This window comes from Impatiens glandulifera, chromosome 2, assembly GCF_907164915.1.
Source record: "Impatiens glandulifera chromosome 2, dImpGla2.1, whole genome shotgun sequence".
Lineage (NCBI taxonomy): Eukaryota > Viridiplantae > Streptophyta > Magnoliopsida > Ericales > Balsaminaceae > Impatiens > Impatiens glandulifera.
The window spans coordinates 54989543-55061631 of NC_061863.1; the positions used below are offsets into that span (position 1 = coordinate 54989543).

At 32.1% G+C, this 72089-nt stretch overlaps 5 protein-coding genes across 7 annotated transcripts in view; all 5 read right to left on the reverse strand.

The window, feature by feature from the left end:
* Positions 1–5472: 5472 nt before the first annotated feature.
* On the reverse strand, positions 5473–14636 carry LOC124926365. Its single transcript, XM_047466573.1, has 12 exons — positions 14417–14636; positions 13809–13998; positions 13646–13720; positions 12670–12776; positions 11728–11788; positions 10970–11029; positions 10806–10880; positions 10164–10316; positions 9929–9983; positions 8894–9016; positions 7126–7346; positions 5473–5872 (listed from the first exon to the last, which is right to left on the reverse strand). The coding sequence occupies exons 1-12, from the start codon at positions 14446–14448 to the stop codon at positions 5849–5851; spliced, it is 1176 nt and encodes a 391-aa protein (XP_047322529.1). The 5' UTR covers positions 14449–14636; the 3' UTR covers positions 5473–5848.
* A 1856-nt stretch (positions 14637–16492) lies between these two features.
* Positions 16493–17902, reverse strand: LOC124926807 (protein PHLOEM PROTEIN 2-LIKE A10-like). Of its 2 annotated transcripts, none has more exons than XM_047467113.1 (2): positions 17810–17902; positions 16493–17702 (listed from the first exon to the last, which is right to left on the reverse strand). In XM_047467113.1, exon 2 carries the CDS (start codon positions 17562–17564, stop codon positions 16521–16523), a length of 1044 nt encoding a protein of 347 aa, XP_047323069.1. In that variant the 5' UTR covers positions 17565–17702; positions 17810–17902; the 3' UTR covers positions 16493–16520. The 2 variants fall into 2 exon arrangements, with proteins under 2 accessions (XP_047323069.1, XP_047323067.1); XM_047467111.1 differs by having other exon boundaries at positions 16493–17699; positions 17810–17899.
* Positions 17903–24430: 6528 nt separating this feature from the next.
* LOC124925490 lies at positions 24431–27404 on the reverse strand. Its single transcript, XM_047465503.1, has 3 exons — positions 26666–27404; positions 26075–26262; positions 24431–25397 (listed from the first exon to the last, which is right to left on the reverse strand). The coding sequence occupies exons 1-3, from the start codon at positions 27300–27302 to the stop codon at positions 24903–24905; spliced, it is 1320 nt and encodes a 439-aa protein (XP_047321459.1). The 5' UTR covers positions 27303–27404; the 3' UTR covers positions 24431–24902.
* Positions 27405–28943: 1539 nt separating this feature from the next.
* LOC124928246 (calcium-transporting ATPase 3, endoplasmic reticulum-type) lies at positions 28944–60168 on the reverse strand. Its single transcript, XM_047468781.1, has 34 exons — positions 59940–60168; positions 59486–59536; positions 59353–59386; positions 57320–57337; positions 56970–57106; positions 56028–56102; positions 54311–54356; positions 53285–53344; positions 53107–53187; positions 51776–51861; positions 51462–51563; positions 51331–51384; positions 49440–49541; positions 47412–47470; positions 44276–44420; positions 42966–43073; positions 42141–42293; positions 41916–42020; positions 40955–41151; positions 40353–40464; positions 38968–39066; positions 38696–38841; positions 37962–38019; positions 36924–37016; positions 34559–34609; positions 34312–34443; positions 33715–33816; positions 32859–32913; positions 32207–32292; positions 31081–31229; positions 30527–30632; positions 30376–30429; positions 29712–29760; positions 28944–29357 (listed from the first exon to the last, which is right to left on the reverse strand). Exons 1-34 carry the CDS (start codon positions 59970–59972, stop codon positions 29290–29292), a joined length of 3006 nt encoding a protein of 1001 aa, XP_047324737.1. The 5' UTR covers positions 59973–60168; the 3' UTR covers positions 28944–29289.
* An 11500-nt stretch (positions 60169–71668) lies between these two features.
* The window catches only part of LOC124928114 (aspartic proteinase Asp1-like), a 4702-nt gene continuing 4281 nt past the window's right edge, over positions 71669–72089 (reverse strand). For both annotated transcript variants that reach the window (XM_047468643.1, XM_047468644.1), the window contains exons 8-9: positions 72050–72089; positions 71669–71978 (exon numbers count right to left, since the gene is read on the reverse strand). The exon at positions 72050–72089 is cut by the window's right edge and continues 48 nt beyond it. In XM_047468643.1, coding sequence (XP_047324599.1) covers positions 71939–71978; positions 72050–72089 — 80 coding nt within the window. In that variant the 3' untranslated portion in view covers positions 71669–71938. The remainder of the gene's footprint in view (positions 71979–72049) is intronic.

Below are 72089 nucleotides of genomic sequence, written 5' to 3' on the forward strand. Positions count from 1 at the left end.
TGTTGTTAATGAATTAGATGGGCATGTTAGATTTACACGTATTATCTTGAGAGGGAATGAATAAACTTAAAGGTTGAATTAAGTTAATGTTACTTTTTTCACTCCTCTTGTTTCAAGAATTATATGTAGAATTAATAGTTGATATTTGTTATTTTAAGAATTTTTTTCGTTTAACTACCTTAATAAATTAATTTTATAAAAATGAAAAGAGAAAAATAATAACAAATAAGTTAAGTGAGATTATTTCTTTTAGACAATATATTCTATTTGAAAAAAATAAAAAAAAAATACTCCATAATTTGAGTTTTTTTTTTTTCTCAATAAAATCCGTGAGACGATGATTAATGAACACTACACCCGTACCAGAAAAAAATTTATGAACCTTTTAGTGTTTGAACATACATCACATTAATTGGGTTTTGTACATGTGCCTAAACGCCAAAATCTCCTGTGCTAATATTATTATATTTTCTCAAATATAATTAAAATGAGCCAATCAAATCACAGAGGTGAAATTGTAATTAAAATTCAGATTAATTTTCTCAATTCAATTTATGAAAAAACTGTGTATTTCAACTTCAATTATTATTTATGTGACCATAGTTTGTTTAATATAGTATATAATCCAAATCATTAACCCACCTAAATTAGTAGGTTAAACAAATAAAATTTAGCTTGTGAATTTAGCTTATTAATTATCTCTCAATCACAATATTATTTTGTATACTCTATGTTTTATTTTATTTTTAAAATATTTATATAAAACTAGTTGAACGAGAGTTATTTAAGTTCAACGAAAAATTGACCCCAAAATACCTCGAAAACCATGCTCCAAACAAAAATGAGGGATATCCATGGTGAAGCGTAAATGAGTAACAATGAGCGGAATTCTCAAAAAGATCAATGAGTTTCTTGTCCACTTCTAATAATTTTTTGAGATGATAATAACATTATGCCGTAATACATCTATTGAAAGTGTTCACTAAACTAAGGTCTTACAAGTTTTTCAAGTCAAATAGTCCAATAACATATAACCATGATAAAAATCTGCTCAAACCAATACTATTTTTACATATTACATAATATTATTAATTAGTTATTCTTTACTTGAGGTTCTTATTACTAATTACTTAGAATTTAATGAGCTTCCTTTATATTATTGAAATATAATTAGTCCAATTTAGGGTGATGTGGTCAATCGTGGTATATAGGAGTAGTGTATAAGTAGATAAAATCCGAGAGTTCATTAAATTAATATAATCTTGAATTAATTTTAAAAATAATTTGAATCTCGACGTTGAAAGAACACGTTATATATCAGCATAATTGGGATTCTCTAATCTTTCATTTTTCGATGTATAACAGATTACGACATATCTATATAAATAAGTATTTTATAATAAATTTAGAAACATTTACTTAAATGGAGATAAAGAAATGTGAATGAATATATATATATATATATATATATATATATATATATATATTGTATGGTTTGGTCACCATCAGCCAATGCATGTACAGAAGTATGAGCTGCTTGTATACAAGTGGCCAATATATATTTAACCTTATCTGTCACAAGAGCTATTTATCTTGATACGAAATCTTGTTATATAATTATATAATTTTGTTTTTCAAACATTAATATTTTGTAGTCCCTGAAATGATTATTAGGTAAAACAATAATTAGCTAGGTCACTTTGATGATCTTTTTTTCTCGCAAACACACTAACCATTTAACATTTAAAATGTACCCGAATTCAGGAATTTAGAGCATCTCCAGCGCACAAAACCTCTGCTTCTTATTTTGTCAAATCAATCTTCCACCTCAGCAGAAAGCGGGCACATGTTGTACTTGGCCAAAACACTCCAATGCTTCTGCCCACCTTTTTCTTTAAATAATTTAAATGTGAATTTTATTTATCCTATTTTAAATAAATAATTAATTTATACTATTATAACTAATATTCCTATATTATTTAAAATATACTAAATATATAACTAATATTCCTATATATTATAGGAAAATTTGAGAATATATAACTAATATTTTTAATGTTAGTATAATATTCCTTAAAAATAAAAAACAGTAGGAAAAAATAGTATAATTAAATATATAACTAATTAATATTCATATATTATAGAGAGTATATTATATTATATAATAATGAAAATGTCAAGCATGATTATGACAGGCATAAAGAGCACTGCCCTCCTTTTGCTTTTACATACAGTGCATAAAAAAAAAAAAAATAATGATATGTCCTTTTCCAGTTATCCATGATCCTCTTAGGGTTAGTATCCCCTCTTATTACCGCTAAACTAGAAGAGGGGATCACTCCGATGATCCTTTAAACAGTCAATTGATCAAAGTATACAATTGTTTCTGAAGATCGTCGCGTCGTTTAAGGAATTATGTGTCGTTACAAATGGTGATCTAGGTTATGGAAAACGAGAAACCATAGGTTAAGAATACTTGCAATCCAATAATCTTATAATGTTTTTATGGGACACTCAAGCCATCTCAAAAAAAATAGGTCTAACAAGATTAAATTTAATTTAATTAGATATGGGACAAGAGACTTGGCTTAAGGAGTTTATTATTACCCTCATATATATGTTTATGATAAAAGTAATTTTGATTTTATTGGTGGTAGTATTTTTCTTCCTCTGTCTGTAAATATTGTGGAAGTTGTTGAATAAACAAATATGGGTTTTCTAAGCACATAAAATTATTTTATTTATTTTTTATAATATATTAACCATTTAAAAATAAAATAAAAAATGTATTACTCTTCAACACATTTTGATGGGCTATCTAGATTTTCAATCTACATATATGTGGTCGGTCCAAGAAGAGACTAAAGGCTTATTGTATATATTTTAAGTGTATTAATGATTTAAAATCATTTCAGAGTCATATTAATTAATATAAAAAAATGTAAATCAATAACTTCATATTCGAATTAAAATGGTTAAAATCACATTCATTTAAAATTCTAAATAAAAATTATACTTGTGATTTTAGTTTTTTTTTTTAAGTATTGTATCTTCCTATTTAAGTTATCTTAATGAATTATTAAGATTTATTCATTATTATAAACTTATTGTTTATTTAAATAACTTCATTTTAAATTATTCAATTATAATAATAGTAAATTAAGTATATATTATTAAAAATAAAATGTAATGTCTAAATTTGAAAAATAAAATATTAATTTAACTTGTTGAATCTATATTGGAAATAGTGTTATATTCCTAAATGTGAATTAGGTTAGATATGAATCTTATATTGATGATATGTGTTACAAGTTTGTTTGGCTTTTAATTTATAAATTCGAAAATACTTATTATCGGTATTTGTATCTTGAGTTCTTGACATAAATAAAAATAAAGTTTTGAATATGTCCCTAAATTTAACTTTCTAAATTTGTATTTATTTGAAAATAAATTTAAATATGAAACATAAGTGAATTGAACTATAATTTTCTCGAGGCATCCTTTAGTAGGACCTTGTTTCAATCTTATGTCAAAGTATCATGATAGTTGGTGGGACCAATAAATATATTCTCACTATTTTAAATACAAATTCATATAGCCAAACAAATTCACATAATCACCCTTTATTCCTCTCCAAAGAAAAAAAAATCACCCTACATATTTGACAACAAAGAGGGAGATGTTTTGAATAGTCCTAGCTAATATTGCAAATGGGTAAAATAATGAATAAGATTTGGCATAACTCCGATAATCTTTGTTGTAGTTCTAACATTTCGGTTATGTAGATGCAAAATTTTCCCGGTTCAAGGTTGTTACATTGTTGCGCAACCAAACACAAATCGACTCTTCAACTCCCGGATTCTCCAACTCTAACCGATTTGCCTTGTTAGTTAGGTTATCCACATGCCACTTCTTCTTCCACCTAGACCGTCGAGCTGACTCTCGGTTTGACATCCTCTCCTTAGTTTCGTCTCTCCGAGGGAATATAAACCGTGGGATTGAAAAGATTTTTCGACGTCATTAAAGGAAACGTGTCGGCTCGGATAATCAATCAGATTCGGTTTGGAAGGGAGGAAGGATTGATGGAGTCCGGTTGAAGAGTATTTATGCATGGGAAGAGGGGACACGTGGCGATTAGGAGTACGTTGAATCATACTTTAGGAAAGTAATGGAATCTTTATTAGTACTAATTAATCCCTTTTAATTTTGATGAGAAATCTATAATAGTTTATTGACTAACATTTGTGTAACTGTATACCTTTTTATTTAGGGTATATTAATTAATAAATAATCATGGGCACTCATGTGTTAGGATTGTGGATTGTTTTATTGATTCATTATAAATGTCAAAATTTAAATCAACCCTAATATATGAGAATATAAATTATATTATAAAACAAGTGAAATAGAAACATCATTAATAGTACTTAGAGAATTTCAAAATCTAATTAATGATTTTCTCTTTATTTGGGTGATGAATTGAAAATATGAATAGTGTTAAGTTGGATAAGAAAAGAAAAGTGGTGGTGGCCACGTGTTGTGTGTTTGGACTTTAAGTGCACATGTAGGGTCCTTAATTAGATTGGATTATCACTAATTATTCCTTAATTAAAACAATTAACCTTAACCTTAATTCACGAAGAATCATATAAAGAACCAACAAAACATATGACTGATGGTAGGCAGATAAGGAACATAATCCTTCCAAAAGCCATGTGGCTTGTTTTTCCCTAATCATCATTAAAGCTCCTAAATGGAAAAGCAAAGCAATAGTTGCCCAAAAAACATCCCTTCATTTAAAAAACATATGTTTCTATCAATTTTGAAGGAACCCTAACACATAGATGATTGATGTAAAGTAGCCCGCCTAGGGCACCCCAAACTTCTGGACGGCCAATAGATACTTCTTCGTCCCGATATTCCCCAAACTCAACTTATTTTTTGTGACATCCGCAAAAAAAAGGGGGTATGAACTTAATTTTTGTTTTTGCTTTTCCTTATTGTCAACTTTATTTTCTCTATGTCGGTATAATATTGTGGCCCTATCTCCTTAGAAACATTGGATGTGGCTATTAGCCTGTGCCATTTCCCAAATCTTGATTGAATTATAGTTGTCCAAATCAAATCATTTTAGAGATTAGTCCAAAGCAAAACAAAAACATTGATGTGTCCTAATAACAATGTGATCTACTTTTTTGCTGGAAATGTAATGAAACCAAGTTCCTTCCCCTATTACCATATTTACTTTATTTTTAAACAGAGGAACTTAAGTACTGTCACCTTCCTTTAAAAATAAAAATAAAAAATTTGCAAAACAATCTCATAAATGATGATATGTTTGTCAAAAAGAACAATAATATATAAATTAATCTAGTTGATGATAAAAGAAGTACAATTTATTAATCACAGAAATGGAGTGTGTATCTATGAAGCACCTCTTGAGCAAGACAAGAAACAACTGAAAGATATTTGAAAACCAAATTAAGATTAGATTTTAATTATTAGTATGATAAACCAACAACAGAAACATTTGAGTGCAGATCTAACACAAACCACTAGTGGGAAAAGATTGAAAGAATGCTCCAGTCAAGTCTTTCAAAGTGTGGATACCCCATCTTATAACTGACCATTTACATAAACGCAACATATCTACAGTAACTTGAACCGCAGTTTAACCACAAGGAAGAGTAATACAACATGAATGCGCCAAAGAAAAAAAATCCCAGTATTTTCTTGATATTGTAACTTCATCTGGGTGATGATGGTTCCTTCCCTGGCTGTACTCAGCAAATCTGAAGTTCATTTTCAAATCCACAGAATGAGAACATGTTGGGATACCTGTTGTTACTTAAAGTTTTACGGGAGGACTTCCCTGCATTAATGGAACACAAGAACTCAAAGTTATTCCAAGCCTGGGACATAGATTAAATTTAATTCAGCAGAGATCTCTTTTATTTTTATTTTTTTTAGATCTCTGCAATTAGTTAAACGATTGTGGTTAGGGATGAAAATGGGATGGATCAAGGTGGAAAGTGGTCTTTCCTCCCCAGCCATAACTATAGGATTCGGAAAAACTAATTGGTTATATTGTAAACATTTGTAAATTATTACAAATATTATTTTTACACAAACTAAAAATTAATTCCAAAAGGTCACGGTTTTGATTCTCACTGAAAGCGCTTTGAATAGAAGTGAGAGACCCATAGCTGTGGGGTGTAATGCTAGTCTCCTTATTTTCAAAAAAAGAAATTAATTTTTAAAAAAAATATCTATAATCTAGAAACTTAAATATTAATATTACTATAAATAAACAAAACAAATAACATATAAATAATAGTATTGTTACATTAACAAATACATTGTTTTGTATTGGGGGCGGGACATGGTAAATAACATTCTCACCCCATCCCCGGTAAACTATCCATCAAACCAGGGGAAAAGCTGTTCGAATTGGTTCGGTTAGGTCATCATCGGGGCAGATTGAATTTGTTGTCCCTAATTGTGGTAACCAAAATATTGTTGCTTTTCAATTAAAATGTTCAAAGTGCAGTAGTAAAGCATACGAAGACGTAGATTTGATGTTTATAGGTGTTCATTTGATTCGAAATAATGACGGGAAAGTGATGTGTGTGTTAAGTAAGACAGGAGGAAGATATAACATATACCACATGATAAAATAGTTTTGATGTAATAGTTTCACTTCATAGAAGTTCATTTTGCTTCTTGAACTTGCATCAAAGATTAATTTTGCTTCCTCAACTTTAGTTGATTTGCTTTCTTTACTTCTAAAAGACGTTAATTATGGTTACTCTGTTAAGGTTATTAAATGATCTCTACACAATTTTGTAACTCTTTAATCTCAATTATTGGCTAAAATATTTGCTCTTCCTAAAATGCAAATTACCAAAAAGAATAATCTGAGTCATTTTTTAAGTCGAAGAAATAAACTTAGTAACCGCAAGTTGAGGAAACAAAACGAGCTAGATGCACGTTCAAGAAGTAAATTTTAAAATGAGCTTCTTTCCTAGTTTCACCCATATGAAGGTTCCTTTAGCATTAACATATGAAATAACTTGAGAGAAGGAAAACCACACTAGTTAACAATCACTGGATGAAAGATGATACCTTGAAAAGAAGATCATTTGCAATGTGCTCCCAAGGTAATGATATTGACATTAAGCAGCACTTGAGAGGAAGCATCTCATCATCTGAATTATTGGCTGCAGCTGCATAGGCCTGCTTTGCAGCCAGAGATGCAACTGCTGCTGCTTTCCTCACCATTCTACTGAAACCAGATCCTTTCTTGGAGTCAGGCGATGGAGGGCCATGATCCTGCTTGCTTTGATCTGACAATGAATAATCCAAAAGTTCAAAGAATCTCAGGCATGGTCCTTCAATTATTATATTTATTTTAAATAAGTTCATTTTCATTAAAAGGCACTGAGAAAACGACAAAAGAGACAGAAACAGCATCACAACAAAATCTCAAACATGCACATGTTTGCATCCATTTAGAGACGGATGACAAGTTTATTCCAAAGGCATCTCATGATTACAAGGCTAGCACCATCTATCATGCAACTCTTCCAGGGGCCCCAACTCGTTTTCTTTGGAAAGATGTGTGGAAAATTGAAATCCCTTCTAGGATATCTCATTTTGCTTGGGAAGCAATTCAGGGGGTCCTCACTATTGTTAAGCTTCAAAAGAAAGGGATGCACCTGGCTAGTAGGTGTTGTATTTGCGAGAGGAGTGAGGAAACCATCAATCACATCCTTCTCCATGTTCTAGCAAGAGACATGTGGGCCCTCTTGCAGAACTTGCTCAACATTCAATGGGATGTACCTCCCAAAGTTTCTGACTTTTGGGAGAAATGGATCAGCTTGGGCAAGAGCAATAATATTACGGACGACTGGAAGTCCATCCCCTCATCTGGTGGTGGACGATCTGGAAAGAAAGGAACAGAAGAACCTTCCAAGAGAGGAGTTTTGGCACCGAAATAATTAAAGGGTTTATACTCCATACGTTTGCTTCTATTTAGGATGAGAATTTTTTGACCTTATCGGCATCTAGCTCTTAGTTTTGTCTTTCGGCATCTAGCTCTTAGTTTTGTCTTTCGCTTTGTTTTGTTTTCTGATTTTTTTTTCCTTCCCCATTTGTAACCATTGAACGCACGCTTCTTGCGCTCTTATTTTTTTCTATGAAGACATTTTTAAAAAGAAAAAACAGAAACTCAAGCAGAAAATTAAATGACTGTCTATGGCTCTAAACCAAGTCCCTAATATCTCACAACGAGAAGGTTGTTAACATTTGACACCAAGGAAATTGTTCGTCAAACATGACAGTGATCTTTTCTTATTGTCAAAAATCTCATTTCCTTTGTGCGTGATCCTTCATAGGATAGGTTGAATAGATGCTTTCTCTATAAGCAATATCTTAGAAATATTTAATATTTTACTAGAGAAACTACCTGAAGATGCAATGGAGCAGAAAGTTTAACCATCTCTATCAACTTAATATTTGCTTGGCTGACCCATTAGATTCTCATTTTTTATTTTTTAAATGTTAAAGTTTGTGCTAATAAAGTTACCATGCAAGGTGGCTTCCTAATAATATAAACAGTATATATACCAAGTACTTATGCATGTTCTTAACGGTGTTCATTGAACAACTCAACTATTAAGTCATGAATTATCTCATTTGATTCAGATTATGTTGGCGAACTTTGTAGTATCTTTCCATGCTGAAAAATATGCACAATAAACCTGTCTAATTTATTTATTTTTGATAAGAACAGGCAGCATATTTGCATATTATCTTTTTTTGTTGTTGAAAAGAAAACATGATAAATAAAGAGATGGAAAGGAATGACATGTCAGTGGAGCAAAAACAATACCTATAACCCCAGAAACAGCAACTTCAACTTCCCCACGACCTCCAGGACCTCTCATATAAATCCTATCCGTTTTTCCTGAAGAATTACCAAGAGAAAGAAGACTTCCAAACCCGTGTCTCTCGGCTGAAATTGGGAAAAGAGGATTTGATGAGAGAACATTAAATGAACAATAAAACAAAGTACAGTGATAATTCAATAGAATATGTATATTCACGAAGTAGTGACTGAATTAAACATCAACAGGTTTATTTAAAAGCAGTGAACTTCGTGATTTATGACTATTGTATTGCTAGATTTCATTTTCGCAAGTAAAATTTTAACTTTCAACAAAAATAAGTAAGTTGAGGGGATTCAAGTTTTCAATGCAAAAAGTAGGCACATTAACTAGCTATAGGTTGTCTGAATTCAATATTAAACTAAACAGGCCAAATACTCTTCCTTTTAATTGACTTCGTTCAAACCATAATTAATTAGACATATCCCAAGTTTGTGCAACATCTGTCACCTCAACACCAAAATAACACTTAATTTGATCTAATACCAAAATTCAATGATAGCCTTGGCTAGCCTCCCAAGCGTAGAACAAAATCTTTGGAATGTACCATGTATTGTTGTTATTTTATCGGTGTTATATCAAATATAGGGGGGGGAAAATTAGATTTCAACACTAACTAAGAGATACCAAGTGAAAACTTCATTCTAGAGCTTACAATTTATTTCTATTTTGGTAATCAAGCAGTATAACTGGATCATTGAATACATCAACTTTATTACATTTCATAAATTCATTAATGGAAACTTCATTTCAGCATAGACACCTCTCCCAGAATGAGGTATGTTTACCAAACATTTGCCATCTAGCACAATCACCGACTTGATAAAATGTCATTAACTAGACAATTGGGTACTTGAACACTAACTACACTACATTCAGTAGTACGCTGGATAACATATAATCATCATTAAAAAATCAATGATCAACATGGAAAGTAAGATAAATTGCATGGATTTGTGAGTACTGGTTGTAAGAAATACCATCATATGCATCTCGAACCATTTGATAGCTGACAAATCCTGAAAACATAGTAAGCTGCAACCACAAACATTTTATATACAAATGAGATACTAACAAATAATACCTGTAATAAAATGATATGGAGAAGGAAACTTTGACATAATCTCAGAGGACAAAATTCAGATAAATTCTCGATCCTAGTAGGCTACATGCAAGATTAGTGATTTTGTGTACAGTAAATGGATGATATCCAACCTTAGAGTTCTTTGTCCTTGCAGAATTAGTGCTAGTTTCCAAAGAAGAAATATCACTAGAACTGGAACCCTGAACTCTATCCTCACTTGGAAATGATGCCCCTCCATCTGCATTTAACAGTACGCAGTAGCAGTGATCTGTTTCTGTCAAAACCTGAATAAAATAAATAGCATACAGCAAATGACATAATAAGCTGACCATTAACACATTAACATATTGGAAAAGCAATCAAGTAAATTCACAAAAAGGAGAACAATAAATTGGAAGGTTGTTATCAGACTAGCTAAGACGGGAATAGAACAATATGTAGGCTTCTTTTCTAGGCTAAATTATCGCACTGGCAACATATTACTGCTACACATCTGCTGATATCGCATTAGTTCTTGAATTTTTATGAAAAAAGATGAAAGTGAAATTCAAGAAATGATACACCCATAGATATATCTGTTCATGTTCTCGGAGAAAATAATTAGGCATCATACTAATTTAAGTCTTTAGCAGATAGGAGGTGAAGTTTCAACATATCAAAACGCTGGAAACTTCTTTATGAGAGGCCTTCAATGAGTATGATATAGCAGTATAGTTATGCATACGTGACCAAAAGCACTGTGTCGAAAAATATTAGTGTGGGAAAGTACACACCACTGCATCAAAAGTGGAATCGAAATCATCCACAGCAAAACATATATCTGGGTATGCAGGAGTCGTCTCTGATTCCTGAATGCAAAACCTTTATCATGTCAGTTGTAAGCTAAATATGTCAACAATCAAGCCAATGGTAAAGCCATTAGACAACAGAAACTTGCCTTTCTGGAGTCCAAATGAAAGTTGACTCGGCTGGGTGATGCATAAACAGTTTTTACAACCTGAAAAAAAAAAAGGATACTGGTCACACTTGGAAACAACAGTAGATATTACAAGAAAATTAATTGTTTAAGAAAAATGCAGGTAATTAATTAAAGAATTTTAAAACTGAATTTGGCATGAAATGAAAATGTTAAACAGGATTAAAGAATCAGAAATTTTAAAATAAAAACAGGGTGAGAAATCATACCCCGAGAGCTAAATATATCCCACGAAGTTATAACACAAGATACAAGGTGGCATATTTAATAACAAAGAGAAAAGGTATTAAAATAGAGTTTCAGTCAATAAAACTTCTGGGACCCCATCTAAGAGTAAAAGATCTTTAAAGTATCATTCCCCTTCACATATATGTCACATCTATAGCAGGTTATATATGCGGTGGAGTTTCTTTCATTAGTCATAGTAATTGAAGCAACTTTTCCTACTCTATCTACCAATCTATCTTTTCTCCCCCAACCCAAGGATCTCTCTATATCAGCTTTGTGCTTGAAAGATGATTCTGGCGGGAGATGTTCTGCAACTAATCCCTTTTGTTCCATTAAATACTTTAAATAAATTAATGTTTGGTTTCTGTAGGATATATAAAATATAACATGATGTTTTGTGGAAAATCACCTACATCATCAAGCAAACTTCTGACGGTGATATGTCATAATCTTGAACAACATGATTATAAGTAATCTCACGCGAAAGATACCTTATATATAGAGGATAATGGTGAATCACGTCCACCTTGATGATTTTTGAGCACCTCATGACTAGAAAAGGAACAATAGTATTTCCCGTTAATAAAGAAGGAAAATAATTTAGAGAAAACGGTATTGTGGAGCTACATTTTATAATGAATCCAAACCAATATATCAAAATGGGATCTGAATGACAAGATGCTTATTATATTATGATAAGCAGCTAAGTGGTAGTTCAAAACAACATCTGACAACAAATGCTACAATGCTAAAATCACAATGGAATTTTGGATGGATTCATTTACCAACTTAACAAAAGTTTATTTTGATTAAATCCTGAACATTCATGGATTGATTTGATCTAATTAGAATTTTGATACCCAAATTACAAGTTAGCGGGGATGATTTAACCTTTCATCTAAAGTTCAATATAAAAAATTCAAGATACAGTAATCCTCCATGCATCATCTTTCTAGAATTTAATACAACAAGCAGAAAACCCTAGAAATAGATTAGGAATAAATTATAAGACACAAAAATCTTCAAGCACCTTATAGACTCTCACAGTTATGAAGCTTTTCCTCACCAGACTTGCGGGAACAATAGAATGGGAACTAAATTTGTAACTTTGTCCTTGTTAAAGAATCACCATTTGGAAACACATTTTTTTGTCAAATATCTCATCTAGATGTGAATCAAAATGAGATCACATATGGAAACACAGCTTAGTGAGACACGTTACATATTAAGAAATTTATTGTGGTCTCTCATCTGAATTCGGATTCAGATTCAGAAATTGGAAGTTTTTTCAAAATGGGCTCCATGTCCTCTTCTTCATGGGTTTTAAAGATAAAATAACCCTGAGAGTAATGAATTGATCCATACCATACAAGTGATAAATTGACTAAGAAAGTAATAAAATGACCATTAGTGATCCATACAAAGGAAATTACCTGCAAATTGCAACTGTAACACTGAATGAGGTGTGAGCAATGAGGTTCAAGTAAAATGAACGCCTCCAGTCCACATGGATTTTATCCTCATCCACTAGACTATTCAACTGTAGAATAAGAACAAATAGTAAGCAGGATAGCGAAATAGGCTCTTACTTGAGGAGCATTTTTTATTTTAGACTAGAGTTGTTTTCGGAGGGAGTAGCACAACATCCCACCGCCATGACACCCACTTCAATCAAGGTTCTTTCAGTGGTAAGTTACCCGAGGAGCAATTTAATGTTTAATCTTTTCAACACAAACATTTAAACATGGCTCTGAGTACTCGTACTTGTACTTTTCAAATGATAAGCATTCAGATTTGGAGTCAGTGTCTCACCTACTCAAATAGTAGCATATTAATTGTTATTAGCTACAATCTTATCTAAGACCTAAGGTATTAGAGATTGTTATCTCAAATGGAAAAAAAAATATTGGCCTATCTTCAGTTGTTTGAGCTATCTTTAACAATCTGCTTAGGATCAATTAATTAACCTCAGGCAAGTTACATTTTCCAGACAAGCAATTTAAGGAAGAACATATTAGCACTGTCATAACATGCATTATTTAATAACTTCATAATACTTTGACTATTCATTGCTCTATTTGACATCTAAGAGTGTAGGCATTGAAGAAGAAACTTAGAAACTACTTTTTTAGAACATTTTTCCCCGGAGGAGACTAGCACAACATCCCACTGCCAAGACCCCCACTTCAATCAAGGTGTTCTTAGTGGAAATTGAACCTGTGACATCACCTATTAGCACTAATTCAATACTCTTACCACTTGTGTTGTATGGGTGGGTAAGAGAAACTTAGAAACATTATATTAAGGTTTGAAATGAATATGATATCCTTATGTTGCAAAGGCTTCAGTTAATATGATCTGCATAATTGAATGAACAAATGATGATATTAGTGCTCATGTTGTTTTTACCTTAACTGCCCACCTTCTGACAAAGTATGGATTGTTATCTTCTTGATTATCCTTGGGAGCATGTTCATGAATGTTCTGCAACAATAACTCAGTCAAGTACTTTTGTTATTGCAACATACCAATATCTTACTGCAAACGGTTACTAGCAATTAAAAGAGCATACCGACTTCTTGACAAAAAATATTAGATCATCATCCTGACGTCCCCTGGATTCCTTGCCAAGAATGAAGTACATATCCATGATATCATGCCAGAAGCGTGGATTTGTTTCAACATCCGAAGCATCTTCCTCACCGACATCAGTTTTCCCTAATGTTTTAGAATGCTTCTTCACCATAGTCAACAACTCATGCCTGTTGAAAACAATTTTAAGAATAAATTACATACTCTTTCCTCAACAGTTTTCCCCCTCAATCCTTCTAATAGGTTGTTTAAGCATTCTCTCAAAAGGTGAAAACTTGTTGATAATTTAACTACATAAATGGAAAAAACATCATAGACTCTACTAAACAGGTAAAGCAAACCATCCATGTCTATCTAACAATGAACAGATCAGAAATGTCAGATTGAGTTCCTACACATCAAAACCACAAACCAGCATAAGAGAAGTAGACAATGGAACATAAACGCAGGTTCTACATAGTGAGATTCCAGGATTCTATTGGCATATTAAAAAGATGACGATTTCTCTTCCATAGATGTTGTTCTTGAAGGAGGAAATCACGATTGACATGCAATTAATAGACATCCTGAAAGAAAGTAGCAGATTACCTAGTTGGGATGTCTCCTCCAGTGCCGAGCATGTCTACTTCTCAGACACTTCTCGTTCGATTTCAGCTCTCAATTTGATTCCTTTCCGTTACAAATTAAGATTGGAATTAAAGAAGACGATTAGGGTTTATCGTGGATGACAGTTCAAAGGATCGATGAATTGCGTTAGTAGAGAGATTGATAGAAACAGCGGTGTATCAAAGCAGTTGATTGTTAGGCGCTGACAGACACCTGTCATAATATTTGTGAAATTTGGCCATTATGTACATTTTTTTAATTAATTAGTTTTTATTCTCATTAATATTTTGAAAAATTAGATAACACATTGATATTATCAATTGAAATAAATTATTTTTTAATTTATTTACATTTCTTAGTACAATTATTTATTTATTATATTAAATAGTAGGAACTACTTTATCATTGTTTGGTGTAACAAAGGACATTTCCTACTGTCAGAAACATAGCTAAAGTAATCACAATTAAATTGTAATTTCAATTCCAATAAATAAATAAATATATATATATATATATATATATATATTCATAATTCTCAGAATCGCACAATAAGATCATCGAGATCTTGTTTATCCTATACACAAGTTTTGTGCATGAATGAAAACATCACCAGAAATCAATATTTACATTGTTACCGTTACTTCGAAAATATCGAATTCAATAATTAAATCAAATTCTCATCTTAAAGATTCAAATGAGCAAAGAAGATGTATGTACCAATATCAGGATACAGCTTTGTTGTCGATCGACAAATTGTAATTTGCGACAATCTCTTTAAATATGTTCATGGCCAGAATAAGACAGTTTCAAAGGCTAATAATACTATGCCCCACTTTATATTTTATTTGTCTCTCATCTATATTTTTTCTATGAGGAAGTCTGGTACATATTTTTTTCTAGGAGGAAGTTCAATGTAATTGAGTAACTTAAAATGGTTTGTTTGCTTCTTTTGTTTACAACCAAAATATTTATTTAAGTCCTGACATCTTATTCCTTAATGCATAACTCACTTTGATATAAAGAAATCAATGAGAGAAAATTAATTAATTCTCAAAATTGGAAGGATAAAAATAACCACATGATTGAGTCGACTACAGAGTTTAGATCTCTAATACGCTCGACCACATAGAGAGTTCACGTCCTAATTTATGTTTTTTAAAAACTTTTTATTAGTAGAAAATAGTTTAAACTTTATTTATTATTTTATTTTACCTTCACAATGTTTTAAATGAAAATTAAATTTGTAATTTTTTCTTTTATCCAAATATTTAAAAGAATAGCCAAGTAGTAATATGTAATTTGTAAATTTCGTGATGATGTACGAAATTTAAATGGCTGATTTTGAAATCTACCCATAAAGTATGAATATTTTGAATCTCACATTAATTTATGCATCATATTAAAATAAACTATTTCAAGTAAAATTAATTAATACCGTTAAATATTTAACACTCAAACCACTTGCATTTTTAATTATTTTATTTATCTTTAATTAATTATATTTTTTTATTAATAAATGAATTCTATTATTAATAAATGAATTCTATTATTAATTTATTGTTTGTTTACTCTTATTAACAATTAAATCATATTATTATTTTATTAACAATTAAATCATATTATTATTTTATTAACAATTAAATCATATTATTATTTTATTCTTATTAGATTCATGTTTAGATTATTATAGAAAGTTTTCTAGTGTAACACAATGTTAACTCAATAGAAACATTATTTTTTATACAAATTGGTGATGGAGAGTAAAACAAAATCTCCCAACTTCAAGATCTGTAATGAATAGTTCCAAGCCCTATCCCTTAAATATTTTAGTTTTGTATAGACTTGTTATAATATTATTATTGAACATGTGATACTATTATTATAATATGATTTTTTTTTTCAAGACATAGTTATATATAAGATAATCAATAAAAAAAACAATTTAAATGTAATGATGAGATAAATAAATATAAGACACAATAACAATTCCTCTTCTCTAATAAAACAAATTTTCAACATAAAATTCATTATTTCCTTCAATATATATATCTAACAAAATCCAATAATCAACTTTTTCATTTTTTTTCTAAATAGACATTAAAAGCCTAGTATTATTATTACCCAATGCATGCAAATACAAAGCAATACAAACAGTAACAATAACAGAAGATTTAGCATCCACAAATCTAACAACTTCTAACCCATTTTCAACCACTCTTCTCCTCAAACCGTCGTTTAACTTCCACGAAACGAACTCCAAAACCGACCTAACCGTTTCACTGGTAATCCGACCCATTAAATCAAACACAAATTCTTGATTAATCGGTTCTTTCGACTCAATAAATTTCACTGAATCGGACCTTGATGATGTTAACATGACTTGGTGAACCGTTTTCACTAGGGTTTCTACTGATCCTTTACAAATAGAAACGAGAAGATCCTTAACTTCGGTTTGATGTTTTGGATCGGTTATGGATGAAAACAATTCGTCGTAAACATTTATCGTCGTAGTTTTATCTAGATAAACAGCCACGGCCGAGCTAACGAATGTTTGGATGCAATCGAGGATAATCGGTCTACATTTCTCATTGCTAATGGCGAGATTTAGCCATTTGGGGAAATCTGATGAACTTGATTCCACGTTTAATAGTCCTTGAACCAAGTTCTTGGCAAAATTCCCCACTATTACAGATACAAAACCTGTTCCAGCAGTTGACATGATTTTATCCATAAACCGATCGGAGAGGCTCGAATTGTGTTCAGTCTCAATCGAGTCCTTCCTCTGGTAGAACTTAAGAAACCCTAGAGATACAGCTTCAGTAACTGTAGCTACAGATTCTGAGAATTCATTTGAATGAGCAATTTTGGATAATTGCTTCAAGCTTTTAGGGATTTCATCGGTATCAGATTGGAGAAACTGTTTCAGATCCCTAGACACGATACTAATTACATCGGAGGAATCGGAAATCGTTTCAGCTAATGAAATCAGAACCGAGAAAAGCTTGAACAGTTTCTTCCTCTTCTTTGTTACAGAGGGAAAATGATAGAGTTTATATGTAGTGTAGGTAGAAACACCTAATAAGGCCATAGCAACTATCCATTTCCTCTTTCTCAATAGATGAAGTTCCATTTTCACCTCCACAGATCAAATCAGTAGAGATTACTAGGAAATCCGAACTATTATGAGATTTAGATGCTAAAAAGTCATCGTAGTTCAAGAGAGAAAGCTTGCTTGCTGGTAATGAATCATGGCAAGGGTTTGAGTCTGCTGGTAATTAGAGAAGAAGTATGAAGAATCACTATCAAACAATGGATTACATTCAGTCGAAGATCTATATGAACAGTTAATAGAATATGAGAAATTGAAGAACGAACCTGTAAGCGATTGAGAAGACGGGGCGACGATGAAATGAAGATGACGAACGATGAGAGAGAACAGGGGAGAACCATTATGGGCATTATATATATGTAGAGAGAATTTTGATTGGATGAAAAATGAAAATCGGAAAGAATGTATTTTATATAGTATATAATAAATAAATAAATCAAATCATATCATATAAATAATAATCAAATGAGTTTGTTTTTATTTTTGGTTTGGTTAAAAAAAAACTCTTAATCTCTTTCAACTTCCCTTTCATACTTTTTATTAATTAATTTTATTTATTTTTTTAAATTATCATTAAAATTATATTTAAAGGAGATTTTATCTTTAACAATTTTAACTTATTATTTAGTGATATATAAATAAATAAATAAAATATCAATCTCATTAATTTAATTATCGAATTTCAACTAATTATAGTTTTGATTAACTAATTTTTTAAAAATTAGATAGTGAAAAGCATCGTTAGTTGAAACTAGCATTTAGTCCGTGCATTTGCACGAGTAATAATATAAAAAACCGTGAAAAAAATTACGGATAACATTTTTAATTTTATTTTTAACCGTTTTAAGTATATGGGTGGGTCAACCCACAATCCGACCCAAATATCCATTTACTCAACATCATTATATATTAGTTAGTTAAAAAGTTGAACTTATATTAATATTAAAACGTCCCGCGTTTATCAAATTTGGTGTTGAATTTAAAATATAAAATTTTAGTAGCCTAGTTGGTTAAAAAGTTGTACTTGTTTTGTTAGGTTGCAAGTTTGAAACATACCTCTAGCATTTTTAATTTTATTTTTAATCGTTTTAAATTTAAAGGCGGGTCAACCCACAATCCGACCCAAGTATCCAAATTAACCACAGTTCTCGACCCGACAATCCGGAATAATTAAAATGATAGTAATATAATAAATAAAAAAGTTTAAAACTCAACCAAAATTTGAAAACACTTAATATTGGTTTTTATTATTTTTTGTAATCATTAAAGATTTGAATTTATCAATTAAAATATCTCCTAGCTAGTTGTTTAATCGACTATTTTTATAAATTTTAAGTTTAAAATAAATTAAAAAAGACAGTAACTCAATAAAATAGTGTGTTTTTCTATCTAATATATATTTTTTTAATTTGAATAAAAATATCAAATAATCCAACATCAAACCACCTTTAGGGTTTGTGGACCATTGTATCATGTGCTTCATGGTCATCCCTATTTACACACAACAATAAAAGAGGTCTTAATATAATTAGGTTATGCATTTCTTGGAATTTACCACTCAATTTCTCAATAATTGAAAATAACTTTTCTTGGAATTTATTCCTCAATTTCCTCTCTTTTTCTTTTCTACAAGTACACTTTAAAGTAATAATTGACCAAAGAAATAACTATCCAAGCCCTTTACAAGAACAAAAACAAATGTTCATAAATTTACAAAACCACTACCAACCCAAAAAATGACAGAATTAAAAAAAAAAAAAATAGCACATCAAACACAATAATAAAACAAAATAAAATAACAAATATATCACATTTAATGACTAATAGAGTTAAATGCCTTAAGAGTGAAGTACAATAAAATCTATTAAGACGGCGAAGATTTAATACTCCCAAATTTCATTTTTTATTCTTATTATAAACGTTTTAATAAAATTTAAGCAATCATACTAATTTTCTCTATAGATTATATTATTACTTTAATATACAAAAATTAAAGATAATTCAGTGCTGCAATAAACAAATAATGATTGAAATTAAGGGTCAGAGCTCTTATATTATATAAATTACAACTAGACATTAAGAACTAGTTTATGTTTATTTTTTCATTAAAAATTCAGTATCACATATTTTTTTATTTTTAAATTATTTAATTACTCAATTATTATATTAATATATTTTCATTTTATTTTTATAAACTTTAAATACAAACAAAAATATATTATTGTAATTTAACCAATTATAAATCTAAATAACCTATTTTTTAATCAAATATTTTTCTAAAAAATTCAAATAAAAATATTAAAACAACCCAACATGAGATTTATTGACTAATTCTTATAAGTATGCGATCATAACTAATTAATTTGGAATAAAACTATATTAAAAAAATCAAATCTCATGAACTGAGTGTAAATAAAATCGAAGAATATTTGCTCTATTCTTAAAATATTTACTCGGTTATTTCGATGCTACCCATACAGGCAGTACCTGTATTCCACTCATAAAATGACACCTATACATAAAAGTGAAGCATCACCTTCCTTATTTGTTGATTATTTTTTCTTTGTACAAATGGCAGTGCCTTAATGGATACAGGCACTACCTGTATAGGTAGCATAAAACTAACCAGATTCTAAATAACTAAATAGAAATAATGTCTTTTATGAAAGTATTGTGGTCTTTCAATACAAATTAATGTATCTATTATATTATAATAAAAATATATTTCTCATTTGAAAGTTAGATATTTGCAAGTTCTAACTTCCATTTCTAATGTGACAAATAAATTAAAGAAGCGTTTGAAAGTTTGGTAACAGAAAGTGATAGGTTTTAATAATAGTAGATATTTTAAATAATAATAAAAGTTTTAATTAGTCTGAACGAAAGTTTGGTGGGTCCTCTTGTCAAACCCATACAAAAATAAATTAAAGTCATTCATTTTTTTAAAATTTTAAATCAAAGTGTGATAAATGTAGTATTAATTAATTAAATGATAACATTATTTTGGTGCGTGTTTGTTGATTAGTACTGCCGGCCTGAGCTATTAACTTCCCCGTTTTATATTTTATTTTTAAATATTATACAAATTAAATTAAGATATTAACAATTTTGTTTTATACTTGTAACAATTATAACAATATTTTAAATAAAGAAATAGTGATAGTCCTTATTTCACATTTATGTAAAATCAAAGTCCATGTATGTCTCTTTATCTTTTCTCTCTCTAAATATATATTATAGAGCTAGTTTGATTTTTTTAATTTTTTTTTTTTTTTGAATGTTTATCAATAAAAAATACTTTTATTTTTTCTCTCTTTACATTGAATGATAAATTAATTTTAAATAATTAAATAAAATAATAATTTTAGTATTTTGATAGATAAAAAGAGTAATTAAATGAATGAAGTAATGGTTAGATTGTAACCATTGAAAGTCATCTGTTCGAGAATTCTCAACGTGCCTTCTTACATAGAGGGGTAAAATGGTAATATTTTAAAAATACTTTTCTTTTAGTATTTTTCCCTCTATATAAAGTGTAAATGAGAATTACCGTAATAGAGGACCTGAGTTGGGGTTTTAGGTAAAAGAATTTACAAAACCCAAAGATCAAACAAGGCCATATGTATTGTTTATTTGATTATATATATTATATTTAGGAAAAAAAAAGGCTCATTTCCGTATTATATATTATTATTTAGGGTTGGATTTACCGAAAATTTAATTATGGAGGTTTGGTTTTATCCTTGGGCTGGGTCTGTCCTAGCCCGTCTCTCTGGTTTGCCCTAAGGCCCTGGTATTATTATCTCGACAAGATCTTCCTGTTTCTTTATAAAGTATTTGATATTATTTTTACTCTTTTATTCTCAACATCTTATTTTTCTTATATATAATATTATTAATACAGTTAAATATTATCATTTTAATCATTAAAAGGATTAATTATTAATTTTCTTATGAATTTTAATTACAATTAACCTTATCTATATACATTTAAATTGCATTCTTTCACTAAATGACTGCATTAAATTATTAATTAATATTTATATATAATTATTTTTCACACAATGAAACAAATTAGCAAATAATTACTAGTTGTGACTTGTGAGTGGTAAATGTTTATGTATAATTATATAAGTTAAGATGTAAAAATTTATTAAAAAAAATAGAAAACCATAATTGGACAACTCTTCAGAACTTGGGTTAAATAGGCCACTTTTTCAGCATAAACTCACTACTGTAATTTATGATGATTTTATTTTCCCCAGCTTTTAAAATGTTCTAAAATTATTTTTCGAGCTCTAACTGAGAGAGATCTATTGTTGACAATGACAAAAGGAAACCGACCGATGAGCCACACAAAGAGTCGACAAACCAAAAAGTGATTGAATCGCTAGAAGAAATCAAAGAATCTGTTAGGGTCTAAAATCAAGGCCTCGGTCCTAGAATAAATTCCAGCAACGTTCCCCGGCACCCGGTCTCGGTCCTAGTATGCACATGGGCCAGATTTCTGTTTTGTTGTATTATTATTTTGTTTTGCTTTCTTTTTCTACTTTAAAAACTGAATTCTGTTATTTTCTAGTTATTGTTGTAACCGAATATTTTGAGGCAAGACATCACCTATATAAGACTGATTTTTCTTCCCCAAGGACCCATGAATAGAATGATGAAGATATGACTTCGCCCCTATTCGTCTATTATTATTATTATGGACTGTTTGGTATATACCAACAGTAATTCTCTTCGCACCCTTGATTCTTCTATCTCTTCCCCCCAAATTCTCTATCGAAACCCTTCCGCTGCCCTTTGATTGTAGAATTTCACCGGTCTTATAGATCAAGAACGTGATTCTTGAACCCAAAACACTTCTTACGAAACAAGTCGTAACATTCTTGGTATCAGAGCAAGACGATTCTCAAATGAAAGAAACCAGATAGCAGCAAAGATGGATGATCTTAAGACTCTACTCGAAGGACTGACCCAACAAAATGCCTCCATGAATGCTGCCCTGCAACAAAATATGACCGAACAGGCTGCCTTGCACAATGTTTTTCAGCAAAATATGGACAGAAGGTATGCTGCTGGAAAAAGCTTGACAGCCATTGAAAAAGGTGCGTTTAATAATGGTCAAGATCCCGGCACCCGACCCTATAATATTGTTTCTTGCTACCTTCCTCCAACTCGGCTCACAAATGTTAGTATTCCTGAATTTGATGGGACTGATTTGGAGGGCTGGCTCTTATTTGCCGAGCAAATCTTTAGGGAGAGCAAGACGAATGATGTCACAAAGCTGGACATTGTCCGCACTCACTTCTCAAAAGAGGCAAGAATGTGGCATGAATCATATTTACGGAATCGCAACCATATGAAAGCATTGACGTGGCATAAATTCAAGAAAGATCTTTTGCTGCGATTTGGTCGCAGGCCCTTGTACAATGCCAAACCGCCGCTGCTGCCCAAACCATGCATTGTTAACACGGTCTGGCCGAGCACAAAATGGGAGCCCAATCATAGGTGCAAATCCAGATTGTTCATGGCCCCGCCTAATCATTAAGAAGTCCAAGAAAACGTTCAAGAACCCGTCCAAGAATCAGATTTTTATGATCCACCTTTGGTGCTTGAGACAAGGGACGAACGTGTCATTATCTTGCACACTTTCTCGGTCCAGCAAGGTGCCCCTCGGTCGCGGGTCAACATAATACAAGGCAGCCAGCTAGAAAAGGCATTGGAAAATCATAATGTTGCTGCCACGGTACAAATAAAGAGTAAGAACGAATGCCAAAGTGTTTCACTTGTTTTGGAAGACGCTCCTAAAAATTTCAAAAAAATAATCAAAGGGCTCACCCAGCAACCCAACAACCGAACAGCAGCCAGGAAGGTAGTCGGAAGACATGGCTATGTTGTTGCGCATGTGTTGCTGGTCTGGATAAAGGACTGGGCTTGGTATTTGAAGACATTCTAGAGTATGCCCGGAAGAAAAATGGCCCTTTTGCTGCACTTGGCGTGCTGGGCCGAATGAAGGACTGATCGTGGAGCAGTAAGACCGAAGGCTTCTAAGAAATACGGTCTAAGACTCCAACACTTGCTGGACTTGCTGAAGTCCGACCGAATTCTTTGAAATATTCAGCATGCGCATTAGAGGCTCGGTAGACTCGGCAGACCACGGTCTTTTTCGTCGAGGGCGACGAATTTTGAAGGGGGAGATAATGTTAGGGTCTAAAATCAAGGCCTCGGTCCTAGAATAAATTCCAGCAACGTTCCCCGACACCCGGTCTCGGTCCTAGTGTGCACATGGGCCAAATTTCTGTTTTGTTGTATTATTATTTTGTTTTGCTTTCTTTTTCTACTTTAAAAACTGAATTCTGTTATTTTTTAGTTATTGTTGTAACCGAATATTTTGAGGCAAGACATCACCTATATAAGGCTGATCTTTCTTCCCCAAGGACCCATGAATGGAATAATGAAGATATGAACTTCTGCCCTATTCATCTATTATTATTTACTATGGACTGTTTGGTATAGACCAACAGTAATTCTCTTCGCACCCTTGATTCTTCTATCTCTTCCCCCCAAATTCTCTATCGAAACCCTTCCGCTGCCCTTTGATTATAGAATTTCACCGGTCTTATAGATCAAGAACGTGATTTTTGAACCCAAAACACTTCTTACGAAACAAGTCGTAACAGAATCTTTAAACTAGGTGCATAAGCCGAAAAAACAACAACAAACCTACACTTTATTATTACTAAACCACAACAAATTAAAAGAACTCAACCAAATCCAACATCAATATCCCTAACCCACAAAGAGAAAACAAGAAACGACTCCAAATCATTCCATATCATCAAACATATACTTGTAAAGACTTATTTATAAGAAAAACAAGCTCATAAAAGAGGTAAAGCCTAAAATGGGGTAAAGAAAGGGCTTTGTTTAAGCCTTTCCATTTGAATCAAAAGTCAAAGGAATACCAAACTTGATCTTTACATGCACATCCAAATTAAATATATGAATGGGGAACAATAAATTATTATCAATGCCTATAATCTGCTATTTTACAGCAGCAAAAGAAGAAGAAGAAAGAAATAGAAACCAAAAACCCTTCTATCAACTTTCACAATGTACTCATGTATTTGACAAACATCACTTACAATTGCAAAGTGGAGGTGAATGCCTGATCCAAGCCGAGATTCTTAACCTCCAAAATTCAGTCCAAATCCAGTCAGAAGATCAATCCGATAAAACTATACATTCGAAAGAACCAGAACTTTTCGCCTCAAGAGCTTATCTTGTTGGAGGAAAGCATGGTTTTGGACTCTAGCCACTTTTTGAGATAGTATTTTCACTTATACATCTCAAAAACTATTTGATAACCACCTTAGATTTCACCGGAATAAAACAGTCATCGTTGTCTTCTAGATCGCTGAATGATATATCTTCTTCATTTCCCATAAGAACTGTAGTTCTCGTGTATCCATCTAACTCAGGATTATCGTTGAGCCAATCGTCATCCTCATCATCTTCATCGTATTTATGAAGAATTGGTAACTTAAAAGATGAACCAACAGCTAAATCCTTGTCTTCAATTACAGCCTTGTCAATTATCTGCAACTCAGAATCTACAATACGTTGATTCCCAGTCCCAAAATCTGTAGCAAGAGGGTCTAGACCGGAAATAAGGGGTAATCTATTTCCATGAGACTCGTTTTCATCCTCATCTGTTGAGTGGTCAATACACCCATTCCATGATGACCTGGCATTGCTTTCTCCATGACTACTACTACTACGAAATCGTTCTGTTTCTTGTTTTGTTCGTTTTTGTAGCTCTCGCATCCACATAGTTCTTGCCGTCACAAGCTGCAAGAAGTTGAAAATAGTATCTGACAATCTTGCATTTGCTAATTGAACCAATGTAAGAAGTACCATGCGAATAAATTATAAAGATCATAAAGTGAAAGTAATTCTATTATGAAAGGAGTATTAAGGGGCGTTTGATAAAACTGAAAATTAAGTGCACAATGTTGAATACTTAATTTTAAGTGCCAAATGAGCTGAGTTAAATGCTGAATAAACCAAAATGAAGATATCTAAATTTGATGTATTTACTATGTAAGTTGGTTTAATAAAATGTGGAACTAATGTCGGGAAAATATTTAAAAAACTATTTGACCTTAATAATATGGTTTTGATTTCCGCGATCTAAATCAAGATGATTAGTTTTCACGGTTAAAGTTATCTTTGGACCAAGTCATTAAGTCCGATTTTATAGTTTTATTTGATCTGAATTTGAATAAGAGTGATTAAGAATGAACTTAATTCAAATAAGCACTTCATCATTTAGACTAAGTACTGCCCAAGTCAAACCAAATATTCACAAACACCCGCATGAAGTGAATGAAATTTGACTCGGGATGGAAATGAGGAATCACCCATAGAATAGAAGTGACAAAGTTAAGAAACCAGTGTGATGTCTCCATTTTAATTCCTCAGATGATCATCAAACAAAACAGTCATGTAGCAGTACAAGAATTTACCTGTGCAGTAGACAAGGCTTCCGCATCTTGTCTACTTAGTCTTGAATTGAGAAGAACAAAATAGACCATCCAAAAGTAACTCTCGTTCATGTGAGCGGGACATAGTTCAATTTTGAGAGCAGTTAATCTAGGAGCGTAATGTTGAATAGCCAAAACATGCTTGTATTGAGCATCAGACAAATCAAAATCTGCAAGGTAATCAAATAATGAAAGTTAATACAGAAGACATCTAGAGTTAATGTATTAACTTGTTGATGTTTTCAAGGTAAGAACAAAGGCTATATTATATAGAAGCAAACATCCCAATTTATGAAGATAAATGGAACAAAATATTACACTCCAAAGTTATTGTTCCTAGGCTCTATATGGGAAACAGAAAGATAGCAAAGGGGAAAGAAGTGCTAATAAAAGTCAGGGTAATCGATCTTTCACAATGTGGTTCAACATTTCTATCGATATGTTTAAGCCGAAAAGCCTACAGAGAACTGTCAACACTGTGTAAAAAATCAAACCAAATTGCACATTTAATTCATAGATCTCTCTATAAACACAACCAAGTATTCTATTTTCCAGAATTATGTTTCCACTTACCATCATTGTCATCTTCTTCTTCTTCCAAAGGAAAATCCAACCATGTCTCAGGATGATGAGCAATGTTAATTGCAAAAGCCAAAACCTCTTCAGTAACCCCAACAACATCGTCAAGTTGATCCTCTTCAAAATAGAAATAATTAGAATCGGCTTCATCAGTTGTTGATATATTAGACTGCAAACCCCCCAACCCATCTTGACAAGGCACAAGATTTTCTGAAATTCCAGAAGATTCCAACAATTCTTCCGACGAATCATATCCTGAATTGAGGAGATCGGGTTCCCCCCGCCAAGTCCGATTATTACCAAACGGAGGTGGGGGTGGCGGAGGAGGAGGAGGAGGAGCGAGAAAAGAGGCGACGCCCAACAGTTGACGAGTTAGGGATTCTCTTAATTCCGTGAAATCTTCCTTGACACCTCGTCCGATTCGATCATCATCATCATCATAATTTTCTACAACTTCATGTTCATTTGATCTGACTTCCGATTGCGGTGGTTCAGGGTTTGGTAAATCAACATTTTCAACATCGTCTTCTTTATCTTTATCTTTATCTTCTTCTTTTTCACATCCTTCTTCTTCTTCATTGTCGTCGTCAATTCGCAGAGAGTCGACAATAGAGCGAGCTAGCCATGACATCGTTTTTCAGGATCTTTGGGAAAAAATTGGATCAAAGTTGGAAGTCGATTTTGACTCTATATACGGTGTCTCCTCCTCTGTAACTACTCGATTGATTGATTGATTCATTCATTCATTCATAATGCTGTTTTTCTTTCATTTTTTTCTTTTTGTTTTTTATCTTACTAACGTCTACTTACATTGGGCCTCTTTCATGGGCCTGAGAGATAACAATTATTGATATTTTTTATACCTAAAGTTTTGTAAGTATGATACAAGTACTATAATTATGGTAGATTAAAAACATGAGAGATGAGATAGACACAATCTGATGTGCTTGTCACTTGTAAAAGATTGTAAAGGAAAGAAATAAAAAAAGAAAAATCGAAAAATAATTAAATTAAATAAAATAAAGATAATGTTTAGGACAATAATTTCTCAAAAATGGCCATATTCCCGAACATTGCCATTCTTTTTAACGTATTATTATTTTTCTTTAAACATGACTTTTTTTTATTTGTATTTCATGCACATATATTAAAGCACATCAGATTCGTAGTCTTACTTTCGTTATATTTTTATTACTTAAATAATTTCTCATATATATAATATCATATAAATAATTATTTTTATTTTAAGAATTTTTCATAATGTATCAATGAATATTAGAAATTTATTTCATTTTCAAAATAGATTTGAGGTTCAACTCTAAGAATATATATATATATATTTTTATCTGTAATCTTAGTTGATTTATTTTATTCTCTAAAATTATTTGATGATAATTTAATTATAGAAATATAATTTTTGAAAATCAAATCAAAATATAATTATATTTTAATATTATTCGGTATAAACGGTATAATATTAAAACCGTACCGAAATCGCGGTATACCATTAATATTCGGTATGTTACTTATATTATGTCGAGATTTCGGTATATTGAAATAACAGTATAATAATATTTTTTTATATACCGAAACTTCCGATACAAGTATACCGTATAGACACCTAATGTACTCGAACTAAGTATTTTCAGCGAATAATCACACCTATTTTTGCCCGAACTAAGTATCTTCAGCGAATAATCACACCTATTTTTGCCCACTAATATATTTAATATTCATTTAAAATGTTTTCTATAGAATCAAAGGTTTTTTTCTAACCCACTTTCATTTTTCATCTATAAACTTACAAAAACCTTTCTCAAAGTCTTTGTTGTACAAATTTTCAAAACATTGAATCAATACTTAGAGATGATCACAAACTTGTTTTTAAAGTTGAGTTACACTAAATTCAAGACATATTCAAAATTCATCCCAACTGTATTCACAAACGAGAAATTCAGCTCCAACTGAAGAAAAGGTGTTTCCAAAAATTGTAAATGACCATTGGATTGGTCATGATTGGCTATAGATTTACTCAATACCATTTATGGTGCATTTATTCTAGTAGCTCTATTTATTTTTGTTTATCATCATTATTATAAAATAAAAAGTAAACCCAAACATGCATTCTTCTTCAATAATTAATACAAAGAGGGCTTCAAAGAACTTGTGAAAGTTACAAAAGTTTATGATGTTTTAATTTAGTTGTCATTTTCCAAATCATTATGTAATTAACCAATTTTCTAAGTAAAAATGTTCACTTTCTCCCGTCGAATTAGTGTACCAACAATGAGTCTCCCTCTTTCCATTACAAAAATAAAAGCTTGTCAAAAGGGGAAAGACTTACATGTATAAATATACAAATACAAACAAGCAGGATCAACAACCTCTTTTCCAAACAGAAACAAAAAAGAACTTTTAAACTATAGTATGATTGTGTGGATCGCAGCAGCAGCGGTATCTTGTAAGAGAATTTCTGGTAAAGCAATCTTCGTGCTTAGCTCTGTTGAAAATTGAAATGGGTTGAATTGCATGCTTGATGATGACAAGTGATGGTGAGTATAATGAAAGATAAGTCAAAACCAGAAGAATATGGTTAGAGTAGATAGACTCTCTTTTTGTCACTTATCGCGTTGTTCTCTCCTGGGAAGTAAGTCGTGCCTCCTAAATCTATAAAAGAATCCCGCACCTGCAAAAAGAAAGGGGTAAAAAATCATTAATGCATGAGAATATCAGGCAAGTCTTTGAAACAATGTCAGATTTCAGTGACTTTAAGGCAATTGTTGTTACAATTTAAAGATAGAAAAAATTCTTAGGGTACCGTTCCTAGATCATTAGTTTTTATCGTCATTTAGTGTATAGGGTTTTATTCCTTCTTTTGGTTTATTTTGCTACACCTATTTTGTTGACGGGTAACTGCAGCTAAGCCACATTCTTCTATTTTAACACGTTTTTTCTTTTCTTTTCTTTTCTTTCCTAGGGGAAGGGAGAACCGAGCATAAAATAAAGGGACATTGATTTTGCAGAAAAAAAAGACAATTACCGAAAGTATGTCTCGAGAAGAACTTCAATATCTCGTCAATAATTATCACCTGCAACAAGTAGGCAAGACCATAATACAAAATGAACACCTTTTCTCTCCATATTAATCCTTACAACCGAACTAAATCCATGAAGAGCATGCAACAGGTAAATGTCACTATGTACACATCTTCAGAAATTTAACATAACTACACATAATATCTGAGAAAGAATAAAATGGATTTGGGATAAGGCCAAATATGCACATGAATTATTTGCAAGAAGACTATAATAATAGACTAATTGTAAAAATTGGGTATGAACTATAATTTTGGTTGAGTTGACTTTTAAAAAGTCTGTGTTGGATTGTTTATTTAAAATTGATGTTATATGATCATAATCTCTATCCGATATCTGGCCTGTTGTTTTCACCTTTACCCATTCTTTTACTTTTATAGTTATTTGTGTTGAAATAAGTCACTTAACTTTATTAACATAAACTTGAACTATTTTTTTTTCTTCAAAAAGTTCCTTTGGATTATTACAAGTACCATTTCCATTCTCACTTGCAAATTCACATGGATATGCCATAATGTAATCAAATAGCAATATTTGAGCAACCTCAATTCATACTATTTATAACAGAGATTTAAAACAAAAACTATCTGCATCAACTAATCACTTACAGGAAATGATAGATAAAGTACTGCTTTCCACTCAACCCAAGACAGCGGAGTAACCTACAGATACGAATTTCGGGAGAAAAATAATTTCATCAAACAGGAGAAGATAATTGCAAAAAGGAAGTGGGGAGGGAAAGATAAGGTAAATACTTACTGAGAAAAGAATAGAAAGTGGTCGAACATACAAGACCAGTATGTGGAGAAGCATAGTCAGGACAATTGAACCAACAAGCCACAAATTACTCCATGGAGGAATAACACTAAAAACATAAAGAATGAGAAAGATCATTGGTTATGCATTTCCTTTTTCCACATTAATTATGGACCCAAATGAGAAACATCACAAATATTTTCCTAAATTAGGATATTAAGAACATTTCTTTTTTGTAACCAGGATGTCCAGGTTAGCTTTCGCACACCTACCCACCATCATGACCTCCCATTTCAATATGGTATTTTCAGTGAGAATCGAATCTAGACCTTAGGGTAGTTACAGCCCTTTTAGTCCAAGCATGTTTCCACTGAGTAGGTTAATATTAAGAACCATATATTAAGAGAAAATATTACTTGCAAGTGTAAAGCATACAGAAATGCAAGCAATAGCACCCATGTTGATATACGATTTATATGCGAAATTCCAGTCCGAATTTAGTAGAGAAATGGACAAGATCTACGTTCAGAAATAATGATGTCCAACCAGAAACTCACATAAGGGATTGGTTTTCACTAAGATTATTTAGTGCATTGAACATCTCCACGACAACAAGCACAGTCATTGCCACTGTTGATGGATGCCGATCACTGAATATACTGCAAGGGTATGTTGTTTCCCTTGTATGACAGGTGTCAAAATTCATCTGAAATAACATCATAACGATAAGTCCACAATAATGAGCCTAACCAAGAAAGTGGAATCAACCAACGACAAAAAAATTACACTATAATTTTGGATCATCATCAACGAAAAATCTCTGTATCAACATAATAATTTGACTACCAAATAAAGCAACAAAAATTACACTATAATCTCGATCGAGAAAAACCTCTATACCAAATGAAGGAAAAAATTATATTATAATTTGGATCACGATCAACAAAATAATTTGAATGCCAAACAAAACAACAAAATTACACTATAATTTGGATCATGGTCCAAAAATTAATATGATACCAAACGATAAAAAAAGCTTTTCAGATCCTCTGAACAAACACAATCCAAACATAGTATCATCTTTACATCTTTTTAAATGGACCAAATAGTTGTTATCAACAAACATTAACTACTTTTCTAATTCCATGTATGATGCTACATCTTGAAAATGAGAATCAATTCATGGAGAGACCATTTTGAGATTGCATAAAATGTCTTGAATTGGATCTAGATTCACTTAAGAGGGTACTTTAATTTGAATTTGAGAAACTGTTATTGAAAATGATGTTGACATATGTGAGAACTCTTAGAAGTGAGGTAGGGTTGAATATAAGTTTTTTTGTTTGTTTTTGTTTGACAACCAGGGTTCTTTCCTATAGTAGGCTAACACAACATCCCATGACCATAACCTCCCACTTCAATCGAGGTGCTTTCAGTGGGAATCGAACTTGAGATCTCAACCTCTTAAGTTCAAGACTTTTCCGCTTGAGCTACCTTGGGTGGGTGGGTAGACTATAGTTAATATGTGATCAAATTCTTCAACCTTAAAGTGTAGCAGATTTATTTTCCCGTACACTTTCCACCATGAACCAGAAAAGAAAATTTATGCAATACCAACCTTCAAACACTACAAACATCAATATTTCACATTTACTTGAGGGTGGAGAACAAGATACAACTTACTAATTCCACATATGGTAGTTTAGGCCCATTGTCAGCATAAACAAACCACCATACAAATCCCGCAACAGTGGCAAGTCCAACATAAGCTGTCAAAAATAAAATAGAAAATATGCATTCACTTCTCAAGAAAACAGAAAAGTACTTTTTTTTGTCGAGCAATATATTGCTCATTTTCCTTCACCCCTTGTCTAACTATAAAAAATAACATAGAAGAATATAAAATATGGTGGAGAAGGATATAGCAGACAAGATGATAGATCAGTTAGGTAACAATATTTATTAATGGTTTATCAGCTATGTGTTGGGAATCATGCATCACATGTGATAGGTGCAGAATTTTTTTTTTGGAATCCTTAGCCATAGATCTACTCAAGTCGCCGTTTATTTGTTTAAATTAAAGGATGTTTACGGCGTGTATTACTCAATTAAAGTCTTTTTTATATATACAACCTATAAAAATAGTTTTTTATATATACAACCTATAAAAATAGGAATTGCATTCTCTCCTATTTAATACATTATTTCTTTATGTTTCTAAAAGTTCAAACAAGGATAAAAATACTGTTCAAATTGTACATACCTATGATTAAGCCTTATCCACATACTTAACAAACTAGCAAATTAAAAGTGATAGCTAACAAAAGCTTCATACCTCCAACAACAAGGTAGCGAAAGAAAAGCCAACCAGATACAACAGCTTCGTCTATCTACAACAAGGAAAGTAAATAAGTATTTGTATAAAACTTTTTGGTGTGTAATTAACCTTTTTGGTTATGTTTAATTAATTGTGCGTCAGTTCATCTTAAGTGCTACAATTTCCACAAGGTTAATGACTGTCACTTGGACTTCTTTTATTCAATGAATTTATTTATTTTTAGTTTAGGAAGCTAGCGCCTCCTCCACAGTAATGATTCCGACTTCAACTTAAGGCGTTTTAAGTGAGAATTGAACTTGTGACTTTGGTCTCTTAGGCACCGACTCTTGCCACTTGAACTACCTTAATGTATTTTTTATTCAGTGAATTTATCTCATAGAAATGGAGTAAAATTATCTCAACATTGATAAATGCATCAATTCCTTTTGGTTTTCTCATGAAGTTGTTGAAATTATTCGTAATAAGATATTGGCTACAATTGAACCCCTCTCACTCTCATGTCAAGGTACTGCAGAAGAAAATTTGCAAGATGATTAATTGATTAGTTAACAGGTTGGTTAACCGTATTCTGAAACACGCTCTTATAATTATTTTTAAACTTATGCCAAGATTCCAAAAAGTTGATTCATACATCTTTTTTATTTTACTTTCGGGAAAGTCTATAGAAGGATTTCTGAATTTCAAATCCAATAGTAGGTAGAACTTATTAGATACCTTTGGCTCTGGTATCTAACAAGTTCTTTTCGCCACACATAAACTAAACCAACAATTAAGCTCGTCTCACCAGGTCCTTCTCTTGACTACTTATTCTGCCACACAGTAAGTAACTATGACAAAAACTATGAAACGATACCTTGCGAGGCTTAGCCTTCATCACATCGCAATCTTGCTTGTTAAATCCAATAGCAGTAGCAGGCAACCCATCAGTAACTAGATTAACCCAAAGTAATTGTACCTGAATGATAATACAATGGTAGCTAGATGTGAGACTGTGTCCTAATGCAATCATTAGTAAAGAATGTAATCCCTTTTTCCCAATCGTGAATTGTCAAAATGTAGACCTGGCACATATTGCCAACTATTGTCGAGTGCTGCTTGAACACTAAATTATTAGAATAGGAACCACTTAAGAATTAGAAAACAAGAAAATAAGAGTAAAATGTCATTTTTATCAAATTTTCTGTTATCCATTTTTATGACTTTTAAAAGCTGAACCATGTATGTGCTCCTATCCATGCAGATTCCCAACAGAACCAATAAAAAGTAAAATACAAATAAGAGTTATGGCATTCAATGTCATATTGCGAGAAATCCAAAACTTTCTGGGAGTGGGGACACTTGAACAAGAAAATTACTGTAGTGCCTAAGGAAGAAGAAGAGAACAATGTATATTTTGATCTCAAGGGAACAAAGAGATAGAAGTGATTTTTTATTGACATTTTACACTTACAGGAGCAAGTGTATCAGGAATTCCAAGTACAGCTGCTACAAAGATACAAACGACTTCACCAATATTTGAGGAGATCATGTATCGAATGAACTGCTTTGTGTTGTTATATATAGCTCTTCCCTCTGCAATGGCCTGTTCATAACAAAGTTTAGTGTGAAGAAGATGGTAATAATGACTTTTACGTATTTGCTGTACACCCCTGTCACGAAGATTTTGAGAAGTAATGAATTGTTTGTAGTGAGCTTACTGCAACTATTGTAGCAAAATTGTCATCTGCCAAAACCATATCCGAGGCACTCTGAGATAAAAAATTAGAAGAAAAAGAAAATATAAAGTAATTAAATCGTTAAACTGTTAGATGAAAATCAGGTCACACCGTGTTCGACAAATAAACAGGCACTTAAGGATGCAACAGACAGCTTTAGGCATGGTTATGTATGATGCATAGAAAAACGTAAGATAACAAAACCAAGCCAACCAAAACTTGTTGACAGCTTCTTAAAGTTCAGGATACCAACAACATCTTGACACAATTAAGATCAACTAAATGCAAAATTCAAAATTTCGGTTTGCATGAGCAGGCTTGTTTAGCTCAGTGATATATCACAAGGTTCATGGCTGCAAGGCTTGTTTAGATCAGTGGTAGAGCACAAGATTCATGGCTGCAAGGTCGTGGGTTCACAACCATTTCAAAATAGATTAATAAAATTATGTTTGCATGGTAACATATTATGCATCACCTCTATAAAAATATTTTTTAGATAATGAAGAATCATACTTGGACCCTATTAAGACAGTCAAATTTTGACATTTTTATCAGAACTTGTACCGACCAAGTTAAATACAAAACTACCAGGTGAAATAAGAACTTCATTGGTTTTAAACATTAGCCTATGATTAATTGACCAACATTTTATCAATGTACCATCAGACTTTTTTTCATTGCACTTTGTCAGAATATCTCTCTCTAAGATTACCACATAACTGTCATTTGGTTTAGACAGGCTCTACCAAGAAAAACAGATATTTATAAACTCTTTCCGAATTTGCTTCACATATTAATATCCGGGTAGACTGAGAATGAATGTCTGGAGAATTAGTTTAGCATTTCAAATGCAGTCTCACTTACATTGTTGATTCCACATTAACTTGTCTTGCCACATCCAAAAGGCTCATGTTGAGTCTCTTTTTGGTTGCTATCATTCAACTTAGTTGGAAACAATTTGTAAGCATTGTATGTTTGTTCTTTGACATAACACTCACATATACCTTCACATTTTTTTAAATGTAAACTTTTCATTAAATTACAAAAAAGGGGAAGAGGGGCTAAAACAAAAACAAAAGAAAGGAGCTTAAATGCCAATAAGATCGAAGAATATCAATCCCGTACAAGTCCCATTTTCCAGATTGAAGTGACCTTGTGCAACATAAATCCTTTGATCATTCAAATCTATTGGTTTTCCCGTCAAAGACTCTTCTGTTTCTTTTTTCCAGATTGTACACCACAGGACGGAAGAGAGGTTTCCAGTCGTCCACAATGTTGTCAGAACTCCAATCAATTGATTTGACCTAAAAGTCAGCGAAATTGGGTGGAGCATCCCATTGGAAATGAATGATGTTCTGCAGGAGAGAGCCCACGTGTTCTTGGCAAAGTCGCAATGTAGAAGAATGTTTGATTCATCACTCTTCAGAAAAATGCTGAGTGAGCAGGTACCAACAACAACGACAGAGCCTTCAAGCGTGATTGTCACTACGTCGACTACGTTGGTCCTCCTCCCACATCAGAAAGTGAGAAGAACGAATGGATCAATTGTATGGAAAATGTGGGTTTGTTGAAAACCTCCAAAAGCTTGTTTTTGAGGTTAAATAAGAATGAAGATGTAAACTTCATTAAATAGCAACTTGATAAGATTGGCAAAGGGGTGGAAAATAGTAAAAAGTCAAAGGACGAAAGAGAAGCGTATAAACTTCATAGTGGGGTTAATTACGACATAAGAAGATCCACAAATGGACGGGAATTCCTGAAGACCTTGGCATTGATATTTGTGTTGATCTTACTCTCGACTCTTATGAGTCTTAATTTGTATTTGATGTTCTATTCGAGTTTGGTTTTGCACTGTAAATTATGATCACTCAAGTCGTAACTTGTTCTGTAATGTTTTTTTGATGAGTTCACCACCTTTTTGTGCACTTCACAAAATTTGGATTATTGAAATGAGGTTTCATCTTTTCAAAAAAAGAAATTATTTTGCATGCTCATACTATACTACCAAGTTATGTCATTCATAGCTTACCAAATTAAGCTAGGATTCTAGCTTCATTTGAGCTATATCTATATAATTAAATGGTTTGATGTAACACTTCTCAAGTACACTTATTTCAAATAAGCACTTAATTTTTCAAATTAAGTGATAAGTTGTGTATTCAAACATTGCCTTAGTCTTTTAAATTAGCATTGTCTGTATTCAAACACTGTCTTAGAAAACAGAGTACCACAAAAAATGTGTAGAAGGTGAAATTTCTGTATTTAAAAGCTAACACTGTCTTCTTTATAGTTTGGAATACAACAGATTAGGAATAATTGCTCCAAAGGGAAAGCAACAGTGAAATACCTTGGCAACAGCAGTTCCTGACCCCATGGCAATTCCAATATCTGCTTTCTTTAGTGCAGGTGCATCATTTACTCCATCTCCGGTCATTGCAACCTATATTAGCATACACTTCTTTAGTCGAAGAAAGAAACGTATGCTTCTCAAGGTCGAAGAAGTACTCAAGCTTTGAAATTTATGTGACCTCATCCAGGATGTGTTATAAAGCTGAATATATGAGCTTGTTTTGATGTATTTCCTTTTAGAAAAATAAAAACTTAGTTTGATAAAAAAAATAGTAGATATTTGGGTGTACTTGGATTAGATGACTAAAAAATATTCTTTGTATTTAATATATTAATATTTTAAAAAATAAAATAAAGAGGATATGCAAATGTGCCCCGTAAAAGATATGTATATATATATATATTAAAAGTCATTATCAGAAACTTTAGGCTTTTTTTTATTACTTGTAACACTCAACTACTATTTTTGCTGTTATCCAACTCAATTAGTTACCTTCTTCTGTGTATGAATCAAATGGATGAACAGGACATGTGACTCAAGTTCGTTAAAAGTCCACTAATTCGTATAACAACTTAAATGAGTACTTGATTATAGTAAACAAACCCAAAATATAACCCTGTAAAAGACATGATTCTGTTTGATAGCTTTTCATGATATAAATAAGAGATGCACTTTTGAATCAAGGTCCTGTTTAATGTAGATTGTTTGGATTGAATATAATAAACCATCCTATCATCAACCACTTCTTCCTTCAAATCATCAGCTAAAATAGAATTACTTTATTCTTTATAACATTTTAAATTATTAAATAATAAGGATCATTTGGTCATTTCATCCAAATAACACAAATAATCAACTTTTACATCAAACAAGGTTTTTTGCTCGAAATAATCCCAAATCAAACAAGCCCTTAATCAAGGTCATCGTTTTCGAAAAAATTAAGTTCATTGCAGGTGTATGTATATTTTATTAATAAATAAAAAAAGGTGTTTTAATGGTCGTCTTGGAGGTTTCAGGATAAAACTAAGGTCTTACCACTTCATTTTGGTGTTGCAATGCTTCAACCAACATCCTTTTGTGAGAAGGCTCAACCCTAACAAAAACACAAACATGAAATTCCATATACACAAATGGATGACATTGCATTTTAGAACTTGCTAATGGAAGGAGAAAATAAAGAAATGTATACATGGAGGTTAGTTGTCTCATGTTGAACATTGTATTGTATTTATTTTGGCTTGTGAGGATTTTAATTAGGTTGCATGATAGGGTCTTTTGAGTTTTTATTGGTTGTAAATAGAAGGCAAAATCCATAGCCCAATTGGCTCATTTGCAAAGAATGGGGACTTGGCAATACCAAGATACTAAACAAGAAGATTTGATATTAAGCTTGGCTTACATTGTATTGTATTTATTTTGGCTTGTGAGGATTTTAATTAGGTTGCATGATAGTGTCTTTTGAGTTTTTATTGGTTGTAAATAGAAGGAAAAATCCTACAATTTGAACTTCCTAGCTCAAGGAAAGTTTGCGTTATTATACATAGTTTAGTGAGTAGCTAAATTGTGAGTTCTTGTGGTGATTTTTTAACAATTTTTTTCCCTGGAGGCTAGCACATCATCCCAACGCCATGACCATCACTTCTTTCACTGGGAATCGAATTAGGTCTTGGCATCATAGTTCAAGAATATTACCACTTGAACTGCCCTAGTGATTTGACATGTAAGACACCACTAATTATATGTTTTGCCTTTCGGCATTTTTCCCATACCTTGTAAATAATGCCATGCGTTGTAATGCAACTGACTTTTGTAATGCTGGAAGTTCTTCAAATTCCGAAGCTGTATAAGAATAGCCACTAAAGTCTCCCAACTGATCAAAAATACCTATTTTTTGACATAATGATTCTGCAGTGGACTGCATGGGTGTGACATTCCAATTAGAAAAGCTTTGAAAGAAGATATTGTAAAAGATACATTTATGTAAACTTCAACAAACAAAATAATAAAATAAGAAGGGGTAATTTAAACAAGTAAAATATACCTTATTATCTCCTGTGACAACAATCACGCGTATCCCAGCATTCAAGCACGAAAGTATGGCACTTTTAACTTCTTCACGAGGAGGATCACGCATTCCAACCTTCAATTTTATTTGAAATATAGGAGGTAAATAATATGTGGTTAAGGACATGAAGTTTTTCTTTCCTTTTGAGAACTAAGATTTTTGTATTCGTGGAGGAAGCTAGTGGAGCATGCCACCGGCCAACCGCCATGACCCAACTTCAATCAAGGTCCTTTTAGTAGGATTCGAACTTGAGACCTCAACCTCTTAAGTTCAAGACTTTACTTCAGCTACCATGGATGGATGACATGAAGGATTTTAAAGAAGCTGAAACTGCTTTTAACTTCTAATGGTTGCTAGCTATTTGGTAATAAGGAATAATAGCATCATTCACAGCAGTGTTCTAAATGGCGGTCGAGGCGGCCGCCTAGGCGGCGCCTAGGCGGTAGGCGGTCCAATACCACTCCGCCTATACATGAGGCGGTCAGGTTATTTAATTATTTATTATTTTTAATTAATTAATTACTAATATGAATATATATATATATATATATATATATCAATAAAAAAACTCTTTGAAATGACTCTTTACATTCCAATTCATTTATCTTCTTCTTTTTCGTTTCTTATCTCATTCACCTCCCCTCCTTGATCATTTACATATTCTTCGATCATCTAATCATCTTTCTCTTCTTCAGCTCGTCTACATACTTATTTTTGTTAAATGTTACTATGTTAGAGAATATAAATTTGACTTTTTAGTAAAATGATAATTATAGAACATCTTTATTATATTTATATTCAACCGCCTAGGCACCGCTTAGGCACCGCCTAGGCACCCGAGACAGTGGGTAGTCACTTACCGCTCCGCCACCGCCTACCGCCGTTTAGAACACTGATTCACAGGTTCAAGTTCTAAAGTTGGATATATTCATAATTGTGCTATTGGAAAATTTCCAACAACATTTCTCAAGATTTGTTTTTGAATTCTTTGTTGTTCCATAAAATTCCTATTCACTCATTTATCACAAAACCACATACCTATGATGCTCATAAACAGAAGAAAGAGAAGAACTTCGTGATATAACTTTACTTCATTTATTGTTATAAGTAAGGGAAAGGTAAACAAGGTTATTGTGTCATCATTTTACTCCATTTGGTGTTATCATGATAGGAAAGGCACTATAGATAAACTGAAGCATAAGACTTTCATGTCATCACATTAACTTTACTATTTCATATTTTGTTCAGAGTTTTTCACTTATGATTTAAGTTCACTGCTTGTCCCACATACAAGCTATTAACACTTTGTGACATTTCACAAATTTGAGCATCAAGCATAGTACATCGAAAAGAAAATGTACCAAGCCAATAAATGTCAGGTTGCTTTCATCAGCAAAGGACAAAGTCTGCTGACCCACTGGCATCCTTTTTAAAGCCAGAGCCAAACATCTTAAAGTTTCCTCTCCTGCCAAACTGATCAAGCAAATATACATGTCATTATATGAGGTAAATGGAATCCAAACCAGTAAATAACAGAGCGTTGTTTAAGCATATTCTGAAACAGGAGATAATTTCTGAGAAATTCATGACTGTTACATAAGCTCTGGATAAATCATGCTTGAAATGAATACAAGCAGAAAAACTATTCCAGAAGAATAGAAAAACAGTCTAGTATTTACAAGTTCAGTGAAAAGCAGAATTTGATTCCAAGGACCCGGTGAATTTATCAATTGTAAGTCAGAAACTGGGAACCAAAGATCTTTATAGTTGTAACCATAAAACTCTGGTCAACCCTAACATTTAGCTCCTAGTCATCCGAAAAATCCCTACTAAGGTGCTCAGAGTTCTAGGCACTCCAAATGCCCAATTATATGAAGTCAAGTAAAAAATATGATGAAACAATTTACATTAATGAAAAAGTTTACCTTTCTTAAAAAAAAGGAAGTGGCCTAACTATGCCTACCTTTGGAGCTTTGCCTCCAGCTCAGATCGAATAGTTGCAGTAAGAGGAATAGTGGAATCATTATCATTGCAGAGGATGCTAGTACATTTGGATAAAATGCTCTCTGGTGCACCTTTAGAGAACATAACTTCCATTTGTTTTCGGCTACAGAGGACACTCATTATCTTGCGATCCCGAGAAAATTCCAAAACGAACACCTGCAAGGCATCTGCATCAATTAGAAATAGATATAACATGTCAACAAAGAAAATTTTGCTCAGTACTTCACAGAAATATTTCACATATTACTGACAGATCCAAACATAAAAGAGTGTTCTAATATTTGACATAAAGATTACGATGAGAACATAGTCCGGCTATACATATATATATATAGGAAAAGTTACATTAATGTAATAAAATCGAATAGAAATGACATGTGCATTCTGGCTGCAAATCATGGGTGACATTGACTATGAGACCACACCAAACAAAAACGTTAGAACAAATCATATTGACATGTGAGATTACGACATTCTACGTCATCTATTAACTCGAGACTATTTGCTCTACACTTATTAGATAACAGAGTTTACTGTTTTTTAGAAAAGAAAGGCAGCACACTAAGTCTTAGCTGAATATGCTAAGACTCAAGATACCTTGTTTCGGGGGAGGCACTTCAAAATTGATTCTGCTAATGTTGAAACCAAAATCATGAACAGACCTCTTGTGTTTTATGTACGCATTTTAAAAATAATAGATGGATATCATATTTTGATCTTATCACATGACTTTAGCTAACAGGAGAGCCTACTCTCTACATAGTCAATGACAGGAAATGAGGAACTATCCTAAGAAATTAATGCAGTGCTACAAAATATTCCCTGCAGAGATCCAACAGTACTAAATACTTGAAAGATCAGTCAATAAAAATATAAATGTGAACGAAGTGGAGTTCATAAAACTACAATTTCAGCCAAACCTTCTTAAATTGGTTCTCCCAGTAGCTATTACAGTAAGAAGCTCTATCGTGCTTGCTCAACATATTTAAAGACGAAGGCATAGAATCGAATCCAGGAAGACCAACCTACAATAAGTGGTATAAATAAGCATGTATTTATACTTCCTGGTATTAGCAGCAATGATAGAAAGACTAGAAAACTGCTATTGACCACAGGTCTCTTCAGGAGCAGTATTATGGACGAACCTTTTCCACCAACACACGAAGAGCTACTTCAGTTGACTCACCAATTTTTCCATAGCTTCCTTTGTCTGGATCATACTGTAGGCGAGAGTCATTGCAGAGAGCTGAACACATTGCTACATGGAGAAGACAAGGCAATTGCGCTGGAAACTCAAGCTGGAAAGAAACAGAAGTTGCAAAGAATAAAAAATGTGGAATAGAGAAGGTAGAATTTACTATCTAGCAACCAAATTAATTGTTTGTCAAATACAATTATCAAACACATTATTGAACTACTGATCACATAAAAATTAAGTGAAGGGACAAGAAAATAAAGGCAAAAGTACCACATCTTTATCTTCAAAAGAGTCTTCATCACTTACGATATAAAAGGGGAAAAGATAAAGTAAGTGTCACCAGGGTAGTTCAAGTGGTAAGGGTCTTACCTAAGAGACCAAAACTCTCAGGTTCGATTCCCACTAAGAACGCTTTGATTTAGAGGGTCATGATTGTGGGGGGCAGCTAGCCACCCCGGGAATATACCCGGGTCACAAAGAAAATAATAAAAAAATGAAGAACTCTTCAGCATAAGACATACAAATCTAAGGAAACGTGCAGGAAGAGAATTCATTCCGGTTTTTACAGAGAAAACAACAACAATTAAAACACGAAATAAGTTATGGTGATTGTAGAGAAACTATCACTTTTTACACAGTAAGACCTACTAATAGATAAAAGATTGATTATCCTCCTGGAATAACTTTTAAAGCAAAAAACAGTAACTGCTATTCATTCAATCAATGACTTCAGTATCTTTCTTTATTAAGAGAATCAATATGAGAAACTTACCTGCTGTCCACTATTGTCAAATAAGAAACCTTCAGGTGCAAATGTTGTCCCACTCACACTGTATTCAGTGGTAACAGGACCATGATGAGAAGAATGAAGAACACAGACCTGGTGAGACAAATAACGTGCACAGTCTTTAGTGGTTGAAGTAAATTATCTTCTACTATAAGCCCTTCTTTGAGTTTCAGTCCAAGTCATAATTATCATGTAGTGAATTTACAAACAAGATAAGTTATTTTACTATCAAATGATTATAGAACTGAATTTCAACAACAGATTAAAATTAAGTAGTTCAATTAGTTTATTTAGTTTTGAATGGAAATAAAGAAGTTCAAATAAATATATAATACTACTGTATGAACAATGTCTATGACATTCATAAGTAAACATTACATTGCTATCAAATTGCTAATCATTCCTATTGTTCTTTTTTTTTCATAATTTTAAACTAATAATAAAGCATTATTTTCTGGCAAGTTTCTAACATATCTTTAACCTATTTTTTCCTTTCTTTCTAAAAGCTCAGAAGTAGCACTATTCTATTCTGATAAAGGGGAAAGAGTATTAGGACTAATACACTATGGTGGAAGAGACAGTTATTGATATAGTAGTATAAATAGAATATAGTTGTTAAGAATAGTTATGAAATGAAAATTAGTTGAATTCTTTTTAAGAATTTCTCTCTCATCCCATTATATTCACCCTGGCGGGTTTTATCTCCCTCCATTAATTCTTCACTCCTCGTCTCAATATAATTCTTGCATCCTTTTATCAATTATACTTCTCTATTCAAGATTTATACTTAATTCTAGTTCAAGGTATAACATATTCTTAATACCTCTTTATTGTTTTTTGCAACTCTGTGTAGAATTAGATTAATAATAAAAAAAATTAACAGTTTATGACATTCATAAGAATACTTACTTTTTATCAATTTGCAATTTTCTTAGTATTATTTTCCTACTTTCTTAAATTCAAATATAAAACGAATTTACTTTTAATAATTTATGCTTATTGTTGTGAATTATAGGTATAGGTTTATAGGAATGCAAATATTAAACATAATATATATATATATATATATATATATATATATATATTATATACATATATTCTTAAATAATATTAATTTACAACTATAAATATACCTTGTGCAATCTTAATTTATTTATTTATAGAGAATTTATAATATACTTACTATTTAAAGGGGGGTCATAAAAAAGATTGAAATTCCAGATACTAGTAAGAATTTTGGTTGTTACCAAATAATAGCCAATTGTCAATATACTGAAATGAATTTAATGAATTACCTTGGACACAGACATCATATTAGTTGTCAATGTACCAGTCTTATCACTGCAAATAACAGTTGTGCATCCCAGTGTCTCTACTGATGGCAGAGACCTAACAATAGCATTAAGTCGTGCCATTCTTTTTGTACCAAGAGCTAAACACCTTCAGAGTCACAGAACAATATTGAAGGTCAGAATGATGGTAATCTTACATTTTTCTGCATGGTATGTCAAATCACATTAAAGGTTGGAGATAAATCTCTCTTTAGAACTTGAACATAGAAACAAATGTATAGATTCTATTCAAAAGTTTGGTCCACTCTTCACTTATATGTTTCATGCATGCCAAAGGTTGTGCAATAATTGTTCATCTTATTTTTTTCTTGTACATCCAACTATTATTTCCTTGCATAAAATCTTTAAAGCAGATATATTAAAAGTCAACAGTGAACAGACATTAGGGCCTTGTTTGATGTTGGTTATTCGAGATTATTTCCATATAACCCACTATCTAATCAACAATCTACTCATCAATCACATCATTCAAATCATCAACCAAAATAACTCTATTAAAAAAATCATTATACATTTATACACTAATGTATTTTTACCCAAATAACTTGATTATCTGTATCCTACATCAAACAAGGGTTATTTGAAAATAACCACTTTGTTATTTAAATCATCCCAGATCAAACCAGGCCTAGGTATATTGTAGCATGTCTACAAGCTACTATCAGGACATTTTCTAGCATTTTTTACTTCCTCGGTAATGAAGGAATGATGAAATTCTGCATAGTTGTAAATAGTGAGGAGGATATAGCTAAATAGACAGAACGAATATGCAGATAGGAAAGCATAATAAAGGAACTATTGTAAAATGAACCCATGATAAGAAACTAGTTCAAATGACTCTACAGTTGAGCAGATCAATGCGACATGTATCTAGATGAAAACAGAACCTGTGATTTACTGAAAACAAAACAAAAATAACATCCTAGAAAAGATATGGAGAGGATATTATAAAAGAGAAAAAACTTGCAGCCGGTTTAGAAAACTATCTGCAACATAACTTTGTTTGTACCAGACATACAGACCATTGCATAGGACATGAAAAGAAAGATGAAGAACATAATCTACATTTTGACTAACTATCTATGGAGGTTGTAGAACAACAGAATTTGTTCACTATTTAAGTAGATAAACTCACCGTAACTAATAGGATAATGATGTAAATAAGTTATTTGAAAAAGATAAGTCTTGTAAAAGGTAGTACTTCTCCTTAACTAAAATATTTGTTTTCAAGGGATGAAAATATATTCCAAGAGGGTTAGAAGACATGTATTAACAAGCATTCTTGTTCAATAATAAACTACACAATTTTCCTTCTAGTTCCACAACTTACAAATACAAAGAGAAACTATGCAAAATAGTAATTATTGAGGACATACATGTACTGACATTGAAAAAGCTACAGTAATAGATTTGATACTTAAAAGAGAAGTTCAAAATGTTTTTTGAAAAGTCTAGAGCTTGTAATTTTGTAAAATTGAGAATTTGTTGATAGGCAAGCTTATGCATAAACACATAATCCCTTTAATTAGAGATGAAATCTCTTGGGCTGTTTGGTTAGCTTCGAATTGGAATTGGAATCCAATTCCAATTTTGTTGTTTGTTTTATCATTCAAACTAAAGATTTGGAATTACAATTCAGTGGAGTTAAATTATATATATATATGTTTAATAAGACTTTGTGCCCCTCTACCATATCAGTAAAATAGAATAGCCCGAATAATATTATGCCCTCCCCCCCTTTTGGTCCTTCAGGACATACATTGGACCAACATAGTTTAAATGTTTTTTGAAAAGTCTAGAGCTTGTAATTTTGTAAAATTGAGAATTTGTTGATAGGCAAGCTTATGCATAAACACATAATCCCTTTAATTAGAGATGAAATCTCTTGGGCTGTTTGGTTAGCTTTGAATTGGAATTGGAATCCAATTCCAATTTTGTTGTTTGTTTAATCATTCAAACTAAAGATATGGAATTACAATTCAGTGGAGTTAAATTATATATATATATGTTTAATAAGACTTTGTGCCCCTCTACCATATCAGTAAAAATAGAATAGCCCGAATAAAATTATGCCCTCCCCCCCTTTTGGTCCTTCGGGACATACATTGGACCAACATAGTTTAAATGTCATTATGTGAGCTTATTTGCTACAAAAATAATTCATTTTATCAAAAATTAAAAGCAATCATGTTTGTTAGAAAAAGTTGATCAAAATATTTGTTAGTAGCTTGATTTAAAAATTTATAAAAAAATCACATTTTTCATTCAATTTTCACCTAAAAATGTTTCATCTAATTCAATCACATCTTTCATTCCAAATGACAACAAAATTACTTTCACTTTTTACTTTGGCAGTTTTAAAAACTGAGTGTAATTGTGATAGTGACAAAATACTAATTTCCAAATAATCTCATTAGAGCGGTCCACCGGGTCACATGTTGAACAAACCCTTTTTCAAAGTCAATTCAACCAGTTAAGGCCTCAGTCCAATACGCCAACAATTTTTTTATGTTGACAAGGCCTGCTCAAATATTTATTAACTTTGTGATTTGTATATAAAAAAGCATATGTAATAAAATAAAATAAGAAGATTAAATAAAAAAAATTCATGAACTATAATTCTATGATTTCTCCAAACATGGGAATTGAATTGTAATTCAATCACAATTATAGAATTGTTTAAATTCTAATTCTATTTCCAATTCTGCCTATCCAAAAATAGCCTTAAAGACATTTACAGTTCTTGACAATATATTCCTCTCTTTCCAAGGGATCAAATTATCCTTGATTGCTGAGATTGATTTTCCATACACAAGCGCGGGGAGCCGGGGATATATACTCTCCAAACGAGGAATGAATTTAGCTTGGTTATGTTAGGTTCAAACAAGGCCTAGGTCAGAATATCATTACATAACTATACTTACTAAATAAATACAAGGATTTCCCATATATTCTGCATGTGAACATATGAGACAGCAGAGCACACAGCTATATATAACTCTACTTACTTACATTGGCCACATCAAAGGAATCAAAACCAATCTATCAATTCATGAAAACATAGATGAAGAAGACTCACGTGGTAACCACAGCAGGAAGACCTTCGGGAATAGCTGCCACTGCAAGAGCAACTGCAATCTAAGTAAGCCGAACAAACAAAGGTCAGAAACTCATGCTAGTGAAACATACAACTTGATACTGAATTAGTTGGGAAGAAAGTAAAAGGCAACAAGTCAATGCATGAGCCTATAGTGCTAAGGTATATATCTGCACAAGACGATTATCAATCTACGAAGATGGTAGGGGTAACAGCCATAGTTACCTGCATCATTCACCCCAATTAAAATTATATAGAGTTTATGTGTTGTGAAAGAATTAATAATATGATTAAGTTTATCACCTTAAAAAGTCAATAGTAAAGTATTCAAGACATTAGTCTTTATAAATTCCTAACTTTTAGTAATCTTTTCAACATTGAACTTATAGTGTCCATCATCACATGGATTATTCTTTTTCCCCATTCCCTTATTACGTTATTACTTAAGTGTAAAAATATAATCACTTAATTAAGAAAAACACATCAAGATAAACATCACAAATTCACTTATCTTATTTAGCCTGAAATAGTAATTATGACTACACTATTAAGCACTAGTGTGGCAGATAAACATCATAAATTCGTCACTATCTATTCTGTTAGGGTAAACTTTAAAATAATAAATGTCATTTTCTTTATCAATGAAGAACACGTTAAGAAGTTCTTGTTGATTAATTACAACTTTCTGGTACATAATAATGGTTTCAGCAACAACATTTTTTTATAAGATGTCAACTTTTCATTAGATAAAAAGGGAACGCAATGGGTGTTCAATCATTACAAATATTGGAGGAGAAACAGGAGCACAAAAAAGTCTGATGCAATCAGCAAGAGGGAGAAACAACAACAATTCAAAGAAAATAAAGCACATCGCATGTTTACACCAATTTAGAGCCACAATGCTTCAAGAGGGAGAAGCAAAATCAATGTAGAATTGTCTATTGAGATGTATGCAGTTTTTCCTTTATGACGCTCCTTCAGATTCATATACAATAAGCTAAGAAGCATTCAAAGAATATATACAAATCAGATAAAAAAAAGTAGCGTTTTGAAAAATCCACCAAAACATGTCCAAGCCGTACCAACCCGTATTAGATTGGTCAACCCTACATAAAGTCAATGATACCTATTTTTCCGTATCCGATACCCATTTTGGCGTATCGTATCCGATACTCCACAAAAAAAAATCAGAGTATCGGTGCTACTTAGAGCCAAGTTATGTTCTGTAGCTGGTTATTCTCACTTCAAGTTGGCATAGAAAAAAATGAATTATAATTCCAGGAACTATTTTCCATTTAATAAGTTGATTTACAAATGCAACCGTTCACCCATTACAACCTCAAGCAGACCTAATCTTATGGATGCATGAAGAGAACACATTTTTGTACCAGCCTTCTTTTCTTGTTAGGCTGATGTGTTTTAGATCACAGGGTGCAACTGAATAGACATTTTTGTACCACCCCACTTCAAGCTACACTTGCAACTGAATTACTAATTGGTCATCATTTGGTCACACGTGGATTTCATTGCAACTGCAAATAAAATAGGTTTATTTGAATACTAAAGAAAGTGATTCAAATTCAATTCTTTACCACCATATTTTGCTTGAGTTTTATCTACACTCATGTCTATCTCAAGGAGGAGCAAGCTCCAAATTACACAATTTTCACACAAGTTAGTCCTTGTAGAAAATATCAATATTGAAGGGACCCAACTGACATGTGATGTTTGAGAAATACAGATAACCCTAGTAACAAATAGCATGAAAATCAGTACAAGTGATGATGTTTCAAGACCACATGCCAAGAATCTTAATAATCATTCTTAGCATAAAACCAACTGGGAACATCTAACAACTGTATCGAAGACACATTTTGGTGAGAGGCATAACTTGGAACATTAATTCCAGAAAAATATCAAAAAAGGAGTTCCTAGATGAAGCAAAAAAAAAGGTGAAAACTTGATAACTCTAATAAAAAATATTTAAGATGGTAAACAGTTAAGCTTTACCTTAAAGTAGTGTATAGCACCTTGCAAGAAACCACCATGGGCTGGATCACGAAAATGGCCAATGTTTACAACCCATACCAAGATGCAAATGCCTGCAATAACCTAACATGGACAATAAAAACATAAAGTAAGTTCCATTTCAAATGAATGGATCACAATCTTAATATCCTTATTCACCCTTTACTGCAAGAATGCTCACATTGTCAACTAATGTTATATTCATCCTTACCAATTATAATGAAGAAGCAACTCAGTATAATAACAACCCTTACATCAAAACTTTGCATATAGACTAAAGAAAGTTAAATATGTAACATGGTTCTGGAGCCTTTCCAAGTAGATAAGATGGGACTTTACAAAAACAACAGTCTTCCTTCTATTTACATGGGTTTCCCCTTTGAGCCAAGATTAGTTGTAAGAACATCTGGAACACTGTTGTTGAGAAAATGGAGGCTATATCGGCTCTATGGAAAATCAAACTTCTCTCTAAAAGTGGCAGACTAGTCCTTGTTAAGAACTCTCTTGCCACAATATCCACTTTCACTATGTCCCTCTTCCCTATTTCAGCCTCAGCCTCAGAGAAACTTTCTCTAGGGTAGCTCCAACATTACAAGGGTCACTCGTTTGGTCAGATGGGACGTTACGAAACTTAGCATCCATCTCTAGGTGGTCTTGGAATCAAGGGAATTTGGGATTTCTTTTTTCGCATGAGAAGCAATTCATGGGGAGTCTTGACTACTGTCAAACTTAAAAGGAAAGGGACGCACTTGGTCAGTAGGTGTTGTCTCTACAAGAAGAACGAGGAAACTATTTATCACATTCTTCTCTAGTGCAACCTAGCCAGAGACATGTGGACCCTTATGCAAAACATTCTCAGCTTTAATTGGGACGTGTAGCTTATCATCATGTCGTGAACAATAATTTGGAAAGAAATGAATAGAAGAACATTCCAAGAAAAAAGTTTCGGAGCTGAAAGACTCAAGGGTTTTATGGTCCGCATGTTTGCTTCTATCCGAAAAAAAGGGATTTTGTACTTGATGAGAATTTTTTGATCTTATTGGCATTTAGCCTTCATTAGTGCCTTTTTTTATATCTGTGTTCTTTTTATTTTGTTTCTCTTCTCCCTTCAATTTGTAGTACTTTAAAAAGGGACTTTAGAACTGCTATAATTTGTGTCTTATATTAGTGTAGCCAAAAAGCCCATTATGAGTCGGTATATAGTGGTTTGATGATATTAACAGAATCAGCTGATAGCTTGAGATCCTAAGCTTAAATTACTTGAGTATCTGAGTTCGTCTGCCACTTACCTACTGCTCACCACTGCTAGCAGCTCAAGACTGAAGTGTCAACATCACCTAACTCACCTTGAGAGCTCATTCCATCCACCCAAATATATCTTCCAGATTCAGTGTTTTCCCCATAAATCAACCCAATTTCTTCTTGCCTAGGGTTTTGTCAAACAAATGCCATTGGTCGTCCCCCTCCAACTTAACTCATTTGACATGGGCAATTACCTCAACAACCTTTTCTATTGTCAGCAACTTGTTCTGAAATGTAATAGATAAATATGGGATCTCTTTCTCTATTGTTTAAGGGATTCGAGCACCTTCCTACTCTGCATGATGCACTTTTCTGATGGTCAATCAGTAATTTCTTCTTCTTGACAAGATTTTGACACATGTCAATAATAGGATGATAGATTAATACATAATCGAAAGCTAAGATCAGTAATTTCATCTTCTTGACAAGACTTTTATGTTATGCTCCATTAGTTTTAGAAAAAAAATCATTTTGACCAACTTGGTATATGAGTATTATCTTTTTAAGCAACTTAGTGAGAAATAAACACATATAATCCAGAAATAGACAGTAAAAATTTATATGTCACTACCTTGGCCAAGAAAGTACCAAACTCATCCAGCTTCTTTTTCAGTGGTGTTGCCTCCTGCATCAAATTGCAGAATGTGTTCGTAGGTAAATAAAATTAACTAGTCAATAAAAATAAATAAAAAGAGAGCTAACATTTTCTGTCTGCAACATAGAATCACGGATGCTGCCCATTGCAGTATTAGAACCAACTCCCACAACAACAGCTCTAGCTCTACCAGCAACTACAATTGTTCCCTGGTGATATCAATGAAGAAAGATGGTTATTAACTATATAACAGCATTAGCCTTGAGCACCTTGAAAAGGAATTGACTGATAACGGCATACTCTAACAGCATAATGATTTTAATTCATGCTCATGCGTATCTGAGTATGCAGGATGGAAGAATCACTCAATTCAGTAATTTAACATTTCAAAGTATAAAGTTGCTGCATAATAAAATTTTACCGAAAAGAGGGTGTTTTTCTTGTCTTGGTAGACAGCATTTATTGCCACAGTGGAATCTAAATCTTTTTCCACAGAGCAGCTCTCACCTGGAAGCAATGAAAAAAATCAACATAAATGAGCCATAAACACACAAAAAGCTCAAACAACTGAAGTACATCCAGATATAGAATAAATTCAACTATTAATGGCACTCGATCAGATATAGAACAAGGTGCGCACAACAAAATATCCCACACAATTTCCTTTGAAATAATGATCATGCACTTCATAAGATTTCTTCCTTTTTTCTTTCTTCTAGGTTTAAGATTTCACTATTACATAATGAGCCTAGTCAAGAACCTACCTCGACTTTCATCTGAATAAAGAGGTTATAGTACAGTCAAATATTTCCTTGACCGTATCCATCTTACAAATTGCAATCTAGAAAAGGTTAGGAAATGTCGTGGCCAGACACTTGTAAGTTGTAACCAAGTCATTTATCACTCCAGGAAAAAAAATTAAAGAAAGATATAGAAAGGTTAGCTATTGATGTGGAACTTCTCTCTTGTTTCAACCCAAAACAGAGAAACCGATTTCTTGTTTGGACGTTCATTTCATTTTTTGATCCATCTTTCTGTGTGTCAATGTTACAAGGGATCATTAGGGTTAGGTTTCCTAACCCTAGAATAAGCTGATGGGTATACGTAACCAAGGTCAGCAGTTATATAACTTATATTTCAATTCAGCACAATAAATAATTATTAATAAGGCAGTTAGCCAAAAAGGTAGGATATTTATTTGAATAGGAGATAAATATTATTAATAAAGCAGTTAGCCAAAAAGGTGGGATAATGATTTGGCTGGGAAATTGATTATGACAACTGGCAGGTATACAAGGAAGAGAATGATCTGCAGAATATTTGGCTGAGAAATTGGATTATGACAGTATATAAGAGAGAGAATCTGACATGCAGAGATATACAAGACATTTTTTCAGAAACCTCTCAAGGTCAACTTCTCTCTGTCTTCTTCCTTAATCGTTAATCTCTTGCCCTCACTCACCTAATACTCTCTATTGCAGATTGCAATTGTGAATCACATTCTCACTCCCATTCTATTCTATTCTCTACTCTAAATCAATATATCATTCACTATATAACTAGATTATCAGTTTAAATCTATAAGCTATATCAGTCAATTCTTGACAACCCAGGATTATTGCACAATCATAGTTAAAGATGAACAAATTTTACGATCTCATCAGCTACTCTATAAACTATCAAAATAATTCACTGGGTAATAGTAAATAAACAAAGATGCAATAGATACAATGATACACATGTAACACATACCTGTAAGTATTGCTTGATCAACACGCAAATGGTCGGTCAATGACTCGATCATTCTCATATCAGCTGGAACTTTGCAACCCACTACTCATTGAATAAATATCAAACAGGGGGTTCAGATCATTACAGGAAAAAATTTGATCAGCATTGGAGATTAATAAAGCTGGAAGAAATAAATTACCACTAACTTCTACAATATCCCCAGGGACAAGATCTGTAGCTGGAAGTATCGAGAAGCAACCTGGAATATTGGTTTAAAATGTGCAGAAAATGACAGCAGCAATATTCAGTATTATTTTAAGCATAACAATAAACTGTGTGAATTCAAGGAAAGCATGTAAAGTTATGAGCAAGACAACAAATAACAGGCATTTAATGGTCCAACCAATGAAAAATGAAACAATTCACTTACGAGTATGCATTGAAATTCAACTTTTTAATGGTATCATCTACCACAAGTAAAATTCTAAGCATTCCAAACAAAAGGCTTTATTAGCTATAGCCATGATGCTCATAAAACTGATTTACTATGAAAATAAATATACCTTCACAACTTCTATTCAGAAGAAGACCCAGCAAAAAATTTAGCAGCATAGTGTTAAGCTACAGCATGGCATTTGAAGTAGTGTATTAAGAAAGTGAATGGCTCAAACGCATGACATATATATATATATATATATAATCAACCAATTACGAACAAAATTCTTAAATATGACTTTCACCTAATCATTTACTTTTACCTTTTAGTTACAAAATATCTGGTCAAATTGCATCTATCAACACAGTTTATCATACAAATGAAAACATCAAACATGCCATTAATAAACAAATGAATTACCAAAACGCCACTATTTGCTCAAAAGCTTTCTATGTTTCTATGAACTCTCTTCTCAATTGAGATAAGAGGGCTAACTGAAACATGATGCTGATACAGAATAAGTATAAGGGTTTTGAAAGGCCAATCCAAAGTTCCAAGTGGTTGAGAATACACACTTTAGACAGGCCCCACAAAACCCTAATAATTATTCTGTATCGGAGGCCAACCATAAACAAATTAGACAGCACAGAAATGCTATGATAACATGAAAAGAAAACAAAAATGGCTACAATACAGACAAAATCCAATGGCAAACAGTTTCAGGGAACACAGAATTTTATCCACGATGTGTAGCATTTGCGAGATAAGTACTTGTCTAATTTATCTTACCGTTTCGTTGCACAGTTGCAATATCAGCTTGATAAGCACGTAACTCCTACAATCAATCAGGAAAAGGACAAAGTATATGAGCTGTGATTATAATGACTAGAAGCAAACAGCAAAAATATAAACAGTATTTGCACCCAACAATGTTCGGAACAATTGAGTAAGTTTGACATTCATGAGAAGATAACAATAGTGATAGCTTGCATGCAACAAAAGAAAGGGCCTGACAATCATTGATATTATTGGGAAGGTAACTTGTTCCATAAAGGAAAAAAGCAAAAATATAAACAGTATTTGCACCCAACAATGTTCGGAACAATTGAGTAAATTTGACATTCATGAGAAGATAACAATAGTGATAGCTTGCATGTAAAAGAGTAGTAAGGTTTACTAAATTAACAAAGACATGATATATGACTGAGCCCAATGAAAAAACAGGATTCATATAATTAACTCAGTTAATTGCTGGGTGACTTGACCTTCCAATTCTAATGAAGGTTCAAGACAGGTATAGCCTGAGTATTAGGTTTGTCAAATCATTTAAGACAACAGTATGTCAAATTGAAGACCAAAATGCAGCAGACATGAGCCAAACACAAGAAGTTAACACCAAAGTTTTCCATATCAGCACTTAAGCTTATATAGCATTCGGCTTACAATGAGAAAGTGACAAATAGAAGTTGATTATTGCGGATTTTTGGAATAATAATTTGTGGTGTTATTCCATAGGTGGTTCCCTTTAAATATACTTGTACATGAGTTTCTCCTAAGATAACTCTTACTCCCTAAATCATGGAGTGTTTATCTTTAAGTGGAGTAGAGATAATTATGAAGATAACTCTTACTTACTCTCCTTGAAGATAATTGAGTCTATTTGGAAAATGTTATTTTGTCACAATCACGGTCTAATTAAAATCGCCAAAGTGAAATTGAAAGTGAATATTTATTCGTTTAGTACAAGATTGTTTCTTGGATCGTGATCTTTTAGATCATGGTCCAGATTATAGTGTAATTTTTTATTTCATTTGTTATAAAAAATTATGATTAGATTATCTTCAAGATCATGATCTAAATTATTTTCTAAATGATTGTGATTTTTTTTCTAAAACATAACAAGTATAGATTTTTTTTGTATCATGATCCAGATGAATATTGTACCAATAGGCTCAATCTCCCTATTTATCCGAGTATATTAAACATAACATTAATCTACTTGTATTTGAATATTCTCTACAATTATCATGAAATTATGATGCTATGGGAAAGAAGATTCCAAAATCATTACATTCATAAGAATAAGAACATGCTTATTCGTTCATGAAACTTTTCTCATGTTCTATTATCTAAAATGTGAAGCATGTCATGGAGTGGCAATTACAGGAAATTATCAGCGCAGAATTAACTTAAGTCGTTCAGGTATGGGATTAGGCCTGATGAAGACCTATAAAGATTGGTCCACATTGAAAAGAACAGAGGTTTACACAAAATTTTAAATTATCCGCTGGTGCTTTCAATGTGGAACAACCTTTATAAGTCATGCAAAGATGAAAAGAATATGGTCATCAGGAAATACATCCATTAAGTATGGATAGAGTATGGTCATCAGAAAATTATAGGAAAAGTTACAGGGCACAAAATTAACCACTAAATGAACAATGTGAAATATGCTTAGATCACCAATGCAAAGAAAAATATATGTGCAAGTCAAACCAGGAAGTACCTCAAGAGCTTTTTCTGCATTTGTTTCTGTAATGACTCCCACTGCTGCATTAGCAGCTAATATCAATAAGATGACCTGTAAATCAATAGGAAACTGTAAAAGAGAAGGAACATGCACAACATATGACCTACAGAGAACATAACAAAACAAAGTTCAATTATTCTCCATATGATGGCAGTAAGTTTAAGAGGCTTATACCTCAACTGAAGTTATGATAGACATGCACTAGTTGTCAAAGAGAAATTAAAGGAAAATGATGGCATGAATCCAGTGGACACTAATCGTATTGTCTATCCACTTCCATCATATGTAAATGACCTATTCACTAAAAGATCCCATGTTTTGTAGAAATTTGAAAAGAGGCCTAATGAGTTTAGTTACCAAAAGTCAAACCAGCAAAACTATTTGAATTTTAATAGCCATGATAAAATTGAGATAGAATTATCTGAGCATAACTTTGTGATTTTATGGTAATATATGATAACCATTAAAGGGTTGGGCCGTTAAGGTTTGGTAACAAAAAGGTAGACTTCTATGGCTGGAACTGAAACACAAGAATAATGATAATAAGGAGTAGGAGAAGGAAAGAGATAAATCATCAAAGAACACCCAGGGAACACTCCCAGAAAGAGGAGGGTGCACAGACCACTGGATAAAGATTAAACAGGCTTAACTCAGACTCACAGAAAGTCAGAATCTATATCCAATGGATGGAATTACATAGCTAACAATCAAATTCACTAGATGGAATTACATGGTTAACAACTGTTTTCCATTATCCTAGTTATGGCAAGAGAAACTGCATGAAGATTTTGAAGTTCGTTAATGGGATATATATCAACCAAAACATACTATTAATATGTTTAGTAAACATCATATTTTTTTTCTATGGTGGGGGGGAATCCATTTGTTACTTTACGATGAAAACAAATGAAAACTTACAGAAGGCTCCAGGAATGCTGTTATACCAGTGTCCCCATTAACTAAAGCCAGTAAAAGAGAGACAATTGCAGCTGCAATCAATATCTTGACCAGCAAGTCATTGAATTGCTTCAAAACCAATTTCCAGAAGGGGGTGCCTACAGTCCATGAAAACAATAGATGAAAGGAAAAGGTTAGCGATTTAATGTAAGTATGTTTCTCATTTGGAAACCTAGCTCTATCTAGAGGAAAGATGAAAACAATTCATGCCTGCATGGGCAGATTCTTAGACAAAGGATCACTAAATTATCAGAAGCATTGTGTAGATACTTGTATGTTTTGAGGGATGGGAAGCAGATATCTGTACTTACTTTCCTCTTGCGGCAACACTGGATGCACATGCCATCAAACATAACAAAAGTTAGAATGGGAAGTGAAGAATCTTAACAAATGTTTAAGGAGCAGTTCCAAATTAATTGTATGTGTATGACCATAAAGATAGCATAGAAAGTAACACTTAAAAACACTATATCGGAACAATTTGTAAATTTCAAGAACAATACCACAAGTAATAGGTCCATCTAGACAATATATGGCTCCATCTATAAACACTAATTAAATTTGTTTTTGTTTTTGATATTATGAATGTGTCTTAATAAGTTTAGTTTTCAAATGTCTTTGTATCTAAGTTCCGGATACATAAACAAATAAAAAGTGTTTCCAAATGGTTTTATATCTGTAACCCATTTACATGCAATACAATAAAGATAAATGATTGCTTTTTGTTGCACATTTCTATAATACAACAATAAGAAGTCAGAGAATAACTTGCATTTCCAATCACATATAAGAAGACTAGTACAAGTAGTTCACCAAGCAAGAAATGAGACTGGATTGATTACTAAAAATATCACCGCCTCAAATGAGCTTCCATAGGGGCATAAAACATAGAGAATACAAATTGCATCCCTTCTACACAAACTGAGTTCCCAGATAGGTTCAGTTGTACACAACAACAAAAAACATAAGAACCTAAAGTGCAAGAAAACATTTCATTAAGTAGGGGTTGTACCCATGTATTTAACCTATATTCTACACTTGTGACCTCTATGAGTTTAAAAAATATATATATAATCCCTTTTCCATCTACAATTTTGTCTCTAAATACAGTAGAAATTATTGGTTCCTCTGACCCAAAATCAGTCTCGAACAAATGACCTTGAGAACATGAGTTTCTGCGCTCTACCACTGAACTATGAGACTCCACAAAAAAACTCTCTTTGTGAAATACAAGAATTATAAAAGGTGAAAATATACGATCTCCAAACATAGTTTTTCTGCAATAATCTATTATGTAATCTTTCATTTCTTAATATTCTACCTCAAGTTAGTCAAACATGCTAACTTGTTGCAACTACTTTTTAATCTATTCTGTGGTAGGACTTAGTAAATACATTGGTGAGTTGGCCTTGGTCAGAACATGTATGGAGATAATTCCATCTTCAAAATTTTCTGGAATGAACTTCAATGTGTTGTGTTCTTTATGAAATACGGACTAGAAGAAATGTGGGCAGCAACCTCGTTATCACATTGACATCAACATTTTATGTATGTGCCAAACTCCTAACTCATTTAGCAATTGTCATACTCACATGTCATTTGGTTATGTAAGTACAATAATGTCTTAACACGAATTAGCATAGACCGATATTCAGCTTTGGCCCTTGATCATGTCTGATCCGAAAACCCACAACCTTTACCATGATCATGTTGAGTTAGGTTGGGTGGGTACCCGTCAAAGCTAGTCTACTTTACCATCAAGGGAGAGGTTGTGTGTATGCATTCAGCAACTCTAGTGTAACTAAAGGGCCCTTTATGAATTGCAACATGTGAATCTAGCTCCAAGGTAAATCCAGTGAGTCATTCAAGATTACCTATCCTCAATTTCAAGGTGTGGGATTTTCAAATGGAAAGAAAGAGAAAATTTTGATGTATATTTCCCCTAATAGGTTGTATCAAGCTAATTTTCCTCAATTATGATAAATCAGAATCCCTAAAAGATCTAAACTAATTTATTCTAATATATCTAAAAATAAATTAGAGGAACTAAATAAAACAAATTTAAATCTAGTTTGACGATTTGCACACTCCTCAAACTAGGAGGCATATTCTCCAAATCAATGAGTCCCGTGAGTGACTTGATCCAACCCAAAACAAGTAGGCCCGAAAGTATTTGATTCAACTCAAATGAGTGGCTTAAGATGACATATTACGCATATTGCTAAACTCTATTGACTAATCAATATGCATTTCGGAGGACCAAGGAAACATGAAAGGTGATCGCTTACTTGCATCTTTCTACAAATTAGTCATGTCCACACAAGCATGATAGATGTTTGCTTACCATTTCTACCATATATTCGACCATGTTCAGCAACCTGCAGAATTAACAACAAAAATGTCAATAATAGAGGGTCAAGATACATATATAAATATATGCAATCAATTTGTACAAGAAAAAGAATACACTTCATTACCTGAAAATCTGTAAGGCCTTTTGTTGGATCCACACCAAAGAATTCAAGGACCTGCTCAGAGGAAGAAGCAATGTGATAAGCCACCCACCAAAACAAAGCAAAAACAGTTAAAAGACCATTTATTTGGGGAGAGTAGTATATATATCTCATGATCAAAGATAAGATCAGCCAATTACATCAAACCAGAAACAGAAAATTAAGCGAATTGGACATGGGCAGTGAAGCTAACTAAATATCAAGTCTGTGAAAATATATTTAATGGGTATGAGAGTCTTTGTTAGCATCAGCTAGATAATATCAAAATTAGGCATAAAGAATCCATCTTTTTATCATTATAGAACAGCATGAGTAGTCTCGCTTGTGAGAATGTAGAAAAATTGTTCATTTCTACTCGATCTCCATATATATAATAAGTAATTCTAGAAACCCCATAGTGTATTTGAGTAGCAATTACCTCCGAAACAGATCTTGCGTATGCGTCCTCCATAATAGTGGAAACGAAGTTTGAAGGTTGCTGCAATATGATGTGAATATCCTAAATATTGGGTTTTGTTAGTCCCTAAAAGTAGTTGATTCGTAGAGATCTAGCATGTTATAATAGAGAGGCGTTCGGTATCAAATGTCTAGAAAGTAGAATCAGACTTTACAATTAAGCAATTTTTCGTCATCTCTTTAGGGTTTTAACTGAGCGTGAAGTTTTGCAAATCAAAAAAGTGAATCAGTGTTTGAGCTATATTATTATTATAATTATTTTTGTCCCAAACATTTAAATCATTATTAAATACTTTAATTATTAATTAAAAAAGTTAATGTCTTTTTAGGTATATATATATATTTGTTATTATTTTATTTTTCAACATTTTAAAATATTTTTATTGAACTTTTTTATTTAATATATATTTTTAAATAATATAATTATTTTTTATAAATAATAAAATTAATTATTATTTTTATTTAACAGTAATAACATAATATTTTATAAAATATATATATTATTATAATTACACTAATAAATATTCATCAATAATTAAAAATATATCAAATACAATATGATTAATTACTTTATTATGATATATATTTTACCTATTTATATTTTTATATATATTTATACAAATATTTAATAATTTTAAAATATTATCACAAAATACAATAATTTTAATTTTATAATTTATAATATTTAATTATTTATAATTATGTCAATTTCATTTTTTTATATAATATATATCATTTAAAATAGAAAATTACAATAAAAAAAATAAATTATGTTAAATATTTAGTTGGTTTAAAATATTAATTATAAATTAAAATAATAAATAAATAAAAATATATTATTATTAATATACTTTATGTATTTCTTTTTTAATTAGCACCACCCACCTCTCATAAAATTGACTGTGAAAGGGAATTTGGAGTCCAAAAAATAATAAAATTTATCTCTCTTCTCTCTCACAATTTCTTCTTTTTCCAACCATTGATATAGTGACAATTATTCTCTCATTCCCTCTCCGAAATTCTCTACCTTATCACTCTTCTATTAAAAAAAATATATGTTTCATATTTTATTTATAATACAAATAATATGATCAGATGTTATATTTTAAAAATCAATATCAAAATTAGTGGGAAGTTAAAATAAAATATAAATGATCACTTTTTTATTATTAAAGACGTGTTCATGCCACTTCTTGTGCTCAACATAGTTGGCTATTTAACAACTATATGGCCATTATATTTTTCATTTTTATATTAGGGTTAGGCTAGCACTTATCACAGATATTAGGTTTGTTGATTTACAATATTCTAATTTTTTCTAATCAACTTTTCTTTTCTTTAAATTATAAATTAGAATATCATAATTTTATATGTAATCATATTTAAATGTTAAATATTAAACTTATTTTAATTATAATCAAATTTTAAATAACATTAATAGAATGATGGATTAAACTCAATCAAATCTTCATAATTATATGATTATTATATTATATATTTATTTTACTATGAAGTTTTATTATTTATATATATATATATTTATACACAAAATTACGAATGTAATTAAACTTAATTGATAATTTAATTATTATTATTATTGTAAAGAGTATATATTAATATTTTTATTTAATATATTTTTATATTTATGTTTTTAATTATTATTAAACTTTTATTTAATTAAAAAAATAAATTATTTACAAATTATTTTTTAATTTATGTTCAAAATCTTATATTTAATATTTTATTTTTTATAATTATATATTTATTTTATTGTAAAACTTTATACTATTACTATATATATATATATATATTAATTAATATATATATATACAACAATATAAATATAAATTAATCATTTTAAATGATCTAATTCTATCATTTAAATGTTAAAAAAAATAAAGTTAGAAAATTAATAATGACAATAAATTGTATATCAATTAATATATTCAAAGCAATAGTAAATTTAAGATAAATTTGTATATTTTGTAAGAGAGTGACATGTTTGTTATTGTATGTAGTTGGTGTGTTTGACACTAGTTCATAAGAAAGACCAATAATTTGAATTTAGTAAGGTGTAAGTTTTAAATAATTATAAAATTTTATATAAAATAGTGCAAAATGTTTAAAATGATAGTTTAATTGGGGAACGAATGTAATATGACAAGATGGTTGTGTGTAAAATGTAGTCTGATTGGTGTTGGGTTGACTGAAGTAGGGCTGCAAATGAGTCGAGCTCGAGCTCGACTCAATTAAGTAATTATTAGCTCGACTCGAACTCAAGCTCGAACGAGTTTATAAATTCAAGTTTGAGTTTGACTCGACTATTTACCTACAAATTCGACTCGACTCGAAAATTTGAACAAAAATTAAATTTCAAGCTCGAATTCAAATCAAAATTTATTTTCAAAATGAAAATATCAAACTTTCATACTTATTCAACATTTAAAACATGATATTTTAAAATGAAAATATGAAATCATCATAACTATTCAAAATTTCAAAAAGGATATATATAAGATATTTTTCCTCACTGTCTCTGAATTTTCTTAAAACAAAAAGAAATTAAAGTTATTTAAAAGCAAAAACAATAGCGATCCAAAAGAATACTACACTTGTGAATAAATGAGAAATAATATAAAGAAATGAAGCAACCTCTTATGAACGAGTGAAAAAAATAGTGTAGGTGAGAGATAATATGAAAAAATGAAAAAACTCTTATAAATGAGTGAAAGAAATTGTGTAAGTGAAAAATAATATAAAGAAATTAAAAACTCTTGTAAATGAGTGAGAGAAATGGTGAAGAGAAAGAGTCATGTAAGATATGATATATAATGCTTTAGGGAATTAGGAATTTGCTTTTTAACTTTTGGATAATATGATATAATAATGTAGATACTGATATATAATTTTTTAAGAGAGAATTAAAAAAATATTTGTTTTAAGTTTTTATTATTAAAATTAATTAAAAATATATTATATATTATGAGGTTCGAAAAAGTTTGATAAGTCATTGATCAAGTATTATATAAGCTTAACTCGAACTCGGTCAAATTCAAGCTCAAATTGAGTTTTAACCGAGCGGTTCACGAGCGGCTTGGCTAATTTGCAGCCCTAAACTGAAGTGAGAATATCTATAAAATGATAAAATGGTTGGGGAACTAAGGGTTATATTAGACCATCTCCAACCCACAAACTAATTCCCAAACTCAAAATACAGTAAATGTCACTTCAAACAGTAATTCATCTCTAACCCAAAAACTCATATCCAAACTCAAAAAAATATTCTTAAAATATTTCTTTCTTACACTAACTTTTTAACCTTATTAATATTATCTATATATTTATCAACTTTACATATTTAACCCCAATCTTTTTTCATTTATTTAATAAAATTAAAATATAATTAATTATATATTAATAATTCATAGACAACAAAATAATACATTTTCAAATTATAAATTTATAATTTATAAAATTTAAGTTATAAAATATAATATAAAAATATAAAACAAATTATAAAATATAAAATAAATTATATATAAAAAAACTGAATATATAAAATTAATACATATCAATAGTGTTTTTTACATTAAACATCATAGGTAAAATAAATGGAATTAAAAAAAATATTTATCCATATATCAAAAGTTAAAGGACTTATTTATAGTTTTGAAAAGTAAATGACCCCAAACACAAACACAAACACAAACACAAATTCTACTCGAATCGGACGGGCAAACGTAATCCCATAACGGTAATTCACACTCTCTCCAAAATAAACCCATGTATCACTATTCATTTACAACATTTTTGGCCTTTTTTAAAAAATGACCCTTAGACTTTTTATTTGTATTTTTTTAATAAATTTTCATTTCTATTCATATAAATTAATTCTTAAACTTATATTTTTTTATTTTTAAGATAGAAAATTATAATATTTTTTAAATGTATAATTAAATTATTAAATTTATTATACTTGAAATTTTATCTAATTTATTTTATATTTTTACGTTATATTTGATAACTTAATTTTATAAATTATAAAATTTTAATTATAAATGATACAAATAAACATAGAAAATACTTAATATACTTGTTTTAATATAATATGTTTGTTTATTTAAATGTGTTATTGAATTATTTTGTTTTTTTTATGAATTATTAATATATATATATTTATTTAATTTTATTTTAATATTATTAAATGAATGGAAAAAGATTGAGGTTAAATATGTAAAGTTGATAAATATATAGATAATATTAATAAGATTAAAAGGTTAGTGTAAAAAATAAATATTTTAAGAATATTCTTTTGAGTTTGAAAATGAGTTTTTGGGTTTGAGATGAATTACTATTTGATGTGATGTTTACAACATTTTGAGTTTGAGAATAAGTTTGTAGGTTGGAGATGGACAATCTTCAATCCATAAACTCATTCTTAAACTCAAAATGCAGTAAACATCATATTAAACAGTAATTCATCTTCAACCCAAAAACTCATTCTCAAATCTAAAAGAATATTCTTAAAATAATCTTTTTTTACACTAACTTTTTAACCTTATTAATAATATCTATATATTTATCAACTTTATATATTTAACTATAATCTTTTCTCTTTCATTTAATAAAATTAAAATAAAATTAATTATATATCAATAATTCATAAACAACAAAATAATTCTAATACATTTAAATAAACAAACATTATCAACATATTATAAGATAATTTATAAAATTTAAGTTATAAAGTATAAGTTAAAAATATAAAATAAATTATAAAATAAAAAACAATTTAACTTTTTATCTTAAAAGTAAAAAAATAAAATATAAGTTAAAGATTAATTTAAATGTAAAGAAATTGAAAGTTATTAAAAAATATATATTATAACCTAAAGTTAAAAAAGGGTGGCTGGAGGAGAAAGATAACATAAACTCATTTTGAGTTTTTTTTGCAATACGGTTCGAGAAAAATAAGGGCACGCAAAACCTATTATGTGTGCCCGTTGGAGATGATTTCAGAGAGAGAAAATGACGTTTTCACCGTTTTGAGTTTAGGTTTGAGGGTGGATTGTAAGGGGAAAACACAAAATGAGTTTAAGTTTGAGGGTGGGTTGGAGATGGTCTTAATTGGTTGAAATGAGGATAGTAAGAAAAAAAGTTTGTAATGATATAAGATGGTTGTGGTGTAAAATGTTCAAATGATATTCAATTGGGATATGTTTGGAAATAAGAGATTGATTGTAGTATAAAATGTTCAAAATGATATGATAAGAGAAAATGTTTGTAATGATGAGATGATTGTGGTACAAAATGTTTTAAATAATAGTTCGATTGGAGAGTAAGAGATATGTTGGTTCGCCGAAATGAAAAAATCTGTAATATGATATATAGTCCGTTGTGGGTAACAATGTGTTAGGGTCTAAAATCAAGGCCTCGGTCCTAGAATAAATTCCAGCAACCTTTTCTGGCACCCGGTCTCGGTCCTAGTGTGCACATGGGCCAGATTTCTGTTTTGTTGTTTTATTATTTTGTTTTGCTTTCCTTTTCTACTTTACAAACCGAATTCTGTTATTTTCTAGTTATTGTTGTAACCGAATATTTTGGGGCAAGACATCACCTATATAAGGCTGATCTTTCTTACCCAAGGACGCATGAATAAAATAATGAAGATATGAACTTCTGCCATATTCATCTATTATTATTACTATGGACTGTTTGGTATAGACCAACAGTATTTCTCTTCGCACCCTTGATTCTTCTATTCTCTCCCCCCAAATTCTCTATTAAAAACCTTCCGCTGCCCTTTGATTGTAGAATTTCACCGGTCTTATAGATCAGGAATGTTGAAATTGAGTTGATGGGTCAGGCCCAAATTTAATAGGCCCAACTAACTAAAGTGTCAAAGGCTTAAGTTTGTTAAGTTTGTTAAGTTAGTTAGGACAAGTTGTTTATATATATATATATGAGTAATTCACACAAGAGTGTTAGAAATTTCAAAGGTGTGATTGATATATATGAGAACGAGGTGTAACTGAAACATTTAATTGTGATAGTGGAATTGAGTTCGTAACAGAGCTCAACGGAGACGTAGACCATCTTTTTTGGGTCGAACTCCGATATCAAATCTTGTGTTGTTTTATTGGTTTCTTGCTGTTATATTTCTTAAGTTCTTTGATTGATTAGGAGGGAAATTCCCTACAGTGGTATCAGAGCTCGGTTTGGGCAAGATTAGAATCAATCTTGAAGAATCTTGAAGAATCTTGGAAAGGTCTTTAATGCTGGCTAGTGATACGGATAAGGAAGATTCCGGCTCAGGCGCAGAAAGAGACAAAGTGGACAAGGTTCAATATTATACAAGAAAGAGATCAACACAGAAAACGGCACCTTGGGAATCCCAGTGGCAGTCCATCTCAAGCATGAAGACTGACATTGACAAGTTCGATGGCAATGGAGATTTTCGCATTTGGCAGCGGAAAATCAGGGCTCTCTTGGCACAGCAGCATCTTCTGCGAACTCTAGAAGAACCAGTCTCGTGGCCAATGGAGATGAATAAAGATCAAAAGATCGAGATGACAAAGACAGCGATTGATACAATCATTTTCCATCTCTCAGATTCTGTAATTCGGTTGATAGACAATGAGAAGACTCCGGCATCGATGTGGAGGCGCCTAGACGAGTTGTTCCAATCCAAATCTTTGATTAACAAGATTTACTTGAAGGAAAGGCTGTTCAGTTACAAGATGATGCAAGAAAAGACTCTTACTCGAAATCTTGATGAGTTCTTGAAACTCAATATCGAGTTGGCAAACTCAGGCGAGAACGAAGCAATGAGCAATGAAAACCAGGCAATAATCATCCTCAACTCTCTTCCCGAATCCTACAAAGAAGTCCGTAATGCGATCAAATATGGACGAACAAGTATCACTCTTGAAGAGGTGATTTCGGCATTGAAGTCGAGAGAGTTGGAATTAAGGACAGAAAAGAAAGCGAGTTCAAATGGCGAGAATTACATGGCCAAAGGGAAAAAACTTCTACAAAGGGCAACCTCGTACCAATAACAAATCGAAAGATAAGAAAAGCAAAACATCACAATCGGAATCTGCGGAAACAAGAAAATGCTATCATTGTGGAAAGGTTGGTCATCTTCGAAACCACTGTTATAGTTGGCTGAAAGATAACAAGAAAAAACAAGTGGAGACTAAAGAATCTGCGAATTATGGTGATGGCTATGACAGTGGAGAGGTCTTGATGGCGTCAATGGAAGATGGTAGAAGGGACTGGGTTCTTGATTCCGGTTGTACTTTCCACATGACGTACAGAAAAGATTGGATCTCTAATTTCCAGAACCTGAGTGGTTGCAAGGTGCTGATGGGAAATAGCAATGCATGTCAAGTAGAAGGTATTGGAGATGTCAGCATAAAAATGTTCGATGGTGTTGTAAGGGTTCTGAAACAAGTCAGGTTTGTGCCTCAGCTGTCACGAAATCTCGTCTCTCTCGGGATTCTTGATGACTTAGGATACACAAATCAGATAGTGTCGGGGAAGATGAAGATAATGAAGGAAAACAGGTTAATGATGCAAGGTATCAAGCAAAAAGGTTTGTATCAGCTGATTGGTGAAACTGTGTCGAGACAGTCTGCACTTGTAGTTTCAGATGAAGACAAGAAGGCCACGATATGGCATCGGAGGCTTAGTCACATCAGTGAGAAGGGTTTGCAGATTCTCAGCGACAAGAATATATTAGGCTCAGATAGAGTCAAGGGTCTAAGCTTTTGCGAGCATTGCGTGTTAGGCAAACAGCATCGGCAGAAATTTAAGACCGGGGTTCACAAGTCCAAAGGCGTGTTGGAGTATGTCCATTCAGACTTATGGGGTCCTGAGAAAACATCGACGCATGGAGGTAACTCGTACTTCTTGTCAATCGTAGATGATTATTCTCGTAAAGTATGGGTTTATCTTCTGAAACACAAAAGTGATGCTTTTGAGAAGTTCAAAACATGGCAGACTTTGGTTGAGAATCTGACAGGTAGAAAATTAAAGATCCTAAGAACAGATAATGGGTTAGAGTTTTGCAACGAAGTGTTTGATAGTCATTGTCGTGAGCTAGGGGTTCAAAGACATAGAACAGTTCGATCCACACCCCAGCAAAACGGCGTTGCTGAGCGAATGAATCGGACTTTGTTAGATAAGTCTCGATGCATGCTTTTCGGGGCAGGTTTGTCCAAGTCTTTCTGGGGAGAAGCTGTAATGACAGCAGCATATTTGGTGAATCGATGTCCGTCGACAGCAATTGAGTTCAAAACTCCTGAAGAAATGTGGACAGGTAAACCTCCAGATTTGTCTCATCTTAGACCATTTGGATGTACAGCTTCGCTCATCAAAAAGAAGGCAAGTTAGAGCCAAGAAGTGTGAAGTGTGTGTTTCTTGGGTATCCTCAAGGAGTGAAAGGTTATAGGTTGTGGTTAAAACAGTCTGGTGGTTTTAAAACCATAAACAGCAGGGACGTAGTATTCAATGAAGAGGAGTTTGTGTGTCTCTCTCAGAATCAATCTAATCAAGGTGACTTGGGTAAAAGCGAGCAGGGGACTGGTCAAGTGGAGATTAATGCAGGGGATCATGGTCAGGTGGAGCCATTGATTTCAGATCAAAACACTGAAATGGTTGCTGATAATCAGGAGGAATTTACTGGTACAGATGTTGAACCTGTTGTGGCACAAGACGAGGAAATTACAGCTCAGTCGGAAGTTAGTTATCAACTCGCAAGGGACAGGGAAAGGAGGCAACCAAAACCCATCCAGAGGTATGGGTTCTCAGCTTATACCGATATGTTGGCATATGCGTTTATGACAGCAGTTGAGTTAGACAAAACTGAGCCGGAAGATTTCAAAGAAGTTTTGAGTTCTAGTGATAGATCCAAGTGGATGGAAGCTATGAAGGAAGAAATGAATTCACTTTATAAGAATTCAACTTGGGAGATTGTTCCAAGGCCTGTCAAACAATCTGTAATCAAGTGCAGGTGGATCTATAAGATCAAGGAAGGTATTTCGATTCAAGAGGGGGTCAAGTACAAAGCAAGATTAGTTGCTAAAGGGTTCTCTCAAAAGGAAGGAGTGGACTATAATGAGATCTTCTCACCAGTTGTTAAGTACAAAACCATTCGGATAATGCTCTCGCTGGTAACTCAGTTCGATCTTGAGTTAGAACAGATGGATGTTAAGACTGCGTTTCTTCATGGAAATTTAGAGGAAACCATCTACATGGAGCAGCCAGAAGGGTTCAAAGTTCAGCAAGAGAAGAACATGGTGTGTTTGCTTAGGAAGTCGTTGTATGGACTCAAACAATCACCAAGGTAGTGGTATTTACGGTTTGATGCGTTTATTACTCAACAAGGCTTTATGAGGATTAGCTATGATACTTGTTTATACTTTAGAGGGAAGAATATACTTGAAGCTAATTATCTTCTGCTATATGTAGATGATATGCTACTAATCAGCAAACAAGCTTCAAGTGTGAAGAAGTTGAAAATTGTTCTAAGTTCCGAGTTCGATATGAAGGACTTAGGCAAAGCTGCTAAGATTCTTGGGATAAGGATTAAGAGAGACAGGAAGAATGGTGTAATGACTCTCAGCCAGCAAGGGTATCTCGAGAAGGTGATTGACAAGTTCGAAATTCGAGGAGCCAAGCCAGCAAAATTGCCGATCACGAATCAGTATCTGATGTCGTCTGTGAACTCGGCAAAAACCAGGTCAGATCAGACTTACATGGAAAAGATTCCGTATTCAAGTGCAGTTGGGTCTGTGATGTACTCAATGGTCTGTACCAGGCCAGACTTGGCACATGCGATTAGTGTCTTGAGCAGGTTTATGGCAAGTCCAGGCCGTGAACATTGGCTCGCAATGAAGTGGTTACTAAGATACATAGCCTCGACTACTAATGTGGGGATATGTTACAAGAAAAGAAGTGGAGCAGATGTTAGTGTAATTGGTTACGTGGACTCAGACTATGCAGGAGATAAAGACTCAAGGAAATCAACTTCGGCTTTCTATTTTTTGGTGAACGGTAACTGTATCAGTTGGAAGAGCCAGTTGCAATCAGTAGTGGCCTTATCAACAACAGAAGCCGAATATATCGCAGCAACTGAAGCTGTAAAGGAAGCAATGTGGATTCAGGGTCTGCTGCAAGAACTGAAGGTGTTCGAAGGACCAGCGACGGTGTTCACAGATAGCCAAAGTGCACTACACTTGTGCAAGAATCCCGTGTTCCATGACAGAACAAAACACGTGGATATCAAGCACCATTTCATTCGAGAGAAGATAGCAAAAGGGGTGGTTTCAATCAACAAGGTTGGAACATAAGATAACCCGGCTGATGTTGGAACCAAGGTACTACCTCTAAGTAAATTCAGACATTGTTTGGATTTGCTTAGAGTTCAAGATATTTAGTGCAATGAAGGCTTCGAGCAATGAAGTGATGAACATATTCGATTTCACTAGAACAAGAGAAGGACCCTTCAACTCAATGTGGAGATTGTTGAAATTGAGTTGATGGGTCAGGCCCAAATTTAATAGGCCCAACTAACTAAAGTGTCAAAGGCTTAAGTTTGTTAAGTTTGTTAGGACAAGTTGTTTATATATATATATGAGTAATTCACACAAGAGTGTAAGAGATTTCAAAGGTGTGATTGATATATATGAGAACGAGGTGTAACTGAAACATTTAATTGTGATAGTGGAATCGAGTTCGTAACAGAGCTCGACGGAGACGTAGACCATCTTTTTTGGGTCGAACTCCGATATCAAATCTTGTGTTGTTTTATTGGTTTCTTGCTGTTATATTTCTTAAGTTCTTTGATTGATTAGGAGGGAAATTCCCTATAAAGAACGTGATTCTTGAACCCAAAACACACCTTACGAAACAAGTCGTAACACAATGCATATGTGGTTACTCGAAATGAGAGATGATAAGAGATTCGATAAAAAGAAAATTTTTGGGTGAAATGAAAATGTCTGTAATATGATATATATATATATATATATATATATATATAATTCGATTGCAGGTAATAATGGATATGTTGGATACTCGAGATGGTAAGAAATCGACAATGATGAGATTTTTGATGAATAAGGCCAATGATAATGATGAAATGCTAGTTAAATTAGTAACTTTTAATACTTTAAAACTCCAATTACTTAGTTACCCTAGTTTTTCCATAGATCTAGACAAAATTAAATTACTGTTTATATTATTATTGTCAATTTTCATTTAATTATATATATTTTCTAAGGAAAATAATAAAATTTGATTTCATATGCTACTATATGCTATTTCACATAATTTGGATTTAGTTTACATGAATAATTGATTTGTAAAGAAAAAGGAACAGGTAAAGGCCTAAAGGGGAACACTATTACTTATTTGGTTCATTCCCATGTTTACTTATTTGACTTTGATGATCACATATATTTTAAAGGAAGATCTACAATTAATTAAAGGAGTTTATCATCTTGTCACTCTAGATCTGTCCTCAAGAAGAACTTTTTCTTGTAAAATATATTTACTGAATTTTTATCCTTCACCTCACCCAAAGTTGTACTTAGCTTAAATATTGATAGTAAAATTTTGTTTGTTTAGCTTATTTCTTATAATTTCACTTTGTAAATCATTTAATTGACTATACACACAACTAAGTTGAGTTACAAGGAAGCATGTTTGGACCCCAACAAGTGGTCTCATATATGTTTGTTATTTTCTGCCTTACTTAGCATCTATGTAATTTTATACAACAGTTCCCATGTGAATCTAGATGGGATCACATTTGGAAACAAGGTGTACCTGAATTTTCCCTCAGGTTCAGATACAGTTTCTCTACAAGTTCGGATCAAAATTCAGAAACAAACTCTTTTTCTTTTCTTTTTCCAAATATGACCATTGACTATGTGTTGATGCTCCAAGGTTTTGTTACAGTTCATCGGCTAGATAACTCGATTGTTCTTCGTTCCTACAAACCACGGTTTAAAAATAAAAGGTGTTGTAGGAGAGAAAATAAATTGCAAGTAATTAATTCAATACCTGGGAAGACTGTGGCAGTTTGAAGAGATCGAACCAATTC

What these genes read in the sequence shown, in the direction of transcription:
- LOC124926807 (XM_047467113.1), bottom strand. Translation starts at nt 17,564, where the DNA reads ATGGAACTTCATCTATTGAGAAAGAGGAAATGGATAGTTGCTATGGCC.
- LOC124926365 (XM_047466573.1), bottom strand. Translation starts at nt 14,448, where the DNA reads ATGCTCGGCACTGGAGGAGACATCCCAACTAG. An exon ending in TTCATTTGGACTCCAGAAAG is followed by an intron (nt 10,881 to 10,969) that starts GCAAGTTTCTGT and finishes TTTTGCATTCAG; the next exon opens with GAATCAGAGACGACTCCTGC. An exon ending in CAAATGATCTTCTTTTCAAG is followed by an intron (nt 5,873 to 7,125) that starts GTATCATCTTTC and finishes CCATTAATGCAG; the next exon opens with GGAAGTCCTCCCGTAAAACT.
- LOC124925490 (XM_047465503.1), bottom strand. Translation starts at nt 27,302, where the DNA reads ATGTCATGGCTAGCTCGCTCTATTGTCGACTCTCTGCGAATTGACGAC. An exon ending in AGAAGAAGATGACAATGATG is followed by an intron (nt 26,263 to 26,665) that starts GTAAGTGGAAAC and finishes ATTACCTTGCAG; the next exon opens with ATTTTGATTTGTCTGATGCT. An exon ending in AAGCCTTGTCTACTGCACAG is followed by an intron (nt 25,398 to 26,074) that starts GTAAATTCTTGT and finishes AACTTCTTGCAG; the next exon opens with CTTGTGACGGCAAGAACTAT.
- LOC124928246 (XM_047468781.1), bottom strand. Translation starts at nt 59,972, where the DNA reads ATGGAGGACGCATACGCAAGATCTGTTTCGGAG. An exon ending in GGATATTGTAGAAGTTAGTG is followed by an intron (nt 53,188 to 53,284) that starts GTAATTTATTTC and finishes TTCAATGAGTAG; the next exon opens with TGGGTTGCAAAGTTCCAGCT. An exon ending in CAGGAACTGCTGTTGCCAAG is followed by an intron (nt 34,610 to 36,923) that starts GTATTTCACTGT and finishes TTTTTATCTCAG; the next exon opens with AGTGCCTCGGATATGGTTTT.